At 48.2% G+C, this 72,089-nt stretch overlaps 1 non-coding gene and 1 pseudogene across 1 annotated transcript; both read right to left on the minus strand.

Moving 5' to 3' along the window:
- Nucleotides 1–49,760: 49,760 nt before the first annotated feature.
- Nucleotides 49,761–54,171, minus strand: LOC138515158 (DBIRD complex subunit ZNF326-like; annotated as a pseudogene).
- On the minus strand, nt 51,035–51,142 carry LOC138517083 (U6 spliceosomal RNA). Its single transcript, XR_011282360.1, has one exon. It is a non-coding gene; the product is annotated as a U6 spliceosomal RNA (small nuclear RNA).
- Nucleotides 54,172–72,089: the final 17,918 nt, after the last annotated feature.

The following is a 72,089-nucleotide window of genomic DNA, read 5'->3' on the forward strand; positions in this document are numbered from 1 at the left end:
CACTCATGTCCCCTTGCACCCCCACCCCCCAGCACTGAGGGGCACCTGCCAGCAGGCCCCCACTCATGTCCCCTTGCACACCCACCCCCCAGCAGTGCGGAGCACCTGCCAGCAGGCCCCCACTCATGCACCACTCATGTTCCCTTGCACACCCACCCCCCAGCAGTGTGGGGCACCTGCCAACAGGCCCCCACTCATGTCCCATTGCACCCCCAGCACTGAGGGGCACCTGCCAACAGGCCCCCACTCATGTCCCCTTGCACCCCCACCCCCCAGCACTGAGGGGCACCTGCCAGCAGGCCCCCACTCATGTCCCCTTGCACACCCACCCCAGCAGTGCGGGGCACCTGCCAGCAGGCCCCCACTCATGTCCCACTCATGTCCCCTTGCACCCCCACCCCCCAGCAGTGTGGGGCACCTGCCAGCAGGCCCCCACTCATGTCCCATCCATGTCCCCTTGCACCCCCACCCCCCAGCAGTGCAGGGCACCTGCCAGCAGGCCCCCACTCATGTCCCCTTGCACTCCCACCCCCCAGCACTGAGGGTCACCTGCCAGCAGGCCCCCACTCATGTCCCCTTGCACCCCCAGCACTGAGGGGCACCTGCCAGCAGGGCCCCACTCATGTCCCCTTGCACCCCACCCCCCAGCAGTGCGGGGCACCTGCCAGCAGGAACCCACTCATGTCCCACTCATGTCCCCCTGCACCCTCACCCCCCAGCAGTGCAGGGCACCTGCCAGCAGGCCCCCACTCATGTCCCACTCATGTCCCCATGTACCCCCACCCCCCAGCAGTGCGGGGCACCTGCCAGCAGGCCCCCGCTCATCTCCCCTTGTACCCCCACCCCCCAGCAGTGCGGGGCACCTGCCAGCAGGCCCCCACTCATGTCCCACTCATGTCCCCCTGCACCCCCACCCCCCGGCAGTGCAGGGTTGCTGCCAGCAGGCCCCCACTCATGTCCCCTTGCACACCCACCCCCCAGCAGTGTGGGGCACCTGCCAGCAGGCCCCCACTCATGTCCCACCCATGTCCCCTTGCTCCCCCACCCCCAGCAGTGCAGGGCACCTGCCAGCAGGCCCTGACACATGTCCCCCAGCCAACACGTCATCACAATCCAGATCCCTGGCCCTTATGGCCAGCCTCCACATGCCAAAGACCCACCGAAGTATTGCACCCACCCACATAGAAATGCCAATTACATGACCCAACCCCAATGGCAAGTATGTAAATGAAGACATGTCCCTCACACACACACAATGGGTGCAAGTGAATCTCAAAACCCATATCATGACATGCATGAAACCAATGAGATAATACCACACATCGAAGTTTGAAGAAAAAAATGTATTAAAAGCAACATGAATGGAATTAAAATCAAACAAACGACAATGGAAATTAAAAAAGAAAAGCTGCATGTCTGTAAAATAATGAAAAACAACAAATCATAATCCAAAGGAAAGGTGTCCAAAGTCACAGTTCCAAAAATGAAATCCAAGGGAAAAACAAAAGTGAAAACCATTGCTCCATGGGGAAATCCAAACAAAAAAGTAGAATCCAACAGTCAACTATATACAGATGAACAATCCAGGGTCCATGATCCCAACTGAAGAAATGAAACCTATCAAAAATACTACCTAATGAAAAACTATATACAGAAAGGTGGTGCATTGTCCAAGCGCAACCAAAATAAAGAAAAAAACAAAGGAAATCTAACACTATCTAACTATTTACAAGGGCACCGGGCAAGTCCAACGGCTCACATGTTGATGTTCCGGGCCAGGGCATCATCAAACTCCTGCTCGATGTCCCGGAGGCGGTCCTCTTCCATGGCCCAGAGGGTTCACAGGGACAATGACATCTGGAACTCCAGGTCCCTGCGAATGGCCTCGAGGCACTCAGCCCGCCTCAGTGCCCTACGCATGGAGTTCTCCGCCCTGACCATCGTGAGCCATGCCTCTTCCGCCCGCTGCCGCTCCGCATCTATCGCATGGCCCAACCGCTGCCACACGGAAGACACTTCCCGTCCAGGGTCCTCCTGCCCTCTGGCCGATGCCTGCCCCTCCGATGATGAAGGCCCCGAGCCATCATGGCTCCCACCTTGTTGCTGCTGCTGCTGTGCCGCTGCCTGTGCCCTGGCTCCTGCAGCCTGCACATCCTCCTCCAGCTGGGGTGCAGTTGTTGAGGTGCCCACCCCTGCTGGACGTCCAGCTCCCGACTGTGGCAGGGATGTGTCCTCCACCAGCCTGGCCGCAGGGTCAAAGGCAGCTCCACAGGGCACCCAGGTGACACATGGGTGGGAAGATGGCACGGAGGACGACTGGCGCATAGGGGGTTCAGTTGAGGAGGGGGTCGGAACAAGGTCCACAAAACGGAGGAATACGGCCATGGTGAGCTGTCCCAGTGGGTCAACGCGGTCAACGAGCCATGCGAGAAGACGTGCAGTCTCCTCATGAAAAGACTGCAGGTCAGCTCGCATGGCATGTTGATGCAACGCCACCCCACCCAGGACAGGCTCAACTCGGTGCCGGATAGCCACATCCGCAGGGAGAGGAAGGCCAGTTGGTGTAAGCCAATCCCCTCCCTGAGAACGGGTCTGGACGTAGGTATCCCTGCTGGTGCAAGATGATGCAGTCACAGGATCGGGGACAGGATTACACACAGGCACCTCAGCGGCGGCCTATGCTGCCTCCTGTCCCTGCCCCTGCACCACTAGCACCAGTTGAATCCCCACCTCCAGACCCCGTCTCTGTCCCTTGCACGGCCTCCTCCTCCACCAAACCCCCCACCAACCTGGATGACTCCGTGCCATCTTCCTCCGTTGGGCCCTGTGGGGTCTCAGCTGCCCCTTCGGCTGCCGAGGAGTCCAACTCCAACCTCCGCCTCTTGGACCTCCCCTCGGCAGCTGCGACCTGGGACACGGCACCGGACTCCTCACTCCCCGACGAGATGACAACCTGGGAGGGGAGCCGGGCCTTGCGTCCCCGGCTGGCGGTGCGATCCCTGCCGCTGTGCTCCACAGCACCTTCTCCACCCTCTTCATCAGTTGACGCTGCAGACAGGGAGAGATAGGAGACAGGCATCAGGGCACTGTACAATGGACTCATACATACATGACAGTTGTACATGAGTGGCATTGTCAAACTTCAGACATGGCATCACAATCCCCAATACACATGTCATTGCAACTCACACACATGAGCTATTCCACAGCCATATTGCAACAGCCAGCACCATCCATACACATACAAACAGCATGAGCAGCCAAAGGTGAGCCAGACATCACATGAAACACAGGGAGTGCACTAGACATGCACACACATCACCACAATTACATGCATGTGTACACCTCCGCCAACTGTCGCAGTGATGGGATGGGCATCCATGTCACATCTGGCAATCAGTCTTCTACATATCAGTCTCACATGCATCCATGTTGCATCACTGTTGCACCCATGTCAAATACACACACATGCACATGTACACGGTGCAGATACATGCAGCTGGAACCAACATCCATGGGTGACACCACAACCATGCCAACTTACATACACAGTAATCAAAACATGTGTGCTCACAAATCTGCATTTGGCCTGCATGCTTACCCACTCATACACCATCCATGTGGCTTACACATGAAAGGACTTGCATGTGTCAGCCTCACAGCCCTGTACATACACATCCATACATGGCCCTACAAAACCACATGTACAACCTGCACACTACTGGCACACCACCACACGCACAGCTTCCAATCAGTATGCATGTACACTTACCGCTCGACTCCAGACGGGTCTGCCTCTGAAGGACCTGGACGTGGAGCGCTGGGCGTATGCGTTCCAGGACCCTCATCGGATGTTCCCGACAGGTGGCCCCGGCGCCCCTTAGCATCCGCTGCCTTCAAGAGGCGCCGGGCCTTGTTGAGGGTCCTGGACCTGAAGTCCTCCCAGCGCTTCTTGATATGATGGAAGTCGCGGACTGCCACCCCCTCCGCGTTGATGGCAGTCACGATGTCCGTCCAGATCCGAGTCCGTCCTTCCTTGTCGGCGGCCGACCTTCCGAAGAGGGCATCATACTGCCCCAGGACTTGCTCCACCAGGACACCAACTTCGGTGGCAGTGAAGCTGGTGGCCCTCTGCCTCTCTGGCTGGGGGTTGCCAGTGGTGCCAGATGGTGTAGTGCCCGACATGGCAACCCCAGAGGCAGGTGTGGGTGGGCAACTGGGTCCTGGGGCTGGGCTGTGGAGCGATGGAATAGCAATCGGGAGTCTTCGGTTCCAGCAGGGGTGGTCACAGCAACAGCACCCCGGGCTGACGTGCAGGCAGCAAATGGCAGGGCACGTGGGCAGCAGGCAATCAGGCAGCAGCAGATGGCAGGTGGGAGCGTGCTCGGGGCTCTGGGGGGCAGTAATTTGGCCTTCTGGGCAGGAGCGTGGTCTTCTGTGTGTGAACGCGTGGCCAGCTTGATACGGAGTGATTTGGCACGTGAAAATCTAGCATATCAGCGTGTAATTTGAGGAAAGGCCCTAAGCGCGTAAGCGCGTCAGCACGCGTACGCGATTTCATTGGACCAAAGGCCCTTAGCGCGTAAGCGTGTCTGTGACGTGCGCACGCGGGCCTGGGCCAGTTCAAAAGGCACGTGTAGGATGTCATTTCCTTGTACGTGCTTTTCGTGGAGAGCGAGTGGATGAATTCTGTACTTCTTGTCGGTTCACACGCGGTTTACTTCACAGCGTTTCTAGTTCATACTCCCTGTTACCTCTGACAGCTTTTTTCTGATTTTCTGTTGGGCCTGTTTCCTCAAACAGCGTTCACTTCTTCTTTTGTCCTGTCTCCTCAGACAGTGTACAATTCTTCTTTTGGCGGGGGTGTTGCCAACGCGCACACACGTGTATTTTTCACGCTCATTTTCCAGGCAGACGGTGAGTCGCGCACGTATTTACCAACTGTGCTTGCCCCGTGTGTCGCCTACCCCTTCAGAGGTCATTGTAGGCTGCGTGTAACACGCGTACATTCATTTTTGTGTTTCTGGGTGCCACAGCGTAGTGCGGGTTAATTTTTCCACGCACATGGTCTATGAGGGGTTGCGGGCACGTTATTTTCTGTTTTTGGGGTGCCTGTGCATTGCGTGACCCGTCATCTTTCCCCAGGGGTCACATACAGCCTTGCTAGAGCAATAGGGTACGAATTCCATCTAGTACCCTACCCCTTTGACACCCAATTGCCCAGGACAATAGTTTACTGCAACTCCCATACGCACAACAACATCAGTGCCATGGTTGGGAGGCGACCAAGCGGTAAGGGTGGCAAAGGTGGGCGAGCCTCAAGAGGTGGCCGTGGGGGGCGCGGTAGGGGACGTGGCCGGGATTTGCAGGGTACCCCTAGCCCCCCATGTGTGGAGGACCAGTCAGGGTTACCCATGCCCCCCCCTCCATAGTTGAGGGAAACGTGGCTGACACCATCTCTGCTCAGCCCTTGTTGGACCGGCCCATTGTGGCACCTGACCTGGCAGAGGGTGACTCCCAGGCTGACTTCCAGGTCGCCAAGTCTAGGCCACGTGTGGCGGCGCAAGTTGGTGTCACCAGGCCACGTGGATCAGGGGCAGCTATGTCATCTGCTGCCCCGAGTAGGCAGGGTAGGGAGGCTGCAGGGGCAGCTGCAGCTCCATCCACCCAAGCTCTGACTCTCCCAGCCAGGGCAGTGTTGGTCCCAGTCCATCTTGCTAATGTTCCCCCTGACTACATAACTCTTCAGCCAATGCCTGCACCAAGTCCCATGCTCAGTGTGCATTCCCACACTCCAACTACCCAGTCCACCGGTGCTCCTGCCCCTAGTGGCCAGAGTGGCGTAGGCCACTCAGGATCCCCACCACCTTCCAGAAAAAAGAGGAAGAGTGCTCGTCCACTACAGGCTGATACCGCAGACACGGCCACGCAGTCTGGCACGCAAAGGAAGCCTAGCTTCAATGATGCCGAACGTGATGCACTTGTGCAATATGTGTCCGCACATGACAGCGAAATGTTGATCACTTCAGGGTGCAAGACCATACCTGCTCAACATCAGGCACACTGGCAGACCGTTGCGGACATCATAAGTGCCCTTGGATTAGTGAGGCGCACAGCTGGTGAGTGCTACAAGCGCTGGAATGACCTTAAGCGCAGGGCAAAGAAAAAGCTGGCCTCAAGTCATGCCGCTACTCTGGTGACTGGAGGTGGGTCTCCACAAGAGGACCTTAAACTCACTGTACATGAGTCTGTTGCTGGGACCTACGTCACAGAGGAACAGATCCAAGGTGTGGGAGATCTGCCAGATCACGAGGCATTGGCCGGTGAGTGCACATGCATGTGTGTGTGATCCATGTATATGTTGTGTGTGTGAGGGGTTCTGATGGAGTGCCAGGTGAGGGTGTGTGTGCCTGAGTGGTTTGGGTCACCCATGTACTTCATACAAAACATTCTGCGCCGCTGGATTTGGGTATTACAGTATCCCTTCTGCCCACAATAGACATTTTGTGCAACATCACGCCAGTTGCCCTTGAAGTGGCATCTTGCAACATTGTTCCGTATTTCTCATTGTTCATTCAGGCTGATTGTTTCGATCCCCCCACTTTCACTACGCATTTCTCAGCCCTATTGTCAAACGATATGTGACGTGCCTATGGTACATGCCATCTGTGTGATGGCATGTGTCATGTATGTGGATTGGACATGCCACTCACAGGCCAATGTGTGATGGCTCTGCTAGCTAGCATGCAGCTAATGTGTTGCTCTTCCATCTTGGTGTCATCAGTGCCTGACATTTTCCTCCCCTTCAAACTAAGTGACAGTGCATGCATGGGAGGGTTATAGTCATGTGGGACATGTGTCAATCAAGTACTGGTTCTGTAGCTTGTGAGGCCTAATTGTGTGCCATGGTGCTAATGCCTGTTTCCATTTTAGTCTTTCATGTTTCTGCAGGGGATGACGCACTTGATGCTGTTGAGGGTGAGGAGATGGTGCAGACCCAGGAGGGATCTCAGGCATGACCGGGCACCAGTGGGGGACGGGGTGTGGTGGTGGGTGAGAACCCACTCTTGCTGCAGACCGTTCTCTCCAGGGGTGTCTCTGGGTGCACCTCCCCAGACCTCTTTTCGGGTGTTGATTCGGATGATGAGACCTATGTGGCTTCGCAGGTAGGTGTTTCTGGGAGGGATTCTGTTCTGTCCGACCCACCTGCACCAGGGGTACAGCCCACTATGGGGATGTCAGTGTTGGTAGGTCCCCCTTTGGTGGTTACGGATGCAGGGCCACACTCAGCAACATCTGATCCTGTTCCTGGGCCAGCAGATCAGAGGGGGAATGCAGTCCTGCAGCCTCAGGCAGTGCCGACACAGCAAGGCACAGTTCGCCTTGCCCCAGACAGGTGTGGTGCCGGCCAATGCGGTGGCCGTACGCCACCAGGCAATACCGCATGGGAGAAATCCAAATACGGTATGGCAAACCAACAGGCAGCAGCATCTGAGATGATGGCTCAAGCTATGGAGAGGGTGGCCACTTCCATTGTCCCCCCAGAAAGGCAGATGGAGCAACTACAGCAGGCAACAGACTCCATTTCCCAATCACTCAGGGAGGACATGTTGGCGTCCAACAGGGACAGACGGGCGGCCCTGGACACTCTGCGGGAAGCCATTTCTTTAGAGTCCCAGGGCCAGAGGGAAGCCCTGAGGGTAGAAGTCTGTCACCTCAGGCAGACTCTTGTGGAGCTTGAGGCTTCCACTGTCACGAGGACAGAACAGCTGCTGGAGCGGGTCACACGTACGCTCTCAGCAAAGATGCAGGCAACTCGGGAGGAGGTCTGGGCATCACATCAGGTGGTGCATGGGGATCTCCGCACCATATTCCTCCAGAACAAGACCTTCCACACCCGCATGCTTGCTGCCATGGAGGACCAGACTAGGGCTTTGCGTGGGCTGCCTCCCATAGCACCACCACCTCCTGTGGCGGCAGCAGCACAGGGTGGTGAGAGCGACCACAGAGATTATGAATCTCTCACGATAGCGTAGCCGTGCAGGCCATGAGCCCATGGAGGTGTTTTTTGTTTTTTGCAACATCCACACAGGTGGCTGTTGGTGTGCACCTTGTCCTCGGACCTCCTGGGTGGCCTCCCCCACCCCCTCTGGCTCCCACTTGGCCAATTTTGATTTTTGATTTTTGATTTTTGATTTTTGATTTTTGGTTTTTGATTTTTGAGTTTTTGTTACAGTGTGTTGCCTTGTGTGGATCCCGTGGGCATCCACTGTATTCCGGCTGGGCACATGCAGGCTTGTCCTGAGTTTGGGTTAGATGCTTGGGTTTGTGAGACACACACCCCTCCTCCTTCCCATTACCATGGGCTTGCAAAGGGTGTGCCCAAGTGACAGTAACTTACACGTTGGATTCCCATGACATGTGTGGGCAGTCTGTAGTCAATACTGTGTATACATTCCTAGTGCATATTGTTGTAGTATTGTACACTGCATGGTGTATTGATGTGTGCTTGTGCATGTCTCCCTCCTAATTTGCAGGTTCATTCCTCATGTCTTCTCAAGGACGTCTACTTTGGAGATGGAGTTCATGTTGTAAGCAGTGCACTTCCAGATTTGCGTGGCACCAACACTGTACAGTTGGAAGTGGTTGATGTGCTAGCATCCCCAGGTTGTAAGACTACGTATCCTTTAACTTAGTACTGTCATGTGAATGCTATGTTTGGGGTGGCTAGCTGCATTGTATTGTGGTAAGTCTTTGGTCATGTGTGTTGTCAGTTCTACATTAATGGGAGCATATTGTGTGTGGCCATTTTCCATTCGGGACACTGTACTTTGTGACATGCCATGGTGTGTTGGGTGGCGGTGCTGGGGAGGTGTTGGGTGACATGGCACTGTTGTCATGTTGTATCTTGCAAGGGGGTAATGATTTTAGCAGCATGGAAGTGTGTCTTTTGATGACACAGCATTGGTGGGGTTTGTGTATGTAGGGATGCACACAATGGAACACTACCAGGTGAACAGTCTCAGGCTGATATGGTTGTAACAGTTGACTGTCACTTGACTCATCATCATTGATAGTCAGCTGGTATGTGTCAGGGCTGTGTGCACTCCACAGGGGTGTGATTTTAGGTGAAGTAATTAGCCACCAGCTGCGTACGGGCTGCCTCACCCCGTGCCCTTTCCCCTCTCATGCGCAGCGGGCGTGCATGTGGTTGGGGATGTGGGGGCACCACCATGTCCACGGGCAGGCCCCGGCGTGTTGCAACGTTGTGCAGAACACATGCTGCCACTATGATCCTGCACACTACTGGGGGATGGTATAACAGCTGCTCGCCAGAACGGTCAAGGGAGCGAAAGCGTGCCTTGAGCACTCCGAATGTGCGCTCCACTATGCCCCGGGTTGCAATATGGGCTGTGTTGTATCTTACCTCGGGTGGCGTGGTGGGGTTCCGAATTGGCGTCATCATGTGGGTGCTCAGAGGGTAGGCACTGTCCCCTGGGGAGGTGGTGATGGGTATCATTAGTGGGGTTGTGACATTACTCAGTATCTGACATGCATGCATGTGCTGTGGCATTTATACTCACCAATCAGCCATGTATCACCATGCCGACCAGCTTCTAGGTCCCGGTTTAGGGTTGACATTCTGTAAATGAAACTGTCGTGGGTGGACCCTGGATAGTTGGCATATACTGAGGTGATGATTCCCTTGGCATCACATACTACCTAGACGTGATGGAATGCCAGTGCTTGCGGTTTCTATAGATGTGCTCAGATGCCCTGGGGGGACGTAGAGCCACATGGGTGCAGTCAATGGCACCTAGCACTTTGGGGAAGTGTGCCACCCCGTAAAAATCCTGGACGACAGCCTGCCTTTCTGCAGGTGTTCTGGGCAGGTATATGTGCCTGCATACTGATGGGCGTGCAGTCATGATGGCCAAGACCTGGTGTAGGCAGCGTGACTGCGTGGCCTGTGACACCCCCCCCACTATGGCACTTGTCCGCTGAAATGATCCAGTGGCCAAGAAGTGCAGTACATTAAGGACCTTCTCCAGGGGGCTGAGTGCTTGGGAGAAGAGGGTGGGCGATGTGAGGTCATCCTCCCACTCACTGACCAGGTCGAGTATTATGTGAGGTGGAAACCTGTACCTCCCATACACGTGGTCATCAGGCATCCCAAAAAGGCTCGTTCTGGGTGTAAAAATTCTGGCCCTGACTATCCTCCTCCTGCGGTATCCCACGGCCACTGCTGCTAGGAATGGTATATTCATCCTGGCGTCTGAGCTTGTTTGTTGTTTGCGCACACTTTTATGCTGCGCGGGTCGACGTACGCCTGCTTCCTGCTTGCGTACCTGTTTGCGGATTAGCACGTCTTTTTTGGCATGTGCGTGTGGGCGTTCCGCGCATTTGCCTCCTGTACTTCCACGCCCACCAGAGTAATACACGTGCCCAATCGCGTGCGAAACTTCCCGCGAGCCCCGGAAGTACATGTACCCCGCTCGCCCAGGCCCAATCGCGTGTAAAACTTCCCGCGAGCCCCTGAAGTACACGTACCCTGCTCGCCCAGGCACAATCGCGTGTAAAACTTCCTGCGAGCCCCTGAATTACACGTACCCCGCTCGCCCAGGCACAATCGCGTGTGAAACTTCCCGCGCACCCCTGAAATACACGCTACTTTTTGACACAGCGAGTGTCCGTGTTTGTTGCGTACCCCTTTGCACGTCATTTGTCCTAGAGGGCCACAGTATGGGACATTCATCGGAGCTGTATATACGGCTTTTTGTTAGCGCACATTTTTTTAATGCGCAGGGACGCTACCGCCTGCCTTCGTGTGGCGGACATGTGTTGATGTACATAGTTGACTTTTGGTTTGTGTCGTGGGATCGCCATTTCACTGCTGGGGGGTGGGTGTGCAAGGCGACATGAGTGGGGGCCTGCTGGCAGGTGCCCCACACTGCTGGGAGTGGGTCTGCAAGGGGACATGAGTGGGGGCCTGCTGGCAGGTGCCCTGTACTGCTGGGGGTGTGGGGGTGCAAGGGGACATGAGCGGGACATGAGTGGGGGCCTGCTGGCAGGTGCCCTGCACTGCTGGGGGGGTGGGGGTGCAAGGGGACATGAGTGGGACATGAGTGGGGGCCTGCTGGCAGGTGCCCTGCACTGCTGGGGGTGTGGGAGTGCAAGGGGACATGAGTGGGACATGAGTGTGGGCCTGCTGGCAGGTGCCCTGCACTGCTGGGGGGTGGGTGTGCAAGGGGACATGAGTGGGGGCCTGCTGGCAGGTGCCCCGCACTGCTGGGGGGTGGGTGTGCAAGGGGACATGAGTGGGGGCCTGCTGGCAGGTGCCCCGCACTGCTGGGGGGTGGGTGTACAAGGGGACATGAGTGGGGGCCTGCTGACAGGTGCCCCGCACTGCTGGGGGGTGGGTGTGCAAGGGGACATGAGTGTGGGCCTGCTGGCAGGTGCCCCGCACTGCTGGGGGTGGGTGTGCAAGGGGACATGAGTGTGGGCCTGCTGGCAGGTGCCCTGCACTGCTGGGGTTGTGGGGGTGCAAGGGGACATGAGTGGGACATGAGTGGGGGCCTGCTGCCAGGTGCCCTGCACTGCTGGGGGATGGAGTTGCAAGGGGACATGAGTGAGAAATGAGTGGGGGCCTGCTGGCAGGTGCCCTGCACTGCTGGGGGGGTGGGGGTGCGAGGGGACATGAGTGGGACATGACTGTGGGCCTGCTGGCAGGTGCCCTGCACTGCTGGGGGGTGGGGGTGCAAGGGGACATGAGTGGGACATGAGTGGGGGCCTGCTGGCAGGTGCCCTGCATTGTTGGGGGGTGGGGGTGGAGGGGATCATGCGTTGGTGATCAGTAGTGCAAGCTGACATGTGGCTTGCCTGGGGGGCATGCCCATGGTGGATGGGCTGCCTGCGGGACATGAAGTCCCCTGTTGTGTGGGCTGCCTGCGTGTAGAGGGAACACCTGGGAGGACCCACACTGCCAATTCACGTGTAGGACTCCCCTGCACCCCAGATATACACGTACCCCACTCGCACAGGGCATGTCGCATGTGATAATTCCTGCGCACCCCTGAAATACACATATCCCACTCGACCAAGGCCAATCGCGTGTGAAACTTCCCGCGAACCCCAGGAATACACGCACCCCACTCGCACAGGGCCTATCGTGTGTGAGACTTCCCGTGAACCCGAGATTCACACGTACCCAGGCCAATTGCGTGTGCAACTTCACGCGAACCCCAGGAATACACGCACCCCACTCTTGCAGGGCCTATCGCGTTTGAAACTTCCCACGAACCCCTGGAATACACGTATCCCGCTCCCCCAGGCACGATCGTGTGTAGAACTTCACGCGCACCCCTGAAATGCACGTACCCTGCTCCCCCAGGCCCGATCGCGTGTAAAACTTCCCGCGCACACATGAAATACACGCACAAGCTAATTTTTCACACAGCGGGTGTCGCTGTTTGTTGCGTGCCCTTTGCACGTCATTTGTCCTAGGGGGCCACAGTATGGGACATTCATCAGAGCTGTATATTCGTGCTTTTTGTTAGTGCACATTTTGGTGCACATTTTTTTCCAGCGCAGGGACGCTACTGCCTGCCTTCGTGTGGCGGACGGGTTTGGGTCAGTGCGCGTCTTTGCCCGTGCGCTGGTTTGCCCTATTCGATTCCATGAATACGTGTTGTAGGCGAGCGTGTGGGCGTTCCGCGCACTTGCCTCCTGTACTTCCACCGTGACGCCCACATTTTCACAAGTTGTTCCCCATTCCGAGTGTTACGCCCCGTGTTCCGCCTACTTTTGTTATGTGCGCCGCGCTATGTGCGCTTTCACTGTGGCCTTAGCGCACGCCGTTAGATGACCTGTGGGCCGGCGTGCGCCGCACACTTTTTCAGCGCACATCCCTGATTTTACTTGCGCACGGACTTCCATGTATAGATGTGCGCTGGTTTCCCTGCGATATTCGCACTTGCACTGCGATTTTCGCTCTTTCACTGCGAATCGCACGTTTTCGCACGCTTGTGCCGAAATTTGCAGCGCACATTAATTCCATGAATCGGCCTGAAAGTTTCTTGTGTCGCAAATCTAGCATGGATCGAAAAAAAGACCTGCACAAACTTTCTCTGGATGCAGCATGAACCTATCACGCATTGAAAAAAACACGCAAGTTTCTCATGTTACTGCACGAAACTAACACGGATAAAAAAAGAATTGTGCGAAGTTTCCCGGCACACTACACGAAACTAACATTTGAAGGAAACATCATGCACCACACAAAACAAGGCAACATTTCTGTGGCAGTGGAACCCTAATGCTGATTTTCTGGAACGGGTAGAAGCGGATTCCAGTGTAGCTTCTGCACTTTTCGCTTCGTTAGTGCATTCTGTGGCATCTCGAGCAATGTAACAAAACCCATAAATGCTTGACATGTGGGATCAGGGAAAAGGACAGAAGTCATTTTGCCAAGGGACTGCACCTCCACTGGCCCTAACTCTCCTCCTTCCTCCACTCTTTCACTTGCTCCCTCTGCGTGACTCCACACTATGGCCCTCATTACGACCCTGGCGGATTTTTTCCGCCATCGGCGGACTTTTCCGCCATGGCGCAAAGTCCCTTTACGCCATGGCGGATGGCGGACTTACCGCCCCATACCGAGGTCGGCGGGGCGGTAAGTCCCCATTGACCCATTTACCCTTCCCCATTCCCATTTCGGCCCCATAGGGCTCAATGGGAGTGGGGAAGGTGTTAATTACGCCACCGTACACTACGGTGGCGTAATTAACACCGAGGTCCCATAGCGCCATGGATTTTTACGCCCGCAAAAAGCGGGCGGAAAAATGACCATGGCGCTATGGGAACTCGTAGTTGGCGGTAAGGGGTCGGCGCAGCTAACGCTGGCGCAAACCCCTTAGCGCCAGGGTCCTAATGAGGGCCTATCTCCCATTCTCCAAACTCCCACACCCATTTCAAATCAAGTCCCCTTTTACACCATGGAACTGGTGTTAATTAGGGCCCAAATTGCTGCTTTTGCTGCATTCAGACGATTGTGATCTACTGCTTTTCTTACAGTGATTCAGTGAGGGCCACCTTTCCCGCTCTTCACCCCGGGTGCATATGCACATGCGCGCACATATTTTTCGGCACACTGCTCTGTGGGGTGAGGACTTTCAAATGGGGCCTGTTCTATAGTTGTTCACAATTCCCTTTTTATCTCTGTCTGCTGTGTGGTATTGCTAAGCTCATGAGCACAGTCCCTGTGCATGTTGCGAGATGCGCATGCGTGCCTTTTCTTTCCCCGAAGCTTGGAGCACAGATCTCGATCCAGGAGCTTGGAGCACCTGAGCCTCTGAGTTATTGAATTCAATCACTTTCCACTGAACACTTGAGCTTTTACTATGGCAACCACTGATTGTGGTATGACAATTCAGTGCTCCCTCAAATTATGTGCGGATATGTGGAGTCCCCTGTTCCACCCTGGTTTTTCACCTCATCAGTGGACTCTCCCTGGCCACGTAAAAAGAGACTGCTAACAATGGGATAGGGATCAAGGATTGTCTTGCCTCCTGTCTGACAACAAAGTACACACATATTTCTGGACGTTTTCTAATGAGTCTATCTGACGTTAGCTACAGTAAACACTTGCACCCCGTGGTGTCCGGTGGCCACAGGTCACCCTTCTCTTTCTGTGTGGCATCCAGGTACACAAGTATCTCAGGGCCCTGTACAGTGCATTTGCTAGATCTGAGCCTCAGCAGATTGTTTGTTCTGTTATGACTGGATACTCAGGTCTCCAATCCACCCTCAAAACCTTTCATTGACCTCAGTTTGTATTTATATTTTATTCGTCTTTTATAGTGCTTTCACCAATCGCTGAACAAGTATGACAAGATAACTCTACAAACACAGCTTGTAATACATTGAACGTAATCAGCAGGCAGTAGAGAAAATTACATCAGTTGTTGGAAAGGGCAAATAGAAGATCAATTTTAAGGTTTCTTTGAAAAATAAGTAAGTAGGAACAGATAGAGAGAGAGGAAGAGAGTTTCAGTGCTTGTGAGCAAGTAAAGCAAAGGAGAAGAATTAAAAGGAGGCAAAGGGGGGCTTGGTGACAGAAACTGATTCTGATAACGCCACACGCGGGGAGGAGAGTAGAGTGATATAAGCGAGGAAAGGTAGAAAGGAGCAAGACGATGGATACATTTAAAGACAATTAAATGGAAATGCAAAAGAATACGATACTGGAATGGAAGGAGAGGCGTAGAAAGCAGGGAAGAGGAGATGGAGTAACCAGGGAGGAGAGAAAGGAAAATACAGACAGATGAGTTAACGACAGAAAGGAGGGGAGCAAGGTGAGTGGCAGGAAGACCAAGGAGGGTTTAGCAGTAGTCTATACAGAAAAAGACAAGCAGGGTAATACATTAACTGACACCCAAGTTACGAGCAAATGTAGAGAATGGGAAGGGGGAGGGGGAAGGACGAAGGAGAGAATAGAAGTAGCAGGAAAGAAAAGGATCTCGGTTTTGAGGGATTGAGGTGAAGGAAATTATAGGATATCCACCTTTTCATAGCAGGGAGACAGTTGGAGATCTTAGAATGAAGTGAGCGAGAAAAGGAAAAGAAAAAGAATATGTTGGAGTGTCATCAGCGTAAAATGGAATGATAGATTGTAGGAGGAAATGAGAGTAGAGAGAGGGACAGTATAGATTGAAAAGAGAAAGGGACTTAGAACAGAGGGAATATAGAAAATACATATTAGGGAGGGGGAACTCAGCAGCACAGAGAGAGGAGAGGGTCAAGCAGGTTGGAAGGAAAAGCAAGGGAAACAACCTTGGAGGTAAAGTAGTAAGCAAAGTAAGAGGAAGAACGAGACGAGAGGAGAGGGGTCGAGAGGACGAGAAGACAGGATATCTTGGAAAAGCAGAAAGAGACGATGATGGGAAAGAGATAGAGTAAGTTCAGAAAAATATAGTTTTTTGGCTGAGAGTGATTTATTGTTAGAAGAGGAGAGAGAAGAAGGACTCCCTCTAACGTCTGAATGCTTGCATTGAGCTTATAATGGCCTTCCATGACAAGACCGATTGATTTGAGCTTATTATACCCTCGCAGGACAAGGCCACAGTGTTGAGCGATGCAGGTACGCAGGAGACGCTGCCCATTGATATGTAGCACACATCGCTACGTCCATGCTTCTGAGCCTTTAAGAGCCTTTAAGGATCGCCTGTACATTTCAGATCTAAACCTTCAGCTTCTTGTTCTATCCAGGGGACACAAATCTCATTTGGCTGGTCAAAAAGGCGTGGCAGCTACTACAGATCTTATCACCCGATTGTTCTGGTGGCCAACCATAAGGTTGGACGTTAAGCAATACGTCTTATCGTGCAGAGTTTGTGCCAGAAGTAAATATTCAACCACCAAACCCATCGGGTAGTTAGAACAGTCTAAACTACCTACTGAACCCTGTACTCATATATCCACTGTCTTAGTTGTAGACCTTCCTCCCTCTAAGGGGTATACTGCCATAATGGTTACAGTGGACAATTTCAGTAAGGTAGCCCATTTCTCTCCTCTGAAAGGAGTTCCCTCTGCACCAGAATTGGCGCATGTGTTCCTGGGGGACATTGTAAGAATACATGGTTTACCTATATCTATAATCTCAGATAGAGGGTCTCAATATACTTCACACTCGTGGAAAGTCTTATGTGGTTTACTTGGCATAGAACAGGCTCTCACGTCTGGTTACCATCCTCAGTCCAACAGCAAAACAGAATGTTTGAGTGGCACTATCGAACAATACCTTTGGTGTTTTACCAACGCTGAACAGGCCAACTGGGCATGTCTTCTATCCACTGCTGAGTTCTCATATAATAATGCCGGTTCATAGTGATAATATCGAATTCAAAAATCTCGAAAACCAAAATCTCGAATACAAAAGGCCGAAAAATAAAATATCGAATTTTTTTTTCAATGTGTTTTTTTTTAAATGGGGGGGTTCCCCCTCCCCAACCCCCCTTTTTTTCATTTTTTTTTATTTTACCCCTTTTTTTTACTTACCTGACCCCAAAAACATATATAAATAAATAAATAAAAAATTCGATATTTTTTTTTTCGATATTTTTTTTTTCGGTCTTTTTGTATTCAATATTTTGTTTTCGAGATTTTGACTGACTACCAATAATGCCATTCATTCTGCCATTAAGATGACTCCTTTTTTTGACCTTTTTGGAAGACATCCCAGAACCTTCCCATCTGTTTCATTTCCTTCTACAAGACTCTAGACGCACTTTTGGATTCCATCTCCTCTGCCCAGGAAAGGGATTTGCTTAACTTGGAAGAAAGCAGCAGGAGGTATAAGCGCCAAGCTAATTCCCATCGCTGACAAGTGACAGACTGGAAAGATGGTTCTCGTGTTTGGTTATCTACCAACCATCTGCCCTGATGGATTCGTCAATCCAAACTCTCACCTAGATTCATAGGACCTTTTCCCATTTTGGCACGGATAAACCCGGTGGCATTTAAACTTAAGTTACCCAGATACCTTCAACAAATCCATCCGGTATTTCATGCCTCTTTACTCAAGACAGATAGATTCCGGAGGAAAGACACTTACAATGCCAACCTCATTGATCCTTCTTCTGATATCTACGAAGTGAAAGAGATTCTGGATTCCCGATACCACAAGGGAAGGTTGCAATATTTTGTTTGATGGAAAGGATATACCCCAGCAGAGGATTCATGGGACCCTGCCTCCAACATCAAGGCCCCCAGATGTCTACAAAGGTTTCATCATCTCCATCCAAGGAAGCCGGGGTGTTCGCTCCTAGAAGGGGGCATACTGTCACAAACTGCCATCCTTGGAAGCTTTGGAGTAGGCAGAGGACCCGCCATTGATGAGCCCGCCATGTTTCCTTTCCCGGGCTCTGTCTAGTCTTTAGGTTTTTTCCCACACGGTCATCTTCTTCCTAGCCCTGCCCCTCTGTGCATTGCAACTTTAGTTCCCGCTTTCGTTCCAACGCTGCTGCTGTTTGTTTTCCTGCACGTTCCTTCCTAGCTCCTGTGCATTTTTCATCCACCTGTCTTCTGTCCTCTCCAGCCTTACTGTTCTGCAAGATGCCTTGCCATCCGCTGCTCTCCCCCACCTTTCCTGCTGCCTGGCCGCTCGCAGCCTTTTTTTTCTGCTTTTCCGTCCTGCTTCTGCCATTCTTTCTCCTGCCTAGAGTCATTGCCGTTTATCCTTCATCCTCCTCCTCGATACTCTACAATTCCACTTTTGGACCTTCTGTGATTACTATTTCTGCATCTGATTTTTCTTCTAGTGCCTTTACTGTGGATTTATCTTGGGACACTTTTTGACTACTTCACCATTTGTGGAACACTCTCATTCAAAACATTTTTGCAAGGTCTTGATGCTTCCAGAATACTACGGCCACTTCCAACCAATCTAACCAGCCCACAGCAACCATCTTCAGGGTTTTTTCTGCCTTTGGGATTTTTCCCCAGATCTGGGCTGATACTGGGGAGACGCCATTCTTGATAGTGCCGTTAATGGAAATTATGGCAAATCCCCGGAACAGACCCTATCTCATCCAGAAGAAGGGGGATCCTGAACAAGCTGCTGAACTCTCAGGCTCAGAATCCTCAGCATGTGAGAGCAAGAAGGATCCACGGGTGAGAGCTGACAGTAGGAGACGGTGCCCGACGATATGTAGCATGCATCGCTACATCCAACAAAGGGGTCGGAACGAAGAGTGCGAGCATGCAGCGCAGCCATTGACCAGCAGCTACTGCAGGGTAAAGGTGCAGACGGGGGGCAAAGCCATTACTGTGTCATCCTAAACGGTCCTTCCTTGCGCGTACTTCCTTTTCAATGTGATTCTTACCCTGCACTGTCTCCAGGCATCCATTAGTCTGTCCCTCTCTGGGGTAGCCATACTCTTTTTTTTCTGCATATCTCAACTGTTTTCTTCGCATTTCTCTGTATTTTCCCCTCTAGGTGAACATTGTGGCCCCTTCACTGTCTCTGCATTTCCCCTGCAATTACTGTGTTTCTGTTTCTTTTGCATACGCCTGCTTTTTTCTCATCTAGACAAGTCTTCCTGTGTGTGTTTCACATAGTATGCTTTATCCACTAGGCCTTTCTCCTCTTTTCTAGGTTCTCCTCGTCTCTGTGTTCCACTACTCTAGCCCTCCAGACCTTCTTCTTCCCTAGGGTGTTCTGAGCTTGCTCCCACCACTGTTTCTCACTGCCTGCTGCTGTCTTATTTACTTGTTCCCTGCGCTCTGTTGTAGCCTGTGGTTTTCCCCTTGTCTCCCCCACTCCTTATCCCCTTCTTGTGCACTCTGTGAGGCATAACTCTGTGCAGTGTTCCTTTCACTTCTCCCTCTCTCGCCTGCCCTCTTCTCCCTCTATCACACCCACTATGGTGCTCTCTATTTCCCTATCTTCTCTAACTGCCTACCCTTTGCACTAAGACTGGTAGGAATAAGCTTAAGAAGGACACCCTGTTCCCAACCCAGTCCTTCCCATTGCTGACACCTTTGTCAAAGATTCCTCCAGAGACTCTCACCGACATCCTCTTTGTCGTTCCTTCACCCAACCTATGGACCCTTCATATGGCTGCTCTTCTTCTTCCTTCTTCCTCTTCACCCATTAATGGTGGCACTCGATGGGAGGTCCTCTTGGCCCCCTTCCAGTCCTCCAGAGTCATCATTAATGTCTATCTAAATGGTACCATCATGGTCAAGGGTCATCAGCCCAACCTCCTACTATTTGATAGGTGCCTCCCTCACCTAATCAACTCCCTTCCTTCTCCTACTATTCCTGCTATCACTTCTCTGGCCCCCTTGCCAGCTACCTCTCTCCTGGCTCCCTTGCAACCCCTGGCCTCCACCTCTCTGGCTCCCTTCCCACCCACTACCTCTTTGGCTCCTCCTCCCTTTACCTCTCAGGCTCATCTGCCACTTCCGATGGGTGCCCCTCTTCGATCTGCTGTCAAACACTCCTCTGACATCTGCCACCTCTTTGTAGCCCTAATTATTCCTGAGTGGATTCCTGCCTCTTTCATCCCCACCCAAACCTACTCCTCCTTTGAATGCCTGGTCTGTAGGCTCTCTATATCTCCTGGCTTCTCTCTGACCTTGGTTACCTTCTACAGGCCACCTGGCCAGCTTACCCTCTTCCTCTCTGAATGGGCTGGCCTCACTTCACCTCTCCTTTCCTCTACCTCCCAGCTTCTCCTCCATGGGGATCTCAACATCCACCTAGACTCTCCAGACTACTCTGGGATCTTCTGCAACCTATGCAACAATCTGTCCATTTCCATTCTAACCTCTGGTCCGAATCAACTCTGCCGGGCACACCTTGGATGCTCTCATCTCTTCAGACATCTCCCTCTCAAATCCTTTCACTACTCCTCCCTCCTGGACTGACCACTCTCTCCTTTCTTCTAACTTGAAGCTTCCTGTCCACTTGGCAAAGGCCCACCCATCACTGCCACCTTCCATCACGGTCATTCGACCTATAAAGCGAGTGTCAGTGGCCGCTTTTGCCTCCACTTTCTCTCCACCACCTACTCCTACAGCTGACCCCCCATCCTGACACATCACTTTCCAACCTTCATTTTTCTATCTTTAACACTCTGGACATCATTGCCCATGTCATGAGGATCCACATGAAGCCTGGCAAAAAGTGCAACTCTTGGTATGACTCTGATCTGGCCGCTCTCAAACGCAAGTGCAAAACAGCTGAATGGAAATGGGGAACATTAGGTGAACCCTTTGACAAACTGGACCCTCCTACTCCAAAGGCAATACAGACTCTCTATCTTCTCTAAAAAGAAGGGTTTGTATTCAAGCCTGCATCTCTGCGGCTTCAAACAACATGGCCAAACTATTCAACACCTGCAAGGAGCTGGCCAATCCTATTGCAGTATCTTCCTCTTCTACACCTACCCAGACCCTTTGCATAGCACTGGCCTGTCATTTCACCACTAAAACCCATGACATCTTGTCCACACTCTGCACCTCTTCTCCACTCTCACGCTCTACCTCTCTCAGGCCCTCATTGGCCACGCCACCTCCTCTCCTTCTCTCCTCCCACTCTCCTGTCACGCCTGATGATGTTTCCAGACAAGTCCGGTCTATGAAAGTCTCATCCACACAGGTGACCCCCTGCTCCTCCAGAACCATTAAGGACAACATTGGTTCTCTTGCTCCAGCCTTGCCCGATTTCTGCAATCTCTTTCGCCACTGGTGTTTTCTCCTCTCCTCTCAAGCACCCCCTTGTGCAGCCCCTACTAAAAAAAGCCATCTGCAGGCCCCTTCTTTCTGGCAAACTATCACCCAATATCTATCACTCCTTTGCTGGGCAAACTCATGGATAAGCGGCTATCTCCCAGCTAACCCTCAACACCAAAGCTGTTGGTTGTCTCCATGACCATCAAACTGGATGCAGAGCAGCAAGAGGCATGGAAACTGCTCTCCTGAACACCTGTGAAGATTTTCTCTCTAGCCTTGACTCTAGCTCTCCCTCTGTCTTCATTCTCCTCGACCTATCCTCTGATTTTGACACTTTGAACCACAGCATCCTGATCACTCGTCTCTGCGATACCCAGTGCATCACGGATCAGGCTCTCGCATGGCTGTCCTCTTTACTCTTGGACCAACCTTCCCAGGTACAACTTGGGTCCTTCCTCTCCACCATCTCTCTCTCCACATGTGGTGTTCCCTCAAGGCTCTATCCTCTCCTCCTGGCTTTTCAATGTCTGCCTGGCTTCTTTGGCCCTCCTGATCTCTACCTTTTTCTATAACTTTCAGTGTTATGCAGATGACGCGCAGCTCTCTTTCAGGCTACCTTCAGCCTTCTCCTCAACCGCGCGCATCCCTGACTGTCTTTCTGCTATTTAGGCATGATAAGCCTCTAATGATCCCTGCCTTAATGCCAGTAACACTGAGATCCTTCTCATTGGGACCCCTGCTCCTGCTTTTCCCCTCTCACTCTTGCAGGCCTCCTTGGGCCCTCTGCCTTCACCCTCTTGTGAGGCAAACAATCTTGGGGTTATCTTTGATTCGACTCTCTCTTTCTCACCACACATAATGGACCTTGCCAGAAAGGCCCATTTCCAGTTGCACCTCCTTAGAGGTATTCTCCCTTTTCTCAGTAACCCCCAGAAGCTCACTGTCTCCAGAGCCCAGGTTCTGTCTAAGCTGGACTACTGCAGCAGCCTCTTTATCAATCTGCCTAACTCTACACTTCATCCTTTACAACTCATCCGGAGCAAGACTGCAAGACGTATCCTTGGCCTCAAGCCCGGGGACTACATCCTCCGGCCCTGAAGTCCCTGCACTGGCACCAGGTGGCTGCAATTATCAAGTTCAAGACCGTCTGCATCGACCACAGGGCTTTCTGGGGCGGGGGCCCTCACCATCTCCAACTCTCTTCCTAAGTACCTTCCTACTAGAGTGCTTTGCTCGTCTACTTCTAATTTTCTGCAGGTGAGTCGCTTCTCGAAGCAGAGATTGGGGGTAGATCTCTCTCTCCTCTGCAGGTGCCTCCCCCTGGAACAGCCTCCCTGCCTCTTTCCAACTTTTCTCCTCTTCGTTTCTCTCTTCCTCACCCCTGCTAACCTTCCCTTGCTCCTGCACCACTTTGCTGACTGGCTGCTAGGTGTTCCTCTGAGTCTTACAGGACACCACCACCCCGCCCCCGCCCTGTCCAGTCGCCCTGCACTTGCCTGCTGGCCTTCCTGCGCTGCTGCCTGGCCTTCCCGCACTACCAGGTTGTGAGTCCCATTGGAGTCCCAGCCTTCCTTGGACTTAACTCAGGGCCCTGTTGCTCTGGTTGCACTTCTCCCCGTACTCTCTCCCCTGCATATCTTGTCTGCAAACTTGCGCAATCTAAAAGATAGTAGGCCTAGTAAGATTGTTTGTCTTGTCCTCCCTTGTTCCCCCTCCCTTGTCGGGTTGTGCCTTAAAACATATTGTGTGCAGGAGCATTATAAATATCATATCATATCATAAACCCTGAATATGGGCCTAGAAATGTAATAAAAGGCAGTGATCCATATAGAGGAAGCAGAATAGGCATCCATCAGTTTACCAGCATTCCGGTTGGTAGGAATTGGCAAGGTGCCCTTGCAGATCCCCGATTTGCGGCCTCTGGAACTGGCATCGCCTAGCAGTTTGTACGCCTGGTCAACAGGGTCCTACTCACCCAAATTCCCAGCCTCCGCATTGAGGTTTGGCTAGAGCCTGGGCTTCATACATTAACCTGCCCCTCCTTTTCAATTGAAGTCTTAACCAACCCCTCCTTAATCTGTTGTATATGGGAGATGTGGCTAGTGTTTCACTGTTTTTTCCTTCGCTGATACATAATTGTTGTTCAAATCTGCAGACACACCAAGCCACCAGCACCCTGGCCACAAGTGAGCGACTGAAACAGAGCTGCTGTGGGGCTTAGTGTAGCATAAGAAAGCAAGATGCGGGTATGTTTTGTATCCTCCATCCTGTTGTACTACTGTGTCCCTTTTAGCTACAGCACTCGGGTTTACAGAATACCCATAACTTACATCCAGTATATAGGAGGCGTCACGGCTCTGACTATTGCAAAACGCACTTTATAAAGCCTTATCATTTTTTTTTTTAATTTTTTTTTATTGACAACATACACGACAGGGTGGGCCTACTGGCCTATTCCACCCGCAATAGATGCAAGAAAAAATCACATTGTCAGAAACATTTTCTGGTTAACTCCCAACCCCCCTTCCCCCCTCCCGATCCCTCCCCCCAAACAATTGTTACGCCAACTTTAGGGAAAATGCAACTATATTTAACATAGGGAAGAACACTTGCATAGCGCTGCGATAGAGAAAAGTGATCCTTGAGACAGTGGGGTAAGGCCATGTGGTGATTGGGCCAGGGCAAGACCAACCCTCTGAGGGGCGTGGGGACCAGCGCATAGCAACCATTGGTTTAAACTTTTGTTCCATCGCCCCTCTACAATCGCATAGTAATACAATCATCGTGCAGCAGCACTGCCGTCCACTCTTGGACAAAATCAGACATAGTATTGTTTGCTATTGCCGAGAGTTTTTCGTAGCTGAAAATCACTCTGAGCTTGCAGAGCCATTCCTCTTTGGAGGGGGCCAGGACACTTTTCCATTTTTGCGCAAGCGCCAGTCTTCCTGCCCGCAACATGGCGCATATGACCTTGGGGAAGGCATTCACCTCCGACTCCGGCATGGGGGAGCCCAGTAGGATTTCCAGCGGGTGCAAAGATGGACCATAACCCTCGATATCTTTGATCCAGCTTAGGAGCTCCGTCCAGTATACCTGTATGGACGGGCAACTCCACCACATATGAAACCAGGTTCCCCGTTGATGGCATCCCCTGGGGCAGAGGGAGGAAACATCCCGGTACATTCTGGACAATAGCGCCGGGGGGCGATGCCATGAATGGAGGATTTTGAAGTTATGTTCCATAGCTGCTGTGTATAGGGAGCCTGTGAAAATGCACTTGAAAACCGCCCTCCAGGTGTGGTCCTCTATTGGCATCCCCATCCTCTCTTCCCATATGCGCTTGAAGGGTTGTCTGCCTTCTAGGTCGGCTATAATCAGCACACTATAAAACTTAGATAGCGAACCTTTGCGAGATTTACTTTTGGCCAGAATTAGTTCGAGTGGGGTGAGGGGGCGACTAAGCTGATCGGACCACCGCGGTTGGGTAAGTATCCCTTTCAGCCGCAGGAATTCAAAAACCGTGGGGGGCCTGTCCACCAGAGCCTCTGTCAAGCTGTCGTATTCAATGAAGCCCTCTTCTCGTGTAAGCTGGGAGACTCTTTCCAGTCCCATGTCAGACCATGCCTGGGTGTCCCGAAAGCCCCTCATATCCAGATCAATGGGCGGGCCCCAGAGAGATGACAGAGGCGAAGGCCATGTAGATATCAAATTATTAGCTTTGCTGGGTTTCCACAGTGACCAAAGGACTGCTAAAGTAGGATGTGTCTTGAGTTGTGGGGGGAGTGACCTGGGAGAGGCCCAGAGATAGTCCCTGACCTTCCTCGGATGTGCGTGGGTGTCTTCGACGTACGTCCAGAATGTACGCATGTCGTCCCGCATGTGCTCCAACATCACCCTGAGCTGCTTTATAATAGAGCCTAAAATCGGGGAGACCGAAGCCACCATGGGACTTTGGGAGGGTCAGAGTGGAAGTTTTAACCCTGGGCCTTTTGCCGTTACAAATGAAGTGAAGGACACGAGACTGGAGCACCTCGAAAAAGGCCTCAGGTATCACGACAGGGAGAGCTGAGAAGAGATAGAGAAGGCGAGGTAAAATGTTCATCTTAACCGAGACCATGCGTCCAAGCCAGGAGAGCGTGAGGGGGGCCCATCTTTTGAGATCGCTACTGACCTGGGCGAGGATTCCAGGGAAATTCCATTGGTATAGATGAGACAGATCTCTGGGGATGGTGATGCCCAGATACCTTGTGGATGTTCGCTCGATTCTAACCCCTTGAATGTCGGTTTTGTTCTCAATATCTTGTTCCCCTGGGCCCATTGGCATAATACTTGATTTGGATGCGTTTATTCTCAGCCCCGAAAAGGAGCCGAAAAGGTTTATGAGATCAAACAGCCTCGGTAGGGATTTGTGAATGCTGGTCAGATAGCCCAGTATGTCGTCCGCGAACAGGGAGAGCTTAAACTCGCACTCACCACATCGTATACCCCTAATCTCCGGGTCGTTCCTAACCGCTATAGCCAGGGGCTCCATGGCCAGGGCATATAGGAGAGGTGACAGGGGACAGCCTTGCCGGGTGCCTCGGGAAAGGGAAAAGGGTTCGGATGTGCCCCCATTAACTGATACTCTCGCCGAGGGCGAGTTATATAGAGCTGCGACCCACCTACAGAAATTATCTCCCAATCCCATTTTCCTAAGAACCTTGATCATGTAGGGCCATTCGACCCGGTCGAAGGCTTTTTCAGAGTCGAGTGAAAGGAGGTACCCCTCCACTCCCTGTTCGGTAGCCTCATGCATAAGGTCGAGGGTTTTTCTGATGTTATCCGACCCCTGGCGCCCCGGGATAAAGCCCACTTGATCTCCATGTACTAGGGTGGGGAGGAATTTTGCCAGTCTGTTCGCCAGGAGTTTCGCCAGTATTTTAACGTCAGTGTTTAGGAGCGATATGGGGCGATATGACTGGCATAGGGCTGGGTCTTTGCCGTCTTTCGGTAGGACCACTATTAAGGCTGACATCATTGTGGGGGGGAGGGACCCTTGATTTAGTGCACAGTTAAACAGCTTGGCCAGGAAGGGGGCGAGTGTGGATCTATAGGTCTTATAAAATTTGACTGAGAAGCCGTCGTCCCCCGGGGCCGTGCCACTTTTTAAGGAGGAGATAGTATCAATTACCTCTTCCGGGGAAATAGGGATTTCCAGAGCGTCGGCCTTGTCTGGTAGCAGGCCCGGGACAGGGAGGGAATCCAGGAACCTATCAACTTCTATCCCATCCCCCTTGCATTCTGAGCAGTATAATTTTTCATAGTATAGCCTGAATTGTTCCGCTATTTTGGAGTCCCTTGCGGTCGAGTTACCGTCCACAGAGCGGATTGAGTTCACTCTCCTGCTGTTCCTAAGTTCGCGGAGTCTCCAGGCCAGTATCTTGTCGGCCTTTTCCCCTTTTTCCATATATTTTTGTTTCAGAAACGAGAGCTTCCTTTCCGTTTGCCCTACCTGGAGGTGAGCCAATCTAGTGCGCAGCTTCTGCAATTCCTCCCACTGCCCAGGGAACATCTGTGTTTTCAGTTTACCACCCGGTTGTATGGCCTCTATTTTGGTTTTCAGGTCTTTCTCTTCCCGGTCCCTCTCTCTTTTTTTCCCCGCCCCAATGCCAATTAGGGTAACTCTGATGGTTGCCTTAAATGCCTCCCATACTCCCATAGTGCCTACCTCCCCGTTGTCGTTCAGGGAGAAATAATCTTCTATGGCTGTAAGAAGGGTTTGGCACGTCTCCTTGTCATGTAGTAGGAGGTCGTTACAACTCCATCGGGAGCTGGCTACAGGAGTAGGGGGGAGGCCGATACCAATCTTCACCATGTCATGGTCCGTCCAGGGGACGATTTCCACCCCAGCGCTGGTGATCTCACCCTGCTTTGCTGAATCTACCAAAATGTAGTCTATACGCGAGAAGGCATCGTGAGGCTTAGAGTAAAAAGTGTAGTCGGGATTCAGACCTTTCTTGGGTGTACTCGTGTCACACAACCCCAATTCCCCATTCACTGCCTGGTAGGTTGATGCCAATTTTTTGTGGAGGCGGATGTTGGCGCAAGGATTCACAGATTTTCTGTCCCTTTCGGGGCAGAGCACCATATTAAAGTCCCCTCCAACCAGGAGGGTCCCCTCCGCAAATGACATTATTGTCCCCTTCATGCTTTCCCAGAAGACGTCCTGCGACTCATTTGGGGCGTATATGCAAACCAGGGTGAACAGGCGTCCCCGCACATCCCCTTTTACCATGAGATACCGACCCTCGGGGTCGGCCTGTGCCACCTTAAATCCAAAGTGAGCCCCGGGGGACACCAGCAGAGCTACTCCCCTCTTCTTGGACTGGGTAGAGGCTGAGAATACCTGATCTATATTTTTAGCTTTAAGCTTGGGCTCCTTCCCCCGAACCCAGTGGGTCTCTTGCACAAAGAGAAATTGTAGTTTCGTCCTCGTAAATTCCCGCATGAGCAGTGACCTCTTGGTGGGTGAGTTGAGCCCCCGAACATTCAGAGACCCCACTGACAAGGATTGGAGTGAATCATCCATTAGGATGCGTTGTGAAGCACATAACTCCAATTTCAAGGATGCAAGCGTCATTACTCCCTCTATGTTTCAGCACCTCGCTGAGGGTTAGGAACAGCCCCCAGGGTGTGATCAAGACCCCAAACTTTGGCGTATTATAACAAATTCCCCAACATCCCAACATCCCCTCTTCTCTCCCCCCACCCCCCTCCCCCCAGATCGCCTGGTTGTATTGAGGCATCGTCTCAAAGTCACACAACCGGCCAACCATGTCTCCCCCCTCCGGGCTCGTTACCTCATTATAAACGCCCATTCGAGCCCCCCCCGCCCCTGCGGGCTTGATGCAAGAATTTGAAATGTAACAACATCCCCCCTTTGCAACGTCGAGTGGAGAAAGATTTCATCAGATTCTAGTAGTTTGTTTCAGCTATTCTGAGGGTCCGGCGACGCTGGTGCCACTCTCCTGAATTTCCTTTGGCCTCGTACTCTGCGCCTCTCCTTTGGAGCGTTGATCTTTTTAGGGCCCTTCGGGGTGCGCTCACGATCGCGGTCTCCCGGTTCAAAATCCGAGTTATCTAGGAGTTCGCCTGTCACTCGTTGGATGTCGTCTTCGGTGATCAGGGTATACTTATATCCCTCGTGCTCGAAAGAAAGTGAAAAAGGATACCCCCACCTGTATCGGACTCCCTTGGCTTGGAGCATTTTCGTCAGAGGGGAACAAAGACGGCGTCTCGCCAGAGTGAAGGCCGACAAATCTTGGTATACTGAGATCTGGGCCCCATCACATTCCACCGGGCCCTTCTTGCGAGCTAGTTCGAGGATCCTGCTTTTCTCAGAGAAGTAGTGGAAGCGAACTAAGACGGATCTGGGGCCTCTGGAGGCTGCCCCTGCTCTGTGGGCCCTGTCGATGGTGGGTTCGTTAGTGTTAGTTCCGTCAAAAAGCACTCTCACCACCGCGTTGACTGCCTTGACAATGTCTGCCTGGGTTTCCCCGTCCTGTTCCGGGAAGCCCAGAAAACGTAGGTTGCAGCGCCTTTCTCTGTTTTCCAAGTCATCCATTTTCAATGAGCATTTTTCTTCTCTTCTCTCAAGTTCAGACAGGCGCATGTCAAATTGCGATTCGAGAATGTCATTCGAAGGTGTGTTGTTCTCCAGTGACTGCACCCTGTCTTCTATGTTTTCAACCTTTTTGTCTAGGGTGTCGAGCCTAAGGGTGATGTCTGCGCGGAATCCTCTAATTTCATCCAGCAGGGCCGCCATTCCCCTGGAGACCGAGATTGCGTCTGCCGCTTCTTGCTGCGTTTGGGCGGCCATTTCAGGGGTTGTTTGGGGCTCAAGGGACGGGCGCCGAAACCTCTGCAGTGTTTCCCTCCAGGTCATAGGCCTTCCCTGGACACTCTTGCTCCCCGGTGTCTGCCCCCAGATGATTGTGGCCACCGGGGCCTGCTTGTCTCCTTTGCGTCCCAGGGGGAGGGGGGGCCCTTGGTAGCTCTGCGGCCAGGGGCGGGGAGGAGGTTGTGGGGGGGCTGGAGCCCCAGGCAGATCACTTGTCGTGGGCGGGGGATCCACTTCCACAGGTTCTCCCCGTTTTTTTTTTTTTTTTTTTTTCCACCGTTGTGTTGGGGGCCGTGAGTTTTATTGCCCCCTGTGGGTGCCCAGCCCCGGGGTGGGTCTCCTTACCTCGGGGGGCCTCTCCCACGCCACTTGTGTTCGCCCCGCGCGGGCTTCGCCAGAATCTGCGCAATCCTGGGGAGTCTCTCCCTCGCTGACACCCCGCTGGGGGGGTTCCTCGTCCTGGTGCGGCGCCTCCTTCTCCCGCTCCTCGGTCCACCTCCTGGGCCGTTCCGTTGCCGCGAGCCGCCGTCGGTTCTCGGCAGGATCCCTCGGCCTCGGACGCCTGGGCCTTTGCGAGGCCTCTCTGGGCCCGGGCTCGCAGTTGTTTTCCGCGGAGCCGCAGGGCCGCAGGAGGGAGGGGTTTTGCGCCCTCGGGGTCCGCTGGCTCGCAGCTCCGGCTCTGCTCCACTCCTGGGTTTCAGGTTTGGGCCAGGGGTGCCCGGCACCTTCGTACTGGGGGGGGGGTGTCGGTGTCTCGCTCCGGGGGTGTCGGGGGGGGCTCGGGTCCCTCGATCAGCGCCCTGGTGGGGAGACGAGCGGAGATGCTTCAACACATCTCAGCGCCCCCTGGTGGATCCCGCCTTATCATTTTTAATGTGTACTTGGCATCACACTCAAGGGAGCTCAGTTAAGAATTCTCAATGGCTCTTTACTGGCCTTTGCTTAGCCTCAAACGTGTAACCCATATTCTTCTATCTCCACTATTGTGGCTTGTAACACCTCAAGGGTGGGTTTGACTCTCCCTCCATTCTCCTCGAAATCTCCCCCAAAGGTCGTACTGTCTGCTCTAGTCTAACACTGCTTTTTTTAATATGCAAATACTACCCCCCTTCATCAGAAAACCATACAACCATTTAGTCTGCGCTTCCTGCATAGTCTATCCACACTGCATCTAGGCTAATGCATCTTGATATGATATGATATGGCATTTGTAACGCGCCTATACACAAGTGTTTCAAGGATTACCTTGTCATCCAAACCACTCTTCCTCAATGTCATTACTTTAGATTTGAGTATTCTAATACTCAGCTATTTTGTATTACAGAAGTCCTTCAGCAATCTCAGTAGCAAGTCTAGGGCACGCTCTGTGACAGTAGTATCGTGTTGTGCAGAAACATAAACTGCGTTAACCTTGGAATCGCTATGAAGACTTCTTGCACTCATCTGCCAAAATTGCTGGTTTACAGGTTAAAGGGTAGGGTCCGGGACATAGCCCAGTCTGAACCCTTGTTTGGGAGGAAACCGCTGATTGGCCCTACACAGGTTACATATTGCATCATTTTACACCAACCTTTGCCAGGGATATCCACAGAAAATGGTGGCCGACCACACGAAGAGCAAACCACATGGCAATAAAGGTCTGTCTCTACTTTTCCTGGATATGCTGCACTGTTAGTTTTCAAAGAAAGTATTGCTCTGCTGTTCCTCCCCCTCATGATCACTAAAGCAACCTGTTGTTGAAGCACAATTGCTCCAGCCATCCCTGTAGTTTATCTAGCAAACGCTTCCCACGTGACTTGTTATGGGAATCTAGCAGTGAGATCAATCTCTAGGCTCACTGTATTGGCTACAGCCCTGTTTGAGTTTGGTTAGAAAGGCATTTAGCTCTCTTCCAAATCTCCTGCATAACAATCTCACTGGGACCCCAGTGTCGATCCGCTGCTCATCCAAATGATAAATGACTTCTGATTGGTCCATTGCATAAAAGCTCAACCCATTCTCTTCCATTTCTTTGTGAAAACACTTAAATCTATCTTTCGCTGCCCATATTATCACCTCTAACCCCGCTTTCTAATACCACCCCCGTCGCCCCACAATCCTGTCTGTCACCTGACAACCAAACAGTGGTGAACTCTTACCCCTAAAAGCCCTTTAAGACGAGGTAGCAATACTCAGAGGCGGATGGGGATACAGAAGTTACTCAGACATCAATAATCAAAATGACTCAGGAAGTTTGGCAAAGTGCATTTCTGTTTTAATATCAATTATCTAAAATAGGGAGTACAACGTGCATCATCCGACACCGCACAGCCCGATCTTGAAACATTTCATAAAAAACAAGTCTTTTATAACAAAAATTCATCACTACTGACATCATACTACGTGGCAAACTACAAAACTTATGAGTACCTTTGGTTGGCTCTCGGTGAACATCTACGTATACGTTCTATATAGCCACTGGTTATGATTGGGTTCCTAAGTCAGGTGGGCATCAAAACCCACCCCCAATAACTGGTCATCACTAAATACATGACGATTAATTGGTTCTTCAAACTATAGGGCACTTCTCTACATGGCCCACTATGATTGGTCTGGCACCCTTGTACCCTTCTTAAATATTCCACACGCTAGCAGTACGCAGGCTACCATCCCAGGTGCATGGAAGCTCAGCGTGATCATGCCTCCCCTCTAATTAACCCACTATCCATCAACACTCCTTCAGTCTATCAGACAATTAGGCTCTTGGACTTGGCCTTGTAACTGTTGACTTCATCTGGGAAATAAAGGGAGTATAGCTTCACGCTGTCTTCTAGTTTCGGCACAGCCTGACCCAAGCTATTTCAATCTCACCCATGTGACTTGAAGATCACTCTTTGGGAGCCATTTGCAGCATTTAATCCTATTAAATGATGAACTGTAGAAACCTTTAGTGTTTTTTTCATGCTGCTTCAAACAGAAGAGTGTTCCCTTCTCACATTCGTTGTAGCCTTCTTGACAGGCATCAGTTTCACTGTGGCCTTATCTGCTTGGCTCTGGGCCAGTTCCATCTTCTCTGAAACTTGCCTTACCATGAGTAATTTCCAACTGCGCCACTCATTTGAAAGTCTTTTTCCTGTTAATTAGATTGCAGGCCTGCTAAAGTGCGTTTGTGGAACATCCCGGTTACATATATATATATATATATATATATATATATATATATATACATATGTATATACATATATATATATATATATATATACCTACGTATAAACATTTCTCGCAATCTAATTCACTAAGTAGCAAGCCTCATGAATGCTTTTCCCTACTTGCGTTTTAGCAACTATACACGTGTAAACTGATTCACATACTCTTCAGCATTTCTGTAGCATTAGCATTTTCATCTCGAGCCGGAAATGTTCCTCATCTCTTCCATCTGTTCTTCAATTCCAAGAGAATACTGTTATATTTTTTCTTTTCATTCAGCCTCTAGATACGTCAACTCCTATTTCATGTGACATCATCAGGCTCCTTTCCTTGTTCAAATGTACATTTCTTCCGGTACTTCATCCAAAAGAATACTATGTCTCTGTGCATTTAGGTAGGGTTTCCTCAAAGGATATCTTGTCTCGAAGGTTCTTTGCAGTATTGGTATACTGACTGGGACTGCACATGTCGTCATCTCTGGTTCCCAACATATAGACAACATAGGGGAAGAGCTTGGAGTGAGGATGTCTTACTGTGCCTCTACAGTGGCTTAGTAACCCTGTTTCCCGGGATCCAGGGATGGGGCTTACGATTTGATCTCTGGAGGGACCTGATGCCAAAGTGAATCCATCCAGTCTGCCCCTGGGAATGTTGCTGCCCTCAGCCCTGCCTGCTGTAGCCTGGTATTATTATTCCTTTGTCTGTGAATACTGACTTTTGGAAATTGCAGCCCAAGCTTGTTCTGTTTACTTCCCTCTCTTTTGGACTGAGCAGGAAGTCTTATTGTAGATTTCCTATTTATTGAAATTAGAAAGTGCTTCCTAGTGTTCGTGCTTATAACTAAGTAAAAGCCTTATTTGGAGAACGTTTGTAGGTAACTACGAATGAACATACTTTGTTGTATCCACAACGTGTTAAAATCGCTCAAAAATGGATTTAATATTCAGTTGCTATCATTGCAATTTTTTCCCCCCTTTCTTTTAAATAATCGTTGAAACATTTTCTGTGCCTGTTTGCATTGCATACCTTGGGATTTCCATGTGCCCTTAATGTTAATCAGTGTGCAGTCGGCTCGATTGAGGTCCTGTTGGGAATACACTCATTTTGAGCCTGAAATATTCTAATTACTCTGCTGAGCCTAGTATACGTTGGCAGCCAGGTAAATTGGTATGCTGAGCAAAGCGAGTATGGGGGACCCAGCTGTACAACAGTAGTCCTCTCGTTTAATGACACATGTACTGTTTGTCTGCATAACATTGTCGAATATGAAATGGATTATATTGTAAAAATAATTTAAATCTTGTTTAGAAACAAAGGAAACTATAGCGATCTGAAGAGTTTCAATGTGAAATATGAGCAGAAAGTGTTCAAAGCAATCATTTGAGGGTGTGTCTCAAACAATGGAGGCAGACATTTCCCAAGAAAACTGCGGATCATATTATTAATATAAATCTCCCGTGGGATTGAGAGAGCCGTGAAATTGCCTTCCTGAAGGTTTCTTCTTTTTTTTGCTCCTGGAAACCTTGGAACATTTTGTTGTGTATTGTCCATCATTGTTAATTTGTTTTCATTTTCCTTTAAGCAGGCGGCTAAATACTTACAAGCTAGACCTCAAAGAAAATCTAGCTCCCCATCCCTACCACCTCTCACCACACACTGACGTAACATGGGCCCCCACACCCCCTGCGGTGCGGTGGGCCCCGCGACCACATGTTCTGGAAGGGGGCCCCACTTGGAGTGTAAAAAAAAAAAGAATTTTTTTTTTACATTTTCTTTTTGAATTCACTCTGCATTTCTATAGAAATGATTTCTGTAACAGAAATAATTTCTTTATGAAGGCAGAGTGAATACAAAAAGTCCAGTAGCTACCCCCACCCCATGACAAGAAGACCCTAGGCTGGAGTCTTCCATGTCATGGGGTGGGGGAAGCCCTATGACTTCAAAAATAAATAGTTTATTTTTGAAGTTACTCTGCCTTCATAAAGAAATGATTTCCGTTATGGTTCAGTCCTTAACGGAAATATTTTCTTTATGAAGTAAGAGTGACTTCAAAAAGAAACAATGGGCCTCATTACGGCATGGCGGTAGCCGTGCCTATATGGCAGGCACGGCTACCGCCATGCTCACTACCGGCACCACCTCCCGTGATTGGGCAATAACCGGCCCATTACAAGATGAATGGGCCGGTAATTGCCCATTCGCGGGTGGTGGTATTGTCGGGCTCCCGATCCCCATTCTGCCCAATAGGGCAGAATGGGGGTGGGGAGCATGGTTGCGCCGGCACCGTTGATAACGGTGCCTGCGCAATTACAAGTTATGCTCGCGGGTGGCGCACAGCCCGCCAGGTAAGACCTGGCGAGCTGTCAGGAACCCGCGAGCAGAACTCGTAATGCGGCGGGACGGTATGAACGGTGCCAGTTCCTTAGCGGCACCGTTCATACCTTCACCGCCAGGGTCCTAATGAGACCCAATGTATTTTTGAAGTATTATGGCTCCCTTCAACCCATGACATGTGCGTGTGTGAGTGTATGGTGAAAGGATGCACACTGAAATGTATGGGTGGCTGCCTGGGTGTGCCTGTATGGTGAAAATATCCACACTTAAGTGTATAGGTGACTGTCTGTGTGAGGGTATGGTGAAAGGGTGCACACAAATGTATGGGTGGCTGGGTGTGCATGTACGGTGAAAGGATGCACACTTAAATGTGTGGGTGGCTGCCTGGGTGTGCCTGTATGATGAAAATGTCCACATTTAAATGTATAGGTGACAGCCTGTTTGAGTGTATGGTGAAAGGGTGCACACAATTGTACGGGTGGCCGGATGTGCACGTACGGTGAAAGGTTTCACACTTAAATGTGTGGGTGGCTGCCTGGGTGTGCCTGTATGGTGAAAGGGTGCACACTTAAATGTATGGGTAGGTGCCTGGGTGTGTGTCCATGTGTGGTGAAAGGTTGCACACTTAAATGTACGGGTGGCTGCCTGGGTGTGCCTGTATGATGAAAGGGTGCACACTTAAATGTATGGATGGCTGGGTGTGTGTGTGTATATATGGTTAATGGTGTGTGTGCTTGTGTTCAGGGGCGCACAAAACCTACATTTCAGGGGGGCTAACTTTTCAAATGTTGGGAGAGGTGCTAACTTCATGTGTAGTGGGGAGGAGCAAACTTATTTGTGTGGGGGCATATAACTTCTTTACGCATTTTAATGAGACTATTCTAGTGCCGCTTCAATGTTACAAGCAGTTAACTCTCTCCTATAGGTCTGTAAGCACCCACTTATGGGCTGCTGTGAGAATGCTGGTCTCCTGTTTCCGCTCTACCCTTCCAATCACTCCCCTGGCATGCAAGTACTAAACCCACATCACAATTTCATAAAAAATGTGGCATTTGAATGCAGGTACTAACAGTGAAATGATGTACATTAGTAATTGCTGGGCTGTGCCCTTGTTAATGGCAAAACCCAGGTGCTGTTTAACATCTGTGTCCTTTTCTGTCCGGCAACTGCTCTGAAGGTCAAGTCAACAGAGGCAACAATTTCAGTGGGGGGAGGGGAGGGAGGGGAGGCCGGGGGGGAGTGCTGAAGCCCAGTCAGCTCAATGGTGTTTCACCACTACGTGTGTTTAATGCCTTGATTAATTATTGGTAATCTTCTTTACACCTAGCCCTATTCTTCCTCATCCCAGTACTTGTGTATGAGGCAGTACTAGTGTATGAGGCACTATGCCACATACACAAGTACTGAGATAAGGTAGAGGTACATGAAGGTAATGCCTGATTTAGCTACCTGTAATCTTCATTACTCCTAGTCCCACTCTTCCTCCAGTACTTACCAGTGAAGCAAGGAGCCTCATAAGTAAGCACTGGGACAAGGAAGAGGGACTTGGAGGTCATTCTGGGCCAATGAGCTGATTTTGGAGGTTGGGGTAGGGGATGGCAGGGAGAAGAGATGTGTGGGGGGGTGTAGGGTTGTGCAATAAATCATAACGGTCGTCCATGTCCATGCTAAGCAGGCATGATATGTGGTATTAGTGGGTAGAGAGGCATTTTGGTGCAGCCAGTATAGTCATTCCTCAGTTTGGTATGACTTTTTTTAACTGGGCATTTCTGATAAAGCAGTCCTGCTAAGTGTAATTACCTGGCTAGACTGGCATTTGGGTTCTGCCAGTCTAGCCATTTCTTACTGTGGCACTGTATATTGTTCTGGGCATCTGTGATAAAATGATATGTTATGATATGATGTCATATATAACGCACCTGTACACTAGTGTTTTTAGTCACAACAAGACAAGAGAAGGAAAACTGAGGGAGGACAAGACAAATGATCCTACTAAGCCTTGTGTCATTCAGATCGAGAACGAGAAGTGCAAGGGGAAAGGGAGGGGGGAAGTGCAAGGGAGGGGGGAAACAGGGCAGCAATGCACTGAGTAAGTGCCACCAGGGCAGCGCGGCTCTGGGTAGTGCAAGGAGAACAAGGGACTGTAGGGTTACAGTTACAGCCCCTAACTGCGTGGTAGGCCTGGAGGAAGTGCAAGGTTGACTGATCATGAAAGAGCCTGGACTCAGTGAGACAGAGGGTAGCCAAGCAACCAGTTGCTACAGCGGACAGGTAGGTCAGCAGGGGAGGGAGAGAGAGGAACGTTTTGAGCTGCTTCCGGAACTTCAGGTGGTCCGGCTCAAGTTTGGGAGGGTCAGGGAGGCCATTTAAGAGGGAGGTGCCTGCAGGGGAGAAGGATCTACCCCCCCACTCTCTGCCTTGAGATGTATCTAACCCTTAGGGCTCGAGAAGGAAGGTATTGTGGAAGATAGCGTTGGATGTATTGCAGATACCAGCCCCAGAAATCCTTGTGGACAATGAAAAAGGTCTTGAACTTGATCCTTGCAGCCACCAAGAGCCAGTTGAGAGATTTCATGGCTGGAGAGATACAGTCCCTGGGCTTGAGGCCAAGGATAAGTCTTGCAGTCCTGTTCTGGATTAGTTGCAGAGGGTGCAGAGTAGAGGAAGGCAGATTGAGAAAGTGGCTGTTGCAGTAGTCCAGCCTAGAGTGAACCAGAGCTCTGGAGACAGTGAGCTTCTGGGGGAAAGTGAGAAATGGAGGAGTCTCTTTGAGGAGGTGCAACTGGTAGTGGGATTTCCTGGCGATGTCCGAGATGTGAGGAGGGAAAGAGAGAGTGGAGTAGAAGATGACACCAGGAATGAGCGAGAGAGGAGAGTAGGCTGAGGGGAGCCTGAAGGAAAGCGGAGTGTCATCCGCACAACACTGTAAGTTAGAGGAGAAGGTAGTGATCAGGTGGGTCAAAGGAACCAAGTAGAGGTTGAAGCACCAGGGTGAGAGGATAGAGCCCTGGAGAATGCCACATGTAGAGAGAGGTGGCAGAGTGAACGGGACAGAGTTGGACCTGGTAGGGGCGGTCCAAGAGGAAGGAGGTCAGCCACTCCAGGGCCTGATCCATGATGCCCAGGTTCTCACGAAGTCAAGTGATCAGGAGGCCGTGGTTGACCGTGTCGAAAGCAGAGGAAAGTTCCAGGATGATGAGGACAGAAGGAATGCTGGAATCAAGGTTAGAGATCAGATCTTCACAGGTGTTCAGGAGAGCTGTTTCCGTGCCTCTGGCAGCTCTTAAGCCAGACTGATGGTCACAGAGACAACCAACAGATTCAGTGTGGAGTGTAAGCTGGCAGTTGGCCAGCTTTTCCAAAAATTTGGGAGAGGGGAAGTGCCAAAAGAATGATTACAGAAATCGGACATGGCTGGATCGTGTCAATGTGGTCCTTGATGGTTCTGGAGGAGCAGGCGAGCACCTGTTTCAACGACACTTCCATGGATGGGACTTGTCTAGAAACCTTGTCAGGTGTTAGAGAGAAAGAGGAGAAAGGAGGAGGAAGGAGGAGAGGGAGAGATGGCCAAAGTGGGCCGGAAGAGGAAGAGGGAGAGGAAGAGGAGATAGTGGACAGGATGTCCTGAGCTTTAGCGGAGAAGCAAGAGGCCAAAGCCGTACACAGGGCCTGTTGAGGGAACAGGAGAGGTAGAAACGGCAACAGGATTGTCCAGTTCTTTGCAGATTTTAAAGAGTTTGGCTGTGTGTTAGAGGCCATAGAGACGCAGGCTTGAATGTGTGCTGTGTTCTTGATGAGTCTTATTGCTTCGACTGGCATTTTTGTGCAACCAGTCTAGGTATGTCTAAATGTTACTGTAATGTTATTATGTGTCTACATTGGTCTACATTGTGCAGCCAGTTGGACATGTTTTTATTGTGGCATGACATTTTTACTAGCAAAGCATTAATGTTCATGTGCACTGTTGGTGAATTGCATGTTTTGGATTGCTGTTACCCTACACAACAATAGCAAACACTGTGGCTGTTTAGTCAATTCTTCTCAGAAAGTGTGCTGTATATTGCATTAAAACACATATTTATATCTTTCTCCTAGTGCATTGTGTGGCATACCCCTTCAGCAACACGTTTGTGCGTATTGCTCAAGCGTGGTAATCTAGGGCAGCCCAGACTGTGGCGTGACTCGTGATTTGTTGCCGAGTTGGGGGGGCCCCCTCAGCATGGCTTGCAGGGGGGCCCCCAGAGCTTGTGTTAGGCCACTGTAACCACAGTATTATCTCTACCATCCTTAACATTTACAAACCAGCATAAAGGTAGTGTTACCACCAGTATTACTAAGAAGACTATTCTCCTCCCACACAGTTGACCTTCAGGGTACAAGTATATCATGTATTAACACACCTCATACATTAACAAGTGTGTGCTTATTTGTGTGCATATATTATCGGCCATATATTATTGTACGTATATTATCATGCAGCGGTTGCTGCACTCTAGTTAAGTTGAGCATCAAGATACAGAGGAAACCCGAAAAATGAATTTCAAGTACCTTTTGATTTGCATGAAGGATTTGGCTGAAATGTTGCAGACAGCATTGTACTCACTTGCCGCCCAGGACTGGAAATCTTGGGAAAGATCCGATAAAAAATAAAGATGATAATAATTTTAAAAAATCTAATTTTTGCTCGAGCACATAGTGAAAACCGCTGGACGGAATTGGACCAGGTACAAACAAACTTGGGCACAAAGCGTGGACTCGATTTCCAGGTGGAGTCTGGGGTTATTTTGTTGAGTAGTTTTTAAAATATTTGACAGAGAAGGTGGTACTTTATCTCAGAAAGTGTGCTGTATATTGCATTAAAACACATATTTATATCATTCTCCTAGTGCATTGTGTGGCATACCCCTTCAGCAACACGTTTGTGCGTATTGCTCAAGCATGGTAATCTAGGGCAGCCCAGACTGTGGCGTGACTCGTGATTTGTTGCCGAGTTGGGGGGGCCCCCTCAGCATGGCTTGCAGGGGGCCCCAAGAGCTTGTGTTAGGCCACTGTCACCACAGTATTATCTCTACCATCCTTAACATTTACAAACCAGCATAAAGGTAGTGTTACCACCAGTATTACTAAGAAGACTATTCTCCTCCCACACAGTTGACCTTCAGGGTACAAGTATATCATGTATTAACACACCTCATACATTAACAAGTGTGTGCTTATTTGTGTGCATATATTATCGGCCATATATTATCCTACGTATATTATCGTGCAGCGGTTGCTGCACTATAGTTAAGTTGAGCATCAAGATACAGAGGAAACCAGAAACATGAATTTCAAGTACCTTTTGATTTGCATGAAGGATTTGGCTGAAATGTTGCAGACAGCATTGTACTCACTTGCCGCCCAGGACTGGAAATCTTGGGAAAGATCCGATAAAAAATAAAGATGATAATAATTTTAAAAAATCAAATTATTGCTCGAGCGCATAGTGAAAACCGCTGGACGGAATTGGACCAGGTACAAACAAACTTGGGCACAAAGCGTGGACTCGATTTCCAGGTGTTGTTATTTTGTTGAGTAGTTTTTAAAATATTTGACAGAGAAGGTGGTACCCACTTCGCCTAAATTATAGCTATATTTCCCATGATGCATTGCAGCAGAGAGGGTTTTCAGGAATGAAAATCTGCCGTATTTTAGGGCTGATGCAAGAGATGTTCGTGAATATTCAGGTAATATTTGAGGTGATGTGAAAAAAAAGTTGAGAAAATACAATTTGGAGGAGGAAAAAGGATGAAATGGCATCAGGCTAGAGGTGAGGCATGTGAAAGAGGACACTGTGTGAAATTGGGGAGTTGGGCGGGAGGGCTTGGAGACCAAGTTCAGAGCTCAAACGTTCCTGCATATGTATAGGTTCTTTTTTCATATTCTTGTTTTTTTTTCTCAAAATATTCATTGTTATTTGTAGTTTATTGCTGATATAACTGTGGTTATGGAAAAAAAAGTTTCAAAAAGAGAGTTAAAAAAATGAGATGAATACAAAAAAAGTGGAATTTTATAGCTGCAATGAGGTGTTGGGTAGCCTATTGGGGCAACATGCCAAGGGATACAACATGGGCCTGGCTAGTGGGCCTGAAAGACATGTATAATGGCCATTGACAAAGGCATGTCAACCATAACGTCCCTTTAACAAAGTTTTCTCACTGAATTTCATAGGTTTTTATTAGTGCAACTTAACCACAACGTCCCTTTAACAATGTTTTTTCAGTGAATTGCATAGGTTTTTACCAGTGCACCCTTAATTTGCTACAAGTGTCTTATATTATACTTACCCCAATGTAACAGCTGTAGAGTCCGCGGACATACGAATGTTCACGGACATCAGGCAGCGTTCCCAAAGCCCAGAAGCACAGGGGAGAGCAAAACATGTTCGACCCTTCAACTAAGAAAGTGATATACTTAATACAAGATTACATACATTTATTGCACCCAAATCCACCTTTTTGTACAAAGTCATCTTTTGAAAATGTCCACTTTTTTAATGATAATGATGTGTTATTTATATAGCGCCTTAATCCAAAGCACTTTACAGAGCACATATTTACATACAATATCACCCAATCAAATTGGTACTCATTTATCGACCTCGGAAGGATGAAAGGCTGAGTTGGCCTTGCTAGGATTAGAACCTTCGACCTGTAGATCACGCTCATATCGCAGCAGGAGCATAATGGGATACAACAAGCACAAACCATAACTATACACCTCATAATATCACCTCAATACACTCTGCATACAGACTCACATGCACCAGGCACTTATTGAAGAACAAGCTCTTACTAAATAATAGGTACACTGTATTTATTTCTGTACTATTACTATTTATTACATAAACATTTCTTATAAGCAAAAAGCACTATTTTTTTATTTTCACAGAAATGCCAAACACACTTGAGTGGTTGGAAAATATCTTCCCAAAAGAAAAAATGAGTGATGATAACATCTCTAATGTTAAACAATACATCTTTTAATATGAATAAATATTGCCGTTAGCCCCAAACTCGATCTGGGTTAAATTTGAAAGGTTTTTTTGAGAAGTGTTCTGGGGCTCTCCAAATCAACACCAATTGCGCTTATGTCATCTCTGTTAGCAATTAAAATGAGAGCAACTCTGATGCTATACAGAAAAATTATAAATGCTTCTGAATCTAAAGTGCTGGACCTGATCAGAAGGGAGGACGAATCAGATGCTACAAAATGGGAACAGCTCAACCTGAATATACTGAAAGAATTAGATCTAACTGCAGAAACGTTGGTCCAAAATCCAAATAAAGTATCAAAAAACTTTTTGAGGCCAACTGGATCAATACTTTGGAAGTTGCTAACAGGTACTCTCTGACGGCAAATCTTCTGACGATGTCAATGAAGCCTAACGAGGTAAGAGGGTACCTAAAGCAATTTCCAGATAAAAAGCTAAGCAGAACATTCCTAAGATTTTGATTAAATCAGCTGAAAACAAATGAAATCTTAGCAATACGAAATCAGGTGAAATCGAACAAGTGCCGCTTCTGCAAAGAAAACCCTCAAGTGGAAACCAACGGGCATCTACTGCTAGATTGTGGAGGGCTTGAATCAGAAAGACTTAGGTTTCTCGCAGAACCATTGAAAAATTTTGGAACACTCAACTTAGATAATCTTTGGGCACTGCTAACAAGTGCAAACAACCGTCGAGGTGTGATCGGAGTGTCACTGCTCCTGAAATCTCTGGATATTTAATAACTCAGAATCTGTGAAAAAGGGCAACTGACCGCCTGAAGCTTGCTTCGACACACCTCTACCTAATTTGGAACTGGGTTAAAAGGAAAATTAACTTTTTGGAGGATTCTTTATACTTTATTGTAAAAATTGCATTGCAATTAAATAAAAAAAATGTTTTTCTTATAGTACATAGTTTTCACAAAGAAACAACTCCCCAATTTAATTATTCAGAATCCCAGCAGTCAGAAAGAGAAACCCTATCTCCAACTATACATAATGAAATCATGATGTTGTCGACAACATTGGATGAAATCAGTCATAACTTTAAGGAACTATTAAATTATGTCAAAAATCATGTGATTAAAATTGTTCATTATCACTGTCCTTCTTGCACCTGTCCCCATGTCCCCAGCAATCATCACCATCAAATTCCCAAAATTTAAATGAAAGACGCATATCCTCTCCTATCCTAACTGCTGCTCATGCACTTGCATTATTGTCCATTTGTTGTTTGTCAGTTTGTTATGCTTGTATCCACCGCCTCCTCCCTGCCCACCCTGCTCCCCCCAACTTCCTGGTAACGCACTTGAACTAGCAGAAATGTCATCAGGCCTAGTATGCTTATTATTATTGTACATCATTCTGAAATTTCCATGGCCTTATGAATTATTGTATCCCATGTTTCCCTCCCTTCTTGGAGGGCTTTGAATCACTCATTTTATGTATAAGCGCTTTTTAAATAAACAATACAATACAATACAATTTGTCCCTGAGCAATCCAAGAAAACTTTATTTTCGAATGTGGAAACAGTTCCATCAACTTTACAAATGTATCCTTCCTTGCAAACTGTAATGAAATTCCGGTAACTAAGCCCACCCTGTTCCCTCCACAGTGAACAACAATGATGTCCAGATGTTTAAAGTGAACCATATTCCCACAAAATGGGAGGAAGTCCGTCCACTTCATTCCTTCCTCTCCATACCATGACACTTGAAATTCATGGAATCCCAGATGTTCCGACAATTCACAGTGCTCGTAATAGACCTTCAGCCAATGGATCCAAAAGTCCCACAAAATCCATACACTCTGCCTCTTCAAAGTCATAGCCACAGCCATCTTCATGCTCTCACCAAGCAGAACTCCTGCTACCCTCTCTTGCTGTACACCACATTCAGGAAACCTGATTTGCTGATCCCCTGATGTCCGCAGACATCCACGACTGCCTGTGGTCTCCATAGTCGCCTTTCCATGCCAGGCATCCTCAAAAGACCTAGATGTGGCATGTGCTGTTCGTGGACTACTACTGGGGTGTCTGTGGACACCGTAGCACAGGGCAGCCCTTCTACCCTTTACAATTTCTTGTTTCTAACACTCCCTCACTGGCTGCTTTAAAACAGTGACAGATCCATCCACCAATCACATCCAAAAACTCTACACCTAAGCCTGTCGTCTCAGTTTAACACTTCAGATGGTCACTTCAAAGCTGAGAGTACTCATCGCCTATTAATCACAGCAATCTGCATTAGAAATTACTGTAAACTCTCCAATTTCCAGATTCAACAATATCTGCATCTAACAAGACATAGCACATGTATGCTTATATTTTTTTAAGTATTTTCTTCTACTTTTTTACAAATATATATATGAAGGGGTTCTGCTACTTACCCTATAATAAGCTTCTGAAAAAAGCATATTCTCTTTTTTAACCACTCTAGCAAAATCTATGCATTTCAGCATTCAGCACCTGCTCACATCAAGCAGTAATTACTTACAATGCTGTCTGTTTAAACATGTTTCTTATTAGGAGAAATTTAATGTAAGGTCAAAATTCATATGTGCATTTATAGCAGCACTGTGTGTAACATTTTTATAAAAGAAAGCAAAAGAAGATAGAATAGATTCGTAGACCTTTTTTATATGGCACTTAGCGTGTGCCAGTTTAATATGTTGGCAGTACATGCATACTAGCAGTGCTGGCTTGTTGAATAATAGTTCTTTTGTTAGTTTCAGGGCGGGATCTAGTCAAAGGCTCGTGTAGTCTCGTGAGTCTTGCTCTAAGTCTGGAGATTCGAATGGGTAGGCTACAAGGTCTGCTTTGGAGTTCACTGGTAGAATCAAACTTAGGTCCATTGGTGAGGTTAGCTTGCTCCATAATGGTGCAGAAGGCGGGGGTGGCTCTGCAGGATGGGTTGAGTTGTTGATTCTTAGTGGTGTGGTGGAGGCTAATATCAGTTGTTAGGCAAATTAAGAATAATGGGTAGGTGATAGACCAAAGGCAAAGTGTTTTGATGCTCATGGTGTATCAGTAAGTGGACGTATTTTCTAGTACATGGGCAGCACTAATGCGTGGGTGCTGAGGAGGAGAGCCCTAAGTAGGTAGCCTAAATACAACAGACGGGCTCACTTTAGGTTGGGAGAGTTGTAACAGATCACATAGGCGTGGATGGTTAAGCATATAGGCATGCAGCTCATCTACACAAGTGGGTTGATTGTAACTATCAGATGGTTGGGCACAAATGGGATAAATGCAACAATCAAAGGCAAAAGCACATATGGGCTAGATGTGACAATCAATGGCAGGGCACATATGGGCTAGATGCGACAATCAATGGCCGGGCACATATGGGCTAGATGCGACAGTCAATAGTGTGGCACATATGGGGTACATGCGACAATCAATGGAAGGGCACATATGGGCTAGATGCGACATTCAATAGTGTGGCACATATTGGTTAGATGCGACAATCAATGGCAGGGCGCATATGGGCTAGATGTGACATTCAATGGCAGGGCACATATGGGCTAGATGCGACATTCAATGGTAGGGCACATATTGGATAAATGCAACAATCAGAGGCAAAAGCACATATGGGCTAGATGCGACAATCAATGGCAGGGCACACATGGGCTAGATGCGACATTCAATGGTAGGGCACATATGGGATGGCCTGTGGAGACAAAGGGTGTAAACACATGTTGGTGCATGCTTACCTGCTGTCTTAGCAGGGGGTCAGACCCTGGATCCTCCTGGTCCGAACAGGTCCAAACAGGAATTGCCCTTTTCTTCATTGGCCCTTCGCTTCGGATGCCCGGGTGAGAGACGCCCTTGAATTAAGAGTTAAGAGCAGGAAGGAAGGAGCATGGCTAAAAAGGTGGGTGGGGCTTAGGCCAGGTGACCTACATCCACTTACACCTGCTCCCCAGCTGCAAAGGAAAAGAGGCTGGAGGACTCCTTAAGTATGGAAAAGAGCAGCAAGCAGGAAGGCACCAGGTGGGCGGGGCTTGCTAAGTGGTGAAAAAGAGCGGCAACCAGGAAGGCGCCAGGTGGGTGGGGCTTCGGCCAGGTGACCTAGATCCACTTACACCCGCTCCCCAGCTGACTTTAGGTTTCTTTGTCTCTCTTCGTGTGTGTCTAAAAAGCATGTGATGTTGATGAAGATGTTGTTGCTGTTTGGGAATGGTGAAGGGTGCCCCTTGAAGGTTAAATTGACGGTGAATGGTCTTGTGGTCTCTCCCCTGCTAGTCTAGTTTCTTCACCACTGGAAGGAATCTCACTACTTATATCACTGGTGTCCTGTCACGGTACCGCTGTTTGGGGTCTATTGGGGCAAGGAGGTCTGATGTTCATGTAATACTCTTGCCAGGAGTACACAATGTCCTGTGAGTAGTCTAAGGTGTCCCACCTAAATTTTCATACTTTCCGTTGTTCTATTTCTTTTTTATAATGTTCAAGTGATGAATTTATGTCATCCAAGATGGTTTTCAATTCTTCATTGGTCTTGAAGGTGCTTAATTGCTCAATCAGTTCACTAATTTCGGTGTCTAGCTTAGAGACTGATTTAGATCGTTCTTCTATCATTAGTAATATTAGGTTGAGTGAGCATTTATTTATTTAAAGCACTTTTGATCCTCCTATCCAGAATACCACCTTGAAATTATTTGAAACTCATATGTTGAATCAACTGAAGAACATCAATTACCACAAGATCAAAAAATACAACATTAGGAAACATCAGAGCAAACGTATTAAAGAACTGGCTGATGACAGTTCTTTAACCTTGAAACCGGCAGACAAACGAGGAGCAATTGTTGTGATGGATACCTCATTCTACAATATGCAATGTTTGGCACTTCTGGACGACAAAGATACATATACCCATCAATGAGGACCCAATCTTCAGGATCTCATCTATAATTGAGACAGTACTTGAGAAGGCGCTTGATAATGGTTGTTCTTCTACGGTCTCCCCAAGATTTATAAACAACTATCTAAACCCTCTTTAAGACCAATCGTGGCAGGAACAAATAGTGTGTTCCATCCTTGGGCAATATATGTTGACAGAGTCCTGCAACCCATTGTACAAAAGACTACAATTTATTTGCGTGACATAACTCATTTCATCAATGTCCTACAAAACATCCATGACCTTGAAAGTGATGATCTACTGGTTAAACTTGATGCCAAAAGTTTATACATGTCAATTCCACACGACAAAGGCCTTGAAGCCCTTGAGTGGGCTCTTCTTCAAGAAACTCAATGCATAGCTGATAAGACCTTCATAATTGAACTGGCCAAGATCATACTCCACAACTCCTACTTCAACCATCAGTTTTATCTTCAAGCATCTGGCACATCCATGGGCTCAGCAATGGCCCCAGCATACGCTAATTTGTTCATGTATCACTTTGAAACTGAATACATTATCTTACATCCGATTTGGAGACCTAAATGAATCCGCTGGATGAGATACAATGACAATGTATTCATGATATGGAAAGGTGAAAAAGATTTACTACAAAACTTCTTGATGTATATCAATTCAGTAAATGACAGAATACATTTTACTATAGAAACAGGCACTCCTAAAATCCATTTTCTAGATATAGAATTGGAGATCAAAGAAGGAATGATTGTTACTAATATATACACTAAACCAATTGATGTGAACAATACTCTACACTATCAGAGCTACCACCCGAGACACCTAAGGAATAATTTACCATACAGTCAGTTCCTCCGTGCCAAAAGGATCACTTCGGTAGAATCTACATTAACTATTGAGATTGACAAAATGGCCTGCAAATACTCAAAGCGAGGCCATCTAGAAGAAATATCCACCCTCAAAACACGAACAGAACTCCTAAGTAAAATAACAGAGCCCAAAGAAACACCCTTTCTATATACTCTTAAATATTCCAGTCAGAGCCACCACATCACCTGGCTAATAAGGAAAAATTGGAGGATTATTCAGATGGACCCACAACTTCAGAAACTATTTCCTAAGCCACCACTGATTGCCTATAAAAGAGGAAGGAACTCTAGAGACCAATTGGTGAAAGCAGAACGTGTCCAGGATCAAAGGCAGACAACGTTACACACTAAGAAATTAGGAACCTTTGCTTGTTTACATTGTTCTAATTGTAGCAACATCACAAAAGGTGACTACGTGGGACACCCACGCACAGGAGCTAAAATCAAACTTAAACACTACACCACCTGTGACACCAAGTCTGTTATATACGCCCTTAATTGTCCTTGCCGCATTTATTATGTGGGCCAAACGTCAAGGAAAATGAAAGAAAGACTCAATGAACACAAGAGTAACATACGGATCAACAATGATCGTTCTCCAGTCTCAAGACATTTCACTGAGAAATGCCACTCCATAGCTCAACTACGATTTCAAATCCTTGAGGTTGTCCCAAGGAGCTCCACGGGGTGGGAACCATGCCAAGAGATTAGATCAGGGAAAACTGTTTTGGATTGACAAATTGGACAGCATGAATCCTCATGGTATGAATGAAGACTTGCACCTAGGGGCCTTTTTATAGAGATTAGGCACATTACTTAGATGTATCTAATTGTACTAATCAGTCAATTTGAGATACCACTGAACTAAATGATTGTCAGTGCCTTTCCCTCTTCCCCTGAATATCACTCATATCTGTAACAATGTACCTTTTAGAACACGATATGATGTAATAGGACTAATCTAGTCTTAAGAATAAGTCCACCAAACACTCATTATTTCATCATTGTATCAGATATGCTTTCTTACACAGATAATGTCTATGACAACTGTAAGCATTACTGTTAGGAGAGTCTAAATATTAACAAGAATTGTTTAAGTTCGACCTTGAATATAATAAATATACCTTGAAAATGTACTACTATTATATACAGGATCTAAGAACGCGTTCCCTGTCCCAGATGTGACCCTATGCTGGCGGTCGCTGAGCACAATATATCCATTCAGCTCAAGATGGATTAAGTTGTTTGTATGAACATGCATTTATGCTATACTATGCACTAAGATTGTGAGCATAGGTGCCCGAAGTCTTAAAAATGTCACGTAAGTGATCAAGTGATGTTGATATATTAGGCAAGTGCTGCCTGGCATTAAGGTGATGCAGCGAAGTATTCACACACCAAAACTGATTTTTAGAATCCTAGTGCGAGGTCTGTCAGGAGGCCAGGCAGCACGTCAGTTACGTTTGCAGACCCTGGAGCAAACATGTTGTATTTAGGCTTTGCCATTGTTTGTCGAATTGATTGTCTATGAAAAGACAAAAATATCAGAAGGGGGAGACAGCAGTAACAGCAAGCTTAGGTTTACATTTTGAAGGAACGTGGAGGAGTTGGTGTTATTTACTTTTGGGAAATGAACCTAGCTATATTGCATGGACATGGGGAGGCACTGCCTCCTATAATAAGCTTGAGGAACAGCCAGCATGCACTTCATTTTGAAGTACAAGGGATTCTCGTTAGGAACCTTGCAACATGCGTACAGGCTTTTTAAGCATCCACCCACGCATGGGCTGGACCACTGTCATTAGATAGAATATGTTGATCTCAGCATTGCGGCGACTTGGTTAGGATCTTAGGACACACATTGTTGTTGCACTTCTTTTTGAGCATTGCCCGAGTTGATATAAAGAAAACTTTGAAAGTATAAAGAGACAAGAGATTGTTGCCTCGAGAAAGCCCCAGGTGGGGTGAAGCTGATGGCCATGCAGTGGGCAAACCATATTTCAGCCTATTTATACGCTCACAATATTTCTTTAACTTATGATATGCTGTATTTCACACAATGTACTTTAAATCATGTTTTCTTGTTGGGTTCTCTTTACCATTTCTGGCATAAATGTATGGCATGGCCTTTGTTTATTAGGCAGAATCTCACCATCCTATCCAACACACAAGTCAACTATCATTTTGTATTTGAATCAGACATCATTTTGTCTTACTGATGTCACTTTGTATTTGTCTATTATTTTCTTTGAATTTTGAATTGAACAAACCGTGTTCAATTAAATCCGATAATACTCACTTAAATTGTACTTTTGATCTTCCTTTTTTTTTTTTTCACCTTTTGTAAACTTTTATTACTGCAAGAGCAGACAGTTAATACAACCAAGGATACTTCAACTTGTAACGATAGTTAAACCGCTCACAAAACAAATAGTGCTCAAAATGTCCCAAAACGTATTTGCCACTGCAACTTTCTCATTACTCAAAAGTTCACCACCAACATAGGACTAGAAAAGTAGGCTTAGAAAATGACTATTCGAGCTTTAGGGCCCGATTCAGAGAAGCATTTATTAATGGCATTGTCGCACTGAAAAACGGTCAGAATCAGGCCCTTAGTACGCTAAAAGCAACTTAAAAACAAGTGTTCACCTCCTCTAGACAATCAAAGCATCTAGAAATTGGAATGCATGTTTGATGAAAAGATGGCGACCGCTCAACTTAGCAAAAGTCTTGTAATTTGATGAACTGTAACCAGGGTTTCCCCTTCATAGAAGGCTCTCAATGTTCTTCTGCCGTCGTCGGGTCATCATTAGGTTCTGCAGCTTCGACATCATTAGACTCTTCCTCATTTTCATCAACTTCCTCTTCTTCGTTTTGCTCATTTTCCTCCTCATTGACTTCTTCCTGGACCTCCTCATTGTCCTCATTTACCTCTGCAGCTTCCTCAACTACTTCAGCTGCTTCCTCGGCTGCTTCCTCGGACGCTTGTTCAATTTCGAACGGATTTTCACCCTTGGCAAAGAGTTCATATCGCGACTTATCTATTGGATTATTTAGGATGCTTGTAGCAGTCAGAACGCTCTTCCTTTTTATTAGTTCCTTATATGCCAGTTTGCTCTTTGCATGATCTGATGACTTGATATGCTGTTGCACAGAACTCTGCAAAGCAGGAACATACGTACTGCAAACACTGCAATGCACTGTCTCCACTTTCATCATGTGTTCTTCGGCAGAAACGCCTTCCAAAATATCCTTTTCTGCAATTTTTGCCGCCTCATTCTGGTTAGTTTGTGCCTTATGCATAGCAGTTTTCTTAAACTTATTCACCATGCACTCGTGTAAGAACTGCATGACAACTTTGCAAATTTAGTTTGTTTCTGAATATGATCCAATGTTTCCTGGTGAGTAGTACTTTCCAAGTGAGCTTCAATGTCCTTTTCTTCAAATGTACGGAATTTACAAAATGAACAGGTAAACGCAATCCTGTAGCCATCACCATATTTTTCACTGTTTTTCTCCCTACACCGTCTTTGTTTCTCTCTTCTGGCTTCAACTCTGCGTTTCTCTTCTTCCTCTCCGTTTTTACCATCAGTTTTTGCATCAGGTTTTGCCAAAAAATATGGAACGCTTCACGAATGTGCGTGTCATCCTTGCGCAGGGGCCATACTAATCTTCTCTGTATCGTTCCAATGTTACTATATGTGCTTCTAATAAGGAGCGCTTGCCTGTTGCGATTACTGTTCACTAAATGAATACATTTTAAAATAGTTTAGGTGGTGCTGGCTTTTATTCACTTCTCTTTTTTGGCCACTCTATCACTCCAGTATGTTTTTGGGGGGTTTGTTGATTGCCTTGTTAGGGGTATGATTGTTTGTGTTTTAAATACCACTTGTTTTTAAAATGCAACCTAATTATGATTCAGGATCTCAGGGAATATTAACTTGAAGGCGTTATTTACCCCATGGTGTCATGTTAAATCATCCCGCGCCATATTCGTTATATATCCCTGACATTACTATAGTTTGCCTCCCCTCTCTATGCTTTCCCATCGACCATCAGGGGACTCACTCTGTGCAGTCCATTTGCTTTATCCGTTCCTATCAGCGTTGCTTGGAGCATCGTGTGATGGCAGAAATCTCTGGACAAAGGCAAAAGTCAGTTCACTAATGCCGTCACTCCGCACATTCAGAGCCTTCTGTTTGTTTAGCTTTTGTTCATTGGCCCAGCTATTTGGAAAAAGTGCCAGGTCAGCCCTAATTCAAACGGTAATGGAACCGAGCTAACAAAAAGACTGGTCTGTGACAGGGTTGCAGCACGGATTCTGAATGGCCTTTAACCAAGATATTCAGCAAAGAAACAATGCGGGCTTCAGCATGCAAACAGTGTCAAATATCTGCTCACTTCCATGATACACCAGCCAGTGTACGCTGTAACCCTTTTCCTCCTTGCTCGTAATGGTTTGCAGCAGAAGAAATAAAAGGCTACATAGTGCACACGTGCCACCATCGTAAAAGTGTACTGGAATTTAAATTATAAACAAAGTAGATGAGGTACAGAAGCAATGCGACTCAAGACATCAGTGCTCAATATTTTTAATTATTTATATATATTATTTAATAATTTATTTTTTCAAGAAAAGATTCGGGTATGATCGTGCTCTTCTGTCCCTTTGCTGGGCTGGGGGTGATAGCGTCCTGGGTTTGATTTTTCCAGATGTTACTCGGTGGGTCGTGAGTCAATTTGCTATATTCCCCTGACCCCTCTCCTATAGCGTTGTGCTGTTGGAAGGAGCCACTGTGAAAACTGTTTTCTTCCGGATTTGATATTCCTCGAAAGCATAGCATCTCCTCCATTATGAAAGGCTGCTGCACGTCCTGGTGCCCCCTTTGTTCATCTGCACAATTGACAGTACAACTTACTCTGCCCCCTCCTGAATAGCTGACACGCTCCATTAGTTGCAGGCTCGGGGGGCATGAATCGGATTGCTTCAAGGTTCAGCTATGGAGGCTTTCAGGGGTGTGCACTGTGCACATTATGCACGAAAATGCACGTTGTCGTTTGTACATGTTTTGCGTATTGTAGTTTATTGCTCCTCTTAACGTTCATGTGCAGTGGGGACTACCTCATTTCCACGCGAAACCGTCAGCACTTCAGTTGGCACTCTGATCTGAGTCCTGTTTCGACTACAGCAGTTGTAGACAGCGCTGCGAAGGGGGCACTGCGCAGCTAAACAAGCGGGGGCCAGTAACCTGTGGGGCAAAAAAGGGACAGGAGGGGAGAGGAGGGGCTCCCAGGCTGAGAGGCAGCAACCTGTGACTCAGGGAAAGCACAACACCTCTCCCCAGCTCCTCCCACAGACATACGGGGCCAGGGAGTATGAGGGGCACAATGGGGTAGCACAGAACAAGAGGAGGTGACAAGCACCCAAATCAGGAAGCAGGAAACTCGCAGGTAGTGTTAGTGGCCCGCCACAGGTCACCAGGGCGGGCCGCACCAGATGTCGGGGTCACCCGACTCACCAATAAGGCTGCGGACACGCAGCAGATGAACCGCAGGGAACACCTTGCCACGTCTGGGTCACCGGACAGCATACAGCAGTTGGGGCATCCAGCATGTGGCAACCTTGGCTCTGGGGGCACCTAGGCCGGGGCTGCAGGACCAGGCTGTGGTCACACGGCAGACAACGAACAATAAAGGACACAGACATGAGTTGCCACTTCCTGGGGCTCTGCTGCACTGCCTCTCCTGTGCCAGCAGAGCCCCTTTTATTGAGGAGACTCATGACACTCTTTCTTAAAGGGGCAACAGGCCCACCATTAAATGGGCCACACACCACATCTCTCCTTTATTATAACAAAAGAAAAACCACAGCACACATAAAGCAAGGACCCTACACAGGGGTTCACTATGGTGGTACTATCCAGTCCGCGTACCACTCCTATGATCATCAACACTCAGTCACTGCAAACTGTGGTGCATTCCAGTCCGTGCACCCCGGGGAAGGCCCAGTGCCTGGTATCAAGATTAGAAGATGCCAGGATCAAACTGACCACGTGAGCTGCTGCAGGATAAAATGAACACATTCTCCTCCTCTTCATCGTCCGCATAGTTGTATAGTCCCCTCCACTGCTCCTATGTTACCTGAACCGCCGCTACTCTGGGGGCTTCTTCCCTGCAACCTCCTTTGGAACGCTTCCTCCTGATGGCCCAAGCATGCTAGCCGGCACTGGGTCTGGGCCCACGCGTGCAAAGTGATCCACCTTTCCGCACCTCCCACATGCATGTTCTTTGGCCGGGCACTCCTGCACATGTGGGAGGTCCCATCCACACTGATGCCATATTGTTGCACCTGGCTCTCTCCTTGGCCAACCCCTCTTCTCATTGGCCTACTTCCTTCTCACTTGCCCACGGCCGACACCTCCTCCAACTTTACCCGTTGCTTCGGTGCTTCGAGCTTAAGCTGCTGCCTGGAGAGGTCCATCGCTGAGGCATGTAGCTCCACCAGTTCCTGGGCACGGGCCAGCTCCAGTATCCGGTCGAGGCCCAGCCCTGGCTCTCGAGGACCTGTTTCCGCAGCTTAGCAGAGCTACAGCCATAGATGATGTGGGCCCTGATCTCATCATCCTCGAAGTTACTCAGAGCACAGGAAATCGCGATGCCCCGCAGCTTTCCATGAAACGCATCAAGGATCTCACCTTCCTCCTGCCTCGCGCACCTCATCCTGAACTGTTCATAGTCCCTGTTGACCATGTGCATGAACTACTCGTTCAGTACTGCAATGGCTGTGCCATATGACAGGTTTAGGGGACGCAGGGTGTAAAACAGCCTCTGGACAGCCGGGCCGGCTGAGTAAAGGAGAGTTGAGTCTTTCGCCTTGTCCTTGACGTTGACAGCCTAAAAATACAGCTCAAGGTTTTCCACCCATGCTGTCCAAAGGGGTCCTAGACTAGCCGAAGACCCCACCACATCAAACAGATACAAAGGTGCCAGCAGCACATTCTGGCGGTGTGCCCCTTCATATTCCTTGTCCATCATGATGGTAGATTGACGTGGCACCCTCAATGCCCACTGTGAATGGGCACATAGCCTAGTTCAGCAGATTGAGGATATCCAAAGGCGCAAAAGCACTCCCTGTCGAGCCGCTACCCTTCGGGGTAATCTTATTGGTGGTGGAAATGTCACAAGGGTTTGATGACCTTGTCGAGCTCCCTGTCTGTTCACCCCACCTTCTGGGGATAACTGTGTGCCCCAACACCAGCCCCTGTCCTCCTGATCCTACCACACTGCCGCCTATGCACCAGAGCACTTTCCTAGGAGGCCCGGTTGTTCACTGGCCTCAGATTCCTTTGTTTTCCCCTTGACTCAACCGCCACGGGCCCAGGTGATCATTTGCGGGTCTGCCACGGGACTCAAGTTCCTCGTTTTCACCCTCGTTTTCACCCAGAAAAACAAAATTCATTGGCAAACTTTTTGTGGCGATAGCCGATAGAAAACAGGTCCCGAGTTCATGGACTGAGGCAATAATAGTACCAGTATATAAGAAGGGCAGTCGTGACGATCCCGCCAACTATCGACCGATTGCCCTCCTGGACACTATTGGCAAAGTGCTGGTGACTTTCTTACAAAAAAAGCTATCTGCATGGGCCAATGAAGTCAACCTACCTGATATCAGACAAACTGGTTTCACAAAGGGCGTGGGAGTAGAGAACAACCTTGTTCTGGTAAATCTGTTAAAACTTGATGCCCTAAATAAGAAAGATCAATTATTCATGGCATTCATCGACTTACAGCAAGCGTTCGATTCAATTAATCGAATTAAACTATGGAGAGAAGTTAGAAAATCGAAACTGCCCAAACGCTTTGCTTCAACCGATAAAGGCACTGCACTCCAATACAACAATTAGAGTAAGACTAAACGCAAGTGGAGACCTGTCTAAATCTATTATTACCACCAGAGGAGTAAAACAGGGATGTCCACTTGCTGCCATCTTGTTCAAACTCTATATTGCTGACATCTCTATTGCACTGGCAAGTGTCAACTGTTTCCCCCCAAAAATCAATGGACATCCAATAAGTTATGTGATATATGCAGATGACTTAGTACTGGTTGACAAGACCCAGATAGGGCTACAGCGGCTTTTGTCAAAGCTTGAATCCTACATGATTGACAATGACTTATCAATCAATGTGAAAAAAACAAAAATCATGAGGTTTGGCAGTGATCGAGTCGCTAAAAAAAAAACTTCAAATGGCGAATTGACAATAAATTCCTCGAAGAAGTCATGAAAATTCGATATTTAGGAATAATGATGAACATCTCGATTCGTGAGTGGAGCTGGGTTCATGATCTATTCCAGCGGACCCGAATGCTTGCCCCACAAGGAGCAAGATTACATACCTTATACGGTAAATTTTCAGTATTACCGCTACGTACGTTTTACATCCAAAAAGTGGTACCCACAATAACTTTTGGGGTAGAAGCAGGCTGGAACATAGACCTAAAGATATGGCCCATTTTAGAAGGCTTATTCTGGCGCCAAGTCCTGAGATTACCAAAATACCTCTCAATGACCATAATACGCCACGAATTGGCACTAGAAAGCCTGTACGGAACAGTTCTATGGAAATCCCTGTGATTGCTACGAAAGATGGAGATATCGAACCCTGCACCAGCTTACAAAATCTTAAAATCAGAAGGAACACATCTACACAAGGAGCTGCTCTTAAAATGGTCTGAGAAAGTGAAAGCCATCTTGCACAGTGCAAATATCTCAATGGAAACTTTGATGAATCGGCCACAGATCGCGAGAACAAAATTGAAAGAATGGTTATGGATAGACAACGTGAACAAACTCGAAACAATGCCGACAGCGTTGGATCTTGGGCCAACAAAGAATAAAGTGGACAATATGCCAAACTATCTGTGTCAATTTCCATCGAGATATCACAGAGATAAATTTCTCAGATTCAGATTAAATCTTCTGAAAACTAACCACATGTTGGTGACGAGAAAAATGAAACCAGATACCGAAGAAGCCTGTCGGCACTGCAAACTCTTTGCAGAGTCACTAAAACATCTAATAATTGAATGCGTGGCCCTAAACAAGTTGCGTTCCATCCATTTGAGCAAATTCAAGCCAGTAAACGAAGAGATGGAAGATCTGTGGTTTCGGATACTGAGTGGAAGCTCGATACATCTTACCTGTTCAGTGATAAACTTTCTAGACACAGTCCTAATCTGAAAAGACACGAACTAAATTGTCAATGGAAAGCGTCACTAATGATCTGAGGATAAGTTGTAATAAAAGTTTTGAAAAAACTAGATGTTACAAATAAAAAAAAAAAAAATTACTTTTATTGTTCTGTGCCGTCACCGGCCCGGTGTTCCTTTGCTGCAGCTTGATTGTTTCTTCTTTAATCACGGCTGCAGCACAGTGTTCGTGGGCCACGCCCACCTTCCTTTGTTGCGGTTGCAATGATGATTGATAATTCACTGCTGCACCCCGGTAACCGCAGGGAGTCGCCAGCTGGTCACATCGCTCCCGCTTCCTCATGCGCCTTTATTATTCAATAAGCAGGTGCGCGAGGACCCGCTACTCCTCCCTGCAAGCTCAAAGGGAGTCACCAGCAGTCCACCACGCTCCGCACCTTCATCGCAGCGGGCCTGGACCCTCCCAGGCTCCACCCACTTCCTTTGTTTGGTGGCCGGCTCTGTTTCTGGTCGGGGCTGCCTCAGCAGTTCGGCGTCCCCCCAGCACCTCAACCACACCCGCGGGCACCAGGTGGCCTGCAAACAGCATGGGGCCCTGGGCCACCCGCAGCGGCCGACGCCGCTTCCTTACACACTGCTGACGCTGCTGTGTCTTTCCTCGCGGCCTCCTCCGCCACCACACACGTGGCTCCTTTGTTTCGCCGCCTCCTCCAAGGAGGCTTCTGGCGGCCCGCACAAGGATGTGCGTAGGGCCCAAAACACCACGTCGTCAATGTTAGTGGCCCACCCCAGGTCAATAGGGCGGGCCGCACCAGATGTTGGGGTCACCGACACACCAATAAGGCTGCGGACACGCAGCAGACGAACCGCAGGGAACACCCTGCCACGTCCAGGTAACTGGACGCCTTACAGCAGCTGGGGGCATCCAGCATGTGGCAGCCTCGACTCTGGGGGCACCCAGGCTGGCGCTGCATGACCAGACCGTTGTCACACAGCAGACAACGAACAATAAAGGACACATACATGAGTTGCCACTTCCTGGGGCTTTGCTGCACTGCCTCTCCTGTGCCAGCAGAGTCCCTTTTATTGAGGAGTGTCATGACAAGGTCATGACACTCTTTCCTAAAAGGGCAACTGGCCCACCATTAAATGGACCACACACCACAGACAGGGAACAAAAGAGCACCATAAGGTGCGAAGTGCTGTCGGCGGTAGCCGGCCGGGGGCTTGGCAGAGCCCCCACATAAACAGACATAGCCTAGGGCTAGTAATCCCCAATATAAGGAGCTGCCGAAGCAGCAGAAAAGTACAATCCTGTTTGGGACTCTGCACGGAGCACCAAACAAGTAGTCTGCGTTTTCTATACCGTGAGCTTTGCAGTGCTCCGATGCAACTGCAGAATACCTGTGGCTTACCAAGCCCTTTTGCGGGTGTTACACTGTGAGCTTTGCCTTGCTCCGGTGCAACTGCAGGCTTTTTTCAAGCCAGCCCATGAAGTTCATTTTGAACGTATGATTGCTGTGGGTTATCCCAGGGCCCACGAAAGTTGCAGGGAAAAGAAACAATACTAGCACTGCTGTAGGACGGGTGCGATCAGCAGAAAGAATCAACAAGACTACACGTTCAAAATCGACTCACAAGAGGTCTCCAACGTAACAAAGGAGCGTTCCAAGGAGCAGCAGCCATTGAAAGTGGAGCGGCAGCTTACAAAGGGCCTGGAGGCTCCACGAGGGTAAGAGCCTCACCAGGGTGTCCAGAGGAGGCAAAGAAGACGACCAGCAGTAGAACCAAGCAGACGCACAGGTATACGCATGCCTGTCTGCTGGGGAGGAGCCGGAGCAGGCAAAAGGAACCAGCGAGGGTTGCCACAGCAACCCAAAAACGAAACTGACACAACCTGCTGAGCGGAGAGCTTGGGAAATTGCGCAAAGTACATAGCACTGGGACTGGCAATCTACACGTCACTTTCAGCATGCAGAGGGGGCATTTTGTTAATTTCCTGAAAAAGTAAACACCAGGAAACAAATATCGAAGCAATTGTACGCACACAGAATATGGGAAGTACTTTGCTGAGGAAATCACAGATCAGCTGCAATATAAGGTAGCAGTTTAGGAGATAAGAAGAAACCCAAAGAAACCCATTATTTTTGCATAGCACAGAATTTGGGAAATGGCAGTCAGAAAAAATACAAAGTTCATGCGATGGGCTGACGAAGCAGAACTCATACACAGCTGGGTATGGGTAAGGGGGTGCCTAGACAGCAGCTCAGATAAAGGGGAAGAAGATGCCATCATGGTAGACGATGAAGCAGGAGCACCACTGAAGAAAATAGTCAAGGGGAGAAAGACTCAACTCACTACAAAGAAACAAGCACCACCAGTACCAGGAAGACGAACAACAAGCCAGGTAAAAAGAAAGCTTTTATGACTAAAATTTTGGAGGATTTTGCTAATAGGTATTTGGTGCAGCAGGGGTCAGTAGTAAATACCAAATTTGATCAATTGGAAAAAATGATGACAGATTTTGGGGAGAAACATCTCCAAACCTCAGGAGCAGACCTGCCAGTGGGGAGGGACCACTAAGGGCTTAGGTACGGCCCAATCCCACCCAGAACCAAAAGAAGTGCCAGGGCCCAGCATTATAGGGCCAGTGACAGTAACCCTAGGGATAGAAGGAGGGGTTCCAGCGCCTGATAACACAGGCACTGGAGCAGCAAATCCACAAAAACAAAGCAAAGCGGTCACAAACACACTTCTAGCAGAAAAACTGAAAAAACTGCAGAGCGACATTTTGAACCGTTTCGAAAGATCCCTGGCATGAAACATTGAGCAGGTGGTCAAAGAAACTATTTGGAAAAGGGGGTATATGGAAATATTTTCATTACTTGAAGCACAGCGAAAGGGATAGGATGCTTTTAGGGACCCTAAAAAGATTGAGGAAAAAATCCTAGCAAGAAAAGCGCAGGTGGTGCACAACTTGGATAATTGGTTAAAAGCATTCGCCATAATGGCCACAGTAATCTTGGAAAAAACACCAAATGAGTGGGGAAAATGTATTGCCAATATAGTTAAAATCGCAGAAGTAAAGGAGGCCGTTGGGAGGAATGCATTGATTCGCCTATGATGAAACATTTAGGAGAGCCATGTCTGAACCCCCGTGAATACAATGCGACAAAGTCCAGAATTATTTGTATGTACTAAATGGAAAAGCACCATTTAGCGTGTAGAAGAGTCCAGCACAGGGAAAAACAGCACAGATAAGCAGCAATAAAAGCAGCGAACTAGAGAACCAAAACAACAGCGAACAGCCTTTTTGGAAAAAGCAGCGATGGGGGGGGCTAGGTCCAATACCCGCAGCCAGAGCAACAACAAGCCACAGAACACCAGCAGGAACAGTATTACCTGCTGGAAATTTGAGATGGGATACTGCGCATTCGGCAAGGAATGTAGGTACAAGCATGCATGTACAAAATGTGGGGGAGAACATGCCACCAACAGTGGGTGCACCCGATTACCTATTAGGGGGCCCAAGAAAGAGGAACAATAAGTGCTCAAAATTCAATGTCACACTAACACCAGGGAGAATCCCAATCAAGGTCAGAGAATTTGTATCAATATTGGCAGTTTATCCAGACAAGAACATCAGGCAGAGCATAGAGAAAGGTCTTCAAGAGGGTTTCAGAATCGCATTTGGAGGCAAAGGATCCTGAGGATACAAAAAAATGTTAAATCAGCAAGCGAAAAACCAGAGATAATAAGGGAAAGATTCTGAAAGAACTGCAACTAGGCAGAATTGGGGGACCCTGGGATAAAATGCTGTTTAAAGATTACATATGTTCTCCGCTATGCCTGGTACCCAAGAAAGAACCAGGGCAAATGAGAATGATACATCATTTATCCTACCCCCAAGGGCAGTCACTGAATGATTGAATTCCAGAGACGGAAACTGCTGTGGAGAAGGTGCTCTAATGGCAAAACTAGATATCGAGTCAGCCTTCAGACTCCTGCCGGTAAACCCCAAGTCTCAAACCTTGCTAGGTTTCACATTTGAGGGGATGTTTTATGTAGACAAATGCTTGCCAATGGGATGTACAATATCATGTGCCCTATTCGAACAATGTAGCTCTGTTTTTCAATGGGCATTCTTAAAACAAATACCAGAGGCACAGGTTGTGCATTACCTGGATGATGTCATGATTTTAGGTCATTCAGGGACAGGAGAATGCAAAAATGCATTGACATAAATGGTGGAAATGGCAGCACAGTGGGGCATACCATTAGCAAAAGAAAAAACGATCATCCCAGTGACTAACATAATCTTTTTGGGCATAGAAATAGATTCAAGAACAAGGGAATGCAGGATACCGGAGAAAAAAGTAGAGGAGTTACTGAAGAAAAACAATGAGAGGAAAGAATAAAAGCACAGTCAGGGAATACAGTCACTAGTTGGGAGCTTAAACTTTTCAGCCAGGGTAATCCCTCAGGGCAAAACATTTGCAAGAAGTTTGGAACTAAGAGCAAAGGGCTTTCGGAAGCCAAGCTTGCATCTAGGACTAGGTGAAGAGGTTAACAAAGATTTCTGGGATGGGAAGAATTCCTTAAAAATTCAACGGTACATCCATATGGCATACGCCATTGAACACAGTCAACAAAAGGGTACTATTTACTGATGCTGCTGGCAGTAAAGGTTTTGGGGCAATTTTGGGCAAGGCTTGGTTCGCTGGTGAATGGACGAACACTTGGAATACAGCGGGCTAGACTAGGAATATTACTCTACTTGAAATCATACAAATCTGGCTCGCACTGCACATCTGGGGGGACCAGCTGTCCAACACAAAGTTAATCGCCTGGTCAGATAACATGGCTGTAGTAGGAATTATTAACAGAAGAACAACCAATTGCCAACTGGTTTGGAAAATCTTAAGAGCAATGACCAGGATTACGCTCAACAGAAACATGGTGATAAGAGCGAAACACATTGCCGGGACGGATAATAACACTGCAGATGCATTACCTTGTTTTCAGTGGGACAACTTTCGCCAAATGGCCCCAAATGCCCAGAAAGAGATGATGGAAGTTCCAAAGGATTGCAGGGAAATCCTGGCAGACAGATAAATGCTGCATCAACGCCAACTCCGAATGGTCCGGGCCGGGATGCACAACCAAAAACAACACACACCTCAAACACGGGTGGCAGCATGAGTTCATGAGTTCACTTCCAGCTGAAAGCACAGACCCTGCAACGGGGTTGCTACTACACCTGGCCAAGAAAGCATTGGAAACCAACACCACCACCCAATATAGTAAGTGTCTGAAAACGGTACTTAATATTACAGGTTTAACACATGTAGAGTTAGTAACAACAAAATATATCAACAAGTTCCTAGAGTGGGTTTAAAGGCAAGGGGCAAAAAAGGAGTGGGTGAAAAGGCTTGTAACAGCAGTAGTATATTTTGCCAGGATCCAAGGAGGATCAGACCCAACGCGCAGTGCACTAATAATATACACACTAAAAGGTTGGGGGAAAATTGAAGGGTCACAGAAAGATAAGAGGCGCCCTTTGGATTTCCAAAAACTAACAACCATAATACAACTTAGATGCAATATGCTCCAACTCATATGAGGCCTTACTGTTCAAAGCTGCTTTTACTTTAGCATATTTTGGGGCTTTCAGGGTGAGCAAGCTCATAGTGTTATGCACAAAAGCCAGCAATGGTTTAGGGATGTTGGATCTAAGGGTTAAAGCTGACAGCCTCACCATTGAAATTCAAGCATCCATGACAGGATGCAAAAGGGAGATTAATATTTACTGTATAGAGGATTTTACCTACTGCCCGGTATGCATCACCAACCAATACAACGGCCAACGTCCACTAGTGGAGGGCCGTTTCCTGATTTATAGCGACACATCCGCTGAAAGCCAGTTCCAGTTTAAAGCAGTGCTCATGAAGGCCATGGGTAAAACTGGAGGTAAAGCTGGGTGGGATACTATGGAATATGGCACCAATTCACTTAGAATAGGTGCAGGCTCAGCCTGGCAAGGGGAACTAGGGGCACAACAAGTAAAAGCAATAGGACAATCTTTTGTGTTCAGGACAGGGAAATGGTCGGAGGAAACAAAGGAAAGGACAGCTTTTCAAAACACCATCACATCCTGGTGGGGATACAGAGGCCTAAAATGGTCAGACATTCACGACAGGCTATCTGAACTGGTGGCTTTCAGGGACCCATCAGAATTTCTAATTATACATCTGGGGGTAGTGTTCCCTCTAAGCTGTGTGCATGTGCGCTTGCCCAGCTTCCTTCTGGGTGTCGCTCAGAAGAGTTTTAGCAGTGCACACAGACAATTCTCACCTATTAAAGAATATTTAATAAGGCGCAAGCCACAGCAATTAATTGAAATTTGCTTTCTCTTAAAATATCCAAATGGTCCTGATATTCTGCTAATTTGCATTACACTACTATGCTAGGGTAGCCGCAAACACCTAAAATCCTTAATAGCAAAATACACACATCAGAGGTTAAAAACTAATATGAAAAACTGGCTCCAAGAACAGAAGAATCTAACCAAGCTATGCCTGCACACTTTAACTAAATAATGTTCCCTCCCCACCCATGATTCCTAAGCTTGATTCTACCACACTTGTATCTTATGACTCTAACTTCTGCCCCGGAACACATTAAGATAATACCGGACAACCTTGACTCTTCCTCTCTTGGCTCTGCAAAAGGTTAGCAGACATGTACCTACATCCACCTGTTTTATGTTTGTTGTAATATGAATAATATGAATACCGTTCACGTGACAGAATTTCTGTTACTCATTGTGCCTTACCAAAAGCGTCACCCACACGCTACAATCGAACTGCCAGCTAAAATATCGGATACTGACTGTGAGTAAGCAAGCTACCTGGATGTGTAACCTTATCCCATGTTTCCTCTTCTTTCTACATATGTCACACAAGTGCTTTGAAGCGGATCCCTTGCAAGTTAACACATTATAAAAGTCAAATATGAATTTGCCCTGTAAGGATTTTGAGAAGGCACATGTGATGCTCAGTATCTCCCACATTAGCATTACTGACATCACCCTATAAGTGGAGAGCCAGAATTACAATATCATATACTTTGCCTACAAGGGATAATGGGTATGGACTATGCCTGGGATTACTCGTCCAAAGTATCAGGGCACCAGATATTCAGACAGGAAAATGCTTTTCACACAATCTGCCTTGTTACCAAGTGTTCATAGTTCCTTTGGGCATAGACCTTCACATGGTGACTCACTGCTATGCAAAAATGGTTTCACTGAGCACTGTGTAATCCTAGACAATGATATAATGGTGGGGTATGTTGCGAACAATCTTGTATGCACTGCAAAAGAATTGCGTACATGCAGAGTCATAGCATTCTTAAAATGCACATTATATGTTGAGGCATTAAATATGCCTTGCTTGCAAAGTATTGTGGGTCTGCAAATATCCCAGTGAGTGTTTACTGCTACAATCCCTCACTTTTTACAGTTCTCTATCAACTAGTATTGGAGGCTAGCACAGGGGCCGGGGAAGGGTATGGGTGAAAGAGCATTGGTAATCACTCCTTGCGGGTGATGAACAAAGCAAATTTAAAAAACTTGTTTCGGCAGTACACTGAAGGAAATGTGTTGCTTGTTTGCTAAAGGATAGGAAATTCTCGTACCCATCTAGCCAACAGCACCTTATTTTTCTTTCTATGCTCAGCTGCTGAGGACTTTTCAATATAACCATGTGTTCTTTGTGTATCGTCTCTAGCATCCCCCTGCATCTTTAACTGATAACAAAGAATTACAGAAGAGGGATTCATAGTTACAGAAGAAGGCACTCAATAAATTGTACCTCTGATGAATTGATGCTATTAACTTAAAAGGTATGTATATATATATATATATATAATATATATATATATATATATATATATATATATATATATATATATATATATATATATATATATATATATATATATATTATATATATATATATAATATATATATATAATATATATATATATATATATATATATAATATATATATAGCGATTTTCTTCAGCAGGGCTCCATAATAAACCTCAGTAAGGCTCTTATTTAATTTTATCTAGGCTGTGGTGCGGAAGGGTGGGCAAAACTATAGACTGTATTGTGTGCCCTGTCATTTAACTTCCTCTGTCAGGGGTATAAGTAGGGTTCTAATCAGATTTTGCTCCCTACTTGGAGTCAAATGATTTTTCAGAGAGTAAAAAAGTAATTAGCTTTTCCAATAGGGATACTTTCTGCTTATTAAAAGTGTTCTTCCCCTTACAATTCCTGATAAGATCAGGCAGTAATATTATTAGAGTTCCTTCCTATGCCACGGCTCTACTGGTCACTAAATCGAAAAAATATCAGTGGAGCTTTGGGGCTTGAAGCAACAAAATGTTCATTGTTTCTCATTTTTGTTGGGCACTTTTTCAATAGATGGTGTATATTTTACCGGTAAGGCTGGTGTTATCACTATCCAAATGACAACGTAATATGGATACTAAGCAGAGGCACAGGAATATTTGATCATCATATTCTGAGGTACAGTTATTCTAATGCAATTATCACCCTTACACAAATTATTAGAATCATATTCTGAACTTCTATCAGCATGTTTTCTGACACATTGCTTTTAATTGCCATTAGTCCATCACCAAATGTTGTATTCTGTCTGAATTTCAAAAAGAGATATTTGTGTTTTGTAGTACACATGAGTGATAATCCAGTGGCATAAAACGTTTGTAAGGTACTGTGGCAGATGTTGAAGTCTTGGACTGGTTGATGAGGTTTCTGTTTACTCACATATGACGTATTCTATTTTAGCCTATGTGTTTGGAAAAAGTGTTGTAATATTTGTAAAAGAATTGCAGTGAAGAGGAAATTCCTTTCCAAACTCTCTTCTGTAACAGCAGTTCACTAAATATGCATGCTCACAAAGTGGCTAACCTCATTAGACAGTTGAGTACATGAAAAATAATGTGCGCACAACAGCAAACCAGTTCCGCACATACAGAAAAATAATTAGAGGGCACATTGTCTGGGGGGGCAATGATTTGGTGGCTATGTGGCGAAAGCAATCATTGGCAGACATATGCACCTCACTAGCGGGCATAGCCCTCAACTGGAAGGAGACGGACATTTTGTATTCAGCAATATTACCCAGGAAAACATGGTTGGGGGCAAACTCGTAAAAGGCTATAGATATAGCGAAAAAGAAGTTGAACAGAGGGATAGAAAAATTCTGCACAGCAAGCGGGATACATTTCATTAGGCACAGCGCAATATCCTTAGAAAACCTGGAACTTTTCGACAAAGATGGAACCTATCTGTCTGAAAAGGGAATAGAACATGTAGCACAGAACAAGAGAAGGTGACAAGCACCGAAATCAGGAAGCAGGAAACCCTCAGGTAGGGAACAAAAGAGCACCACAAGATGCAAATTGCTGTCGACAACAGCCGGGCGGGGGCTTGGCAGAGCCCCCACACAAACAGACATAGCCTAGGGCTAGTAATCCCCAATATAAGGAGCTGCCCAAGCAGCAGAAAAGTACAGTTCTGTTTGGGACTCTGCACGGAGCACCAAACAAGTAGTCTGCGTATGCAGAATACTTTTTTTTCCCCTGAGAACTCTCCCACCCAAGAAAAAGGGAAGAGAAAGAAGAGAAGAGACACACGGCAATGAATGGGGCCCACGTCATCATGGGAAGAGGAAGGCGGCATGGGCCAGGGGGCACAACCCTGGACCCCGTGCCAAAAGGTGTACCGTATGTATTATTATGATGATTATGATGATTATGATGAATGTATTTTATTGCCAACACTTACACAATGTTGTTTGGTGGTCTCTGAGGGATTGATGGGGGGCATTCAATAACCTTTAGGTTCCACAGTTTATACTTGTGGCCATCTTTGACAGGTGCAGCATCCCTCCGACTTCTGCTTACAACTGCTACTTCACCCATTGTTCCCCGCAGGCAGGGGTCCTATTCCCAAAGTCTGCCAATGGACCCGCCTCCGACTGTCCTCTTTTTCCGTTGTTTTATGGCTTTCAGTGCCATGCTTCTGCTGTTTGTTGTAACTTAAGCCCCTCCTGGGCTTGTGCAGTAGTATCACGTGGTTACCTGACATGTGGTACACCATGTGATAGCCTTAATAAAAGGGGCGCATGACTTTGCATGTGCCAGTTACCAACTAATTCACTGACTCCTGCGTGTATTCATTGTCAGCATGCAAGACCATAGCAACTGGCAACGAGGATTACAGCAACTCACATGCACCCTGGCCATGCCAGAACACGCCTGGGGGAATATCTGCTATGCTTTTGGGGGGAACCTGGAAGGCTGACAACCGTGAGCTGGCTGGCGAGGTCCCATGGTGCACGTGCACCGAGCTGCTGGAGTTCCCAGTGCGGGCCTACTTGCACCATGCAATAACTGCAAATGTCTAGAGCAGCCCTGTGGACCGCCGGTCTGCTAGTGAGAATGGCACACACCGGAGAACCCGGGGTGTGCGGGTTCAGCAGGCAGATGTCCCACGCTGACAAGGGAGAAATGGCGGGCGAACGCAGGGATGCAGGAGGCATGGCAGGTGCTGCCCCTTAGTGGGGGTTGCCCAGCCAACCTCCTCCCCCTCCTGAGAAGTCTAAGGCGGGCCAGAAGGAGGGAAGGGCCCACCCCAGGAAATAAGAGGGACCAGCACCGGAAGGAGGACTGGGCAAGGAACCGAGAGAGAGGAAGGGCCTATGAAGGGCCACACGAGCAGGTAACTCTCTCTCTCTCTCTCTCGGTATCCTGCTTCCCTCCGGAGAACTGTTTTGGAATTCTGCTGCAGGTTTTTAGTTGCTGCTGTTCCTGTTGGAGTCAGTGTTTGACGTTCCTGAGGTGCGGGAAGAGCTGCGGTTGCATCAGATGACAGTGAAGGAGCACCCAGTTCCAGTTAGGAGGGAGCGTCGGTGGCGTCGGTTTCTAATCAGAAGTGACTATGGAAGGAAGGGCATTTTGGTCCACTGGGGAAGGGGGGCTGCTAACAGGGTGGCACGCGGTTGTGTAGCAAATGTAGCAGGCTATGAGCGTTAGGAATAGTAGGAGACGTCGAGTTTATAGCCGTATTAGAGGGTTGGCGAGGGCCTTTGCCTCACGCGCTATCCAAGTAGATGCGCGTGCATGCAGGCCTGATATGGACATGGGCAACAATGGCCTAGTTAGAGCACGATGAATGGGGCTTAGAGGCCCCAAGAGTGAATGGGCAAGGCTCAGCCATAGGGTGTAACAGTTTAAATAATGATGGGGAGTGGAGTATGGTCGAGGGATTAATGCTGATCCATCAGGTGCAAGTACGACGTGCAAGGATAGGGCATAGGGGACTGCTCAGCCAACAGTTTAGATCCTACGGCGCCCAAGAGTAACAGACTCATGGGAGGCCCTGGGGGAAGAAGGGGAGGGTTTAGGAGGCTTGGAAGCCATTCCAACCCCAAAATGTGGGGTGGGGGGAATGGAAAACAAGGTGAAAACAAAGGTCTTCAAGGGAAGTTGGGGGGGAGCAAGATGATGGTATTGTGGCACAGGAGGGTTGCCAAAGAAACAGGTGGGGGAAGGGATAACGGAAGGAAGGATACACAGAGGGGAATGTGGGGGGTCGAAAAACGGGCATGAGGGGTGACAAGAGGGAACCGGGGGGGCACTAGGTCCAAGTAGGTGAAGGGGGGGCAAGCGCAAGGCTGGGGGCAAAGAGACGGGGTACTTGGGGAAACTGAGAGAATGACACATCGTGGTCAGCGGGGGTTTGAGTTTGGGGGAGAATGGATCACAGGGAACTGTATGTGGAGGAAAAGTGGGTGGCGGACGCAAGTGAATTGAACCGGAAGGGAGAGGAGGAGTGAGCCGGGGGGATGGAGGGGAAGGACTAGGGATTACGGAACTGGGGGGGACATCATGGGTAAGATCACTGAGGAGGGCCTAGGGTGAGGAACCGGGAGGAAGGAAACTAGGCGAAGTGCAGCCCTCTGGGACAGTAAGGCGATATGGGAATACTTTGGGCAGATTTGATGGTAGAAGGGGTAGGGTAAGGGAACCTAACGCCCTCAGAATAAGAGTTAGCCCAAAAGGGGATGGAAGCACAGAGTAGAGTAGAAATGTGTACTGTGATATTTGGACACCGGAAAGGTTGTGTCTGTATAGGTAGTAACTGTGATATTTGGGCACCGGAAAAGTTGTGTCTGTATAGCTAGAAACTGTGATATTTGGACACTGGAAAGGTTGTGTCTGTGAGTTAGAAACGGGTACAATAGAGCAACGGGGAAAGGTCGGGAAAGTACAATACAAGCAACGAATGGCCATGGGTAGAGAGAAACTGGTAGCAAGGGCCGGGCTCATCCGGAAGCGTCCACCAGATGCGGGGGGCAGGGGGAAGGAATACCTAAGAAGCCCCACACAGTGTAGAAGAACCTGTGGTGTGGTGAATACACGGATCGCCTGTAAGATAACTCCTTTGCTTTATGCAAATAAAGCTGCTGTGGCATTAAGATTTCCAACTTTAAAATTGTGTTTGGTTTGTAATTTCCATTATGCATCACTGCGGGGTGGTGGGGGCCTGAATGGGACAAGCCGGACAGGGGCAAGGTGTAGGAGGAGGGGGAGGCGTGGCAATGGGATTCCCCCGCTATGGCGGGCGAACGCGCCGACGCAGGAGGCATGGCAGGTGCTGCCCCTTAGTGGGGGTTGCCCAGCCAACCTCCTCCCCCTCCTCAGAAGTGTAAGGTGGGCCAGAAGGAGGGAAGGGCCCGCCCCCGGAAATAGGAGGGACCAGCACCGGAAGGAGGACTGGGCAGGGAACCGAGAGAGAGGAAGGGCCTATAAAGGGCCACACGAGCAGGTAACTCTCTCTCTCTCTCTCTCTCTCTCTCTCTCTCTCTCTCTCTCTCTCTCTCTCTCTCTCTCTCTCTCTCTCTCTCTCTCTCTCTCTCTCTCTCTGTCTCTCTCTGTATCCTGCTTCCCTCTGGAGCACTGTTTTGGAATTCACGCCCGCCCGCCCAATTCCAAAGTTTTGAACTAACTTGTCTTTTTGTGTTTCAGGTCGCCCAGCGGAGTTACATTGCGATCCCTTTAGCAAAGCACTGGCAGGCCCATAGGGGACTGCTCAGCCAACAGCTTAGATCCTACGGCGCCCAAGAGTAACAGACTCATAGGAGGCCCTGGGGGAAGAAGGGGAGGGTTTAGGGGGCTTGGAAGCCATTCCAACTCCAAAATGCGGGGGGGGGGGTGGAAAGAAAAAATGGAAAACAAGGTGAAAACAAAGGTCTACAAGGGAAGTTGGGGGGAGCAAGATGATGGTATGGTGGCACAGGAGGGTTGCCAAAGAAACAGGTGGGGGAAGGGATAACGGAAGGGAGGATACACAGAGGGGAATGTGGGGGGTCGAAAAACGGGCACGAGGGGTGACAAGAGGGAAACGGGGGGGTGCTAGGTCCAAGTAGTTAAAGGGGGCCAAGCGCAAGGCTGGGGGCAAAAAGACGGGGGTACTTGGGGAAACTGAGAGAACGACACATCGTGGTCAGCGGGAGTTTGGGGGAGAATGGATCACAGGGAACTGTATGTGGAGGAAAAGGGGGGGCGGACGCAAGGGAATTGAACCGGAAGGGAGAGGAGGAGCGAGCTCTAACGCCCTCAGAATAAGAGTTAGCCCAAAAGGGGACGGGAGCACAGAGTAAAGTAGAAATGTGTACTTTGATATTTGGCACACGTAAAGGTTGTCTCTGTATAGATAGTAACTGTGATATTTGGGCACCGTAAAGGTTGTGTCTGTATAGGTTTTAACTGTGATATTTGGGCACTGGAAAGGTTGTGTCTGTATAGCTAGAAACTGTGATATTTGGACACCGGAAAGGTTGTGTCTGTGAGTTAGAAACGGGTACAATAGAGCAACAGGGAAAGGTCCGGAAAGTACAATATAAGCAACGAATGGCCATGGGTGGAGAGAAACTGGTAGCGAGGGCCGGGCTCAACCGGAAGCGTCCACCAGACGCGGACGGCAGGCGGTAGAGTGGAGGAATACCTAAGAAGCCCCACACAGCATAGAAGAACCTGTGGTGTGGTGAATACATGGATTGCCTGTAAGATAACTCCTTGACTTTATGCAAATAAAGCTGGTGTGACATTAAGATTTCCAACTTTAAAAGTGTGTTTGGTTTGTTATTTCCATTATGCATCACTGCGGGGTGGAGGGGGCCTGAATGGGACAGGCCGGACAGGGGCAAGGTGTAGGAGGAGGGGGAGGCACTGCAATGGGATGCCCCCGCTATGGAGTGTGTAATGCTGACAACAGTCGGCACTGCTGGCAAGGTCCCATCTCAGGTGGTTTGGCACTGCTGGAGAAGCCCAGAGCGTCTCTACGAATGAGGAAGAAGTAGCAAGGCCCCCACCGCCGTGATGAAGACGAAGCGGTGCAGCATGTTGCTATAATAAAGAAATGCAGCTCCTGCCTAGGGGAGAAAGGAAGGAATGGCATGGCTGCTGCTGTAGCAATTGAAAAGAATCCCTGCCAGGCAGGGATGAGCGTCGCAGCCCGCAACCTTGCCCTGGCCGTGGCTCTCGTTTCAATGTGTGTCTGTGCGACCATGCAGAGCAGATGCCATCAGCCTCACACCGCCTGAACAAAAATGAAGGTCCTGCTTGAGAGGGAGTGCGATCCCAGTGCAGCCTCTACCAACGACGTTTGCACGAGAGGAGGCGGCCGCCACTAAAAGAGGGACAAGATAATGCTGTGCTCGACCGCTGCCAGCAGCCCCCAGCCCTGTCTGCCTCGATGGACCTGACATCCAGACTGCAGATGTGTCCCCCAGCATCACCGGGTGTGGCGTTGCCTGCACAGGTTCAGAGAGGAGCCCCTCCCTGGCATCAATAAGGACACTACCATCTTTTCCTGAACTAATAAAAGTGTGTTTGCCTAACAGTACATGGTCCAGAGACCCATGGTGTGACTGTTGAAAGCTGTGATCCAGCATGTAACGAGTGGATTAAATTGGTCACAGTACAAGTTGGATCTCGCACGTACTATATGCTTAAAGAAAAGCCAACAAAATCTGTGCTTATTCACTTCAAAAACATACTTAAGCGGACCCTGTACAAGCACATGCCATGGCTAATCCACCTTTCTTGAACTAATAAAGTGTTATATGTATGAGGAGCGCTAGAGAGCCCAGCCAAGATGGCCACGAGCCTGTGAGCTCCTACACACCCTAACCCGATCCGGACAGAATCCTGCATCCCGGGGCTGCTTTCAGCTCTCATTCCTGGCAGAGCGTGTTGTTACACGGTCGACAAGAAAATATCACAATTTGGTGTTGCTTGATAACCAGAGAGAGAAAAACAAGCTGTATCTTCCTGAACTCCGTTGGCTGTACGTTGT

Source organism: Ambystoma mexicanum, chromosome 6q (genome assembly GCF_040938575.1).
Source record: "Ambystoma mexicanum isolate Mex_15411 chromosome 6q, UKY_AmexF1_1, whole genome shotgun sequence".
NCBI lineage: Eukaryota > Metazoa > Chordata > Amphibia > Caudata > Ambystomatidae > Ambystoma > Ambystoma mexicanum.